Genomic DNA, 72,089 nt, shown 5'->3' on the forward strand with positions numbered 1-72,089 from the left:
TGAAAGTTGTGTGAAATGTTCCACTATATAATAGCTCGAAAGCACAAGTCAGCATTGGCTTAATTTTGATGTAGAGTTGCCTCACATTGGCTGGAAACGGGAAGATAGGATAAAAATTCCTGAAAATCTACTGTTATGTCCTTTTGATAACTTCCCATAGAAAATGAATTTACTTTTTCAATGTCCTTCATACCAAAGTTCAGAAAATACATTGTTTGAAAATTCACTGAGCTTGATGCATCATTTAGTAATATCTATGATCAAGATAAGTCTTTTGTACGAGTAGTGTATGTAAATATATGAACACAAACCAACACATGACAACTTGATTTGTTCATATGCTGTTGGTATTTTTGAAACAAAGTTAAAGGCGCTGTACGCCGTATGATGAAATAGCGAAAAAAAGAGAAAGAAAATTGTCGAAAACTGACATAAACTTGGTATCGACATGTACAATGCATTGAAACTTACTAACTGAAGTACCACATAGTTTACAATTAATTTATTTTTCGAAGTTGTTTCGTATTTTTCCATCAAAAGAGATTACTAGGTATGTCTACCTAGTAGAATTAATTCCTTATGCGTGATTGGCTAGTCGATGTTATCACGTGATATTACCAAGTTATGTACTAAGCTTAAATATTCCAACAGTTTTGGGTAAGCCTTTGTAGCACAGTGGTTACAACACTGGACTGCAACCTTAGCACAGAAAAAAACTTTTTGGTGCCAATCTGGTGTACAGTCCCTTTAAATATAAAGTATAATTTAGCTAATAACAAATCTAAATACTAAATAAGTTCAAACCTATCGCTATGTAAACCAGAAACTTCCATCTGAATGTGTCTTTTGAACCAAACATAGTATAAGTATTTATTTGTTTGGTAAGCCTTTGATAATATATATTTTCCACAAAATTGTCTTCACGTTCAACGTTAATTAGTATGAACATGTATCAACAGATTATTTCCGCCCTTACAACTGATATGCTTTGACGAAGAATAAATCATTTGTACAAAATCAGCAAAAATATATGCTGCTTTAGGCCGTACAACATTCATTTTGCGGGTGAAAGATTCCCTCGAAGCGAAAACAAAAAAGCAACACAATTCAATTTCAATAAACATTTCTAGGTCAAATTTTAAAAGTTGGACAAACATCTTTTTCAGTGTTCAAACTGTTAATAAGTTATTGTAAGCCATTTTAGAATATAATATTTTTTCTTACACAAATACATTCAATTGAGGTTTTTAATTTCGTTCAAAAATCGAGTAATGTTAACCGCACACAGTTAAATATTATTCAAAAAAGACACCCGGAACTTCTCGGCCATTTGCTATCGAAAACAACCACGAGTGTGTGTCGGTACATCGGCATCTGATAACAAGTATATCAATGAATTGTAGTTTAAAACGTGCAAGTAACTAAGTTTAAATTGGTTGCCTTAATCGAGCAATATTGCATAAAAAAACCAATAGTCCTATTAAGGGTCATGTCCTTAGGTTTAACTGCTAAATTGAAATTAATACGCGGTCTGCTTTCAGCGTAGTAAAATGAAAAGAACTTATGAATCAAAGCCGTTCCCATATGTATACTCAGTTATCGACTTATTTTGATTTCGGAACGATTTTACAATCGGTCCGCCATTATTTTAATATCTTTAAACTTACACTAGTCTAACTTTTACCCTAATCTCATACATAACACCAACTCATCCTAACAATAACTCATCCTAACCTAAACCTAACCTAACCAAACATAACCTTACCATCATCCTTACAATAATCCTAACAATAAGTCACTTAACGGACGGAACTATAACGGATCTCGTACAATGGAAGAGCTGAAATATTTTAACTGATAGTGGAAATACGTGGGACTTCTTCGAATGGAAGAGCTTTGACTGACGAAGGGACCTCGTGCAAAGGAAGAGCTGGACTATTAACTGATCGCCGAAATACAAGTGCCCTCATTCAATGGGAGCGCTTAACTATTGACTCAAATTGGAAAAACGAGGGACTTCGTCCAATGGAAGAGCTGTGCTATTGACGGAGGCGGAAATACGAGGGACCTCATATAATTAAAGAATTTAAAGATTGAGTGATGTGGAAATACGAGGGACCTCTTGCAATGCAAGAGCTGGATTATTAACGGAAGGCGGAAATGCGATGGGCCTCATAAAATGGAAGAGCTGGACTATTAAATGAGGCGAAATTACAAGAGACATCATACAAAAGAAAAGCTGAACTATTAACTGAGGCAGAAATGCGACGGCTCTTGGACAATGGAAAAGCTGAACTATTCACTGAGGCGGAAATGCGAGGGCTCTCGGACAATGGAAAAGCTGAACTATTCACTGAGGCGGAACTGGAGGGCTCTCGGACAATGGAAAAGCTGAACTATTCACTAAGGCGGAAATGCGAGGGACCTGATACAATGGAGAGCTGGTCTATTAACTGAAGGCGGAAATGCGAGGGACATCGTACAATTGAAGAGCTGAACTATTCACTGAGGCGGAAATGCGAAGGACATCGTACAATTGAAGAGCTGAACTATTAAATGAGGCGAAATTACAAGAGACATCATACAAAAGAAAAGCTGAACTATAAACTGAGGCAGAAATGCGAGAAATCTCGTACAATTGAAGAGTTGAACAATTAACTATCAATTCCATGAATTAGTGTGTCCCTTATTCTCCCCCTGGAATCTGGAATATAACGCTTCATTTTGGACTGGAATCTGGAAAACCATTTAGTATAAAAACGTCCCAATATGGCTTTATGTCCGTATGCTTATATTTTAGCTTCTTATGTCATATCTTACAGTCATTAGTTTTAACGCACGCGTAGCGAAACGATTATAAATGTGTATAATTGTAAGGGTAGTGGGTCAGGAATCTTTTTGTCTAGGGATGCGTTAACGGCGACGGTTACCGTATGCCAACCTTGAACTGTAATTCACTTAGTATTAATACATATAGTGGTTTGCATTTGGCCGGTTTGGATGGACTTCAGGCTCTAAGTTTCCAAGGTTTATTCATCAAAACTCATGCCACAAAAATATTACAGATAGAGTATGAGAACATATTGAGGAATAGACAGGCCCTTAAAATCGTCACTAGAGGTTATGTGATAAGACAATGAACTCTTAATGAACGGTCTCGTGTGTTCACCTGTAACTGATAGCAATTGAATTTCAGATGAATGTCATATAGTCAGCTTTTCGATTGTATTTGGTCCCTCGTATGCCCCCCCCCCCCCCTCAATTAAAAGTGACACATATCCCGCACAAAAGACCAAGAAGCAAAGAACTAGGAAAACAATTGTTCTTATAGATAGGTTTACGTAATGCACATTCGAATACAAATATTTCAATACTTATACGTATATACAAAAGGGTTAGGTCACAAATTTTTACGCTAGAAATCGTTTCCTTCCGTTTTGTCAGAAAAATATCACCAAAAGAAATGGCATACTAATCAGTAAATAATCACTCATTATGATATAAACTGCTACGATTAGAAAATTCTGGAGTACTCCACTCGTAATGGTTAGTTCAATTAAGATACAGCGTATTTGAAATATATTACCCCCCCCCCCCCAAAAAAAAAGAGGGCAAAAGAAAGACTTTTGGCCTTAAACTAAGGTGAGGATATCGTACATAAACCTTATCTGTAACATTTATCGTAGTTTATATACTCCTTATGTCATCGTCTTGTTACGCTGTTATTGTCAAAAACTTTAAAATGAGTTTTTCCTTACATTTTGTTTGCTTGCTGTTTTTCTTGGACACTGCTGTGGTCCAAGCCGACGACACAGCAGACCTGAAACGCAGGTTGGAACTCCTGGAGTTAAAACTGGCTGATGTAAATGCACGTGGTAGGTACATGTTTTATAGTATACATATAATTTTGGATGCCTGTTGAACTCATAATATCAGCATACGTCAGGGCCACGTTCTATTGTTGTTATAACTTGTTGATCAACCCAATTGTATAATAATATTGTTTGTCGAAATGATTTATATGACGTGTGTATATTATTTACAATAAAATACGATTAAATTATTAAAACTGCATGCAAAACATGTGAAATTTATTGAACATGTTATACATCATGTGTTGTAAGGTGTGTATTAAGTGGGAGTTGTCTTTTTTGACATATGGTCTAGTAATATAATCAGGTGAATTAAGTGTTTAGTATAATCATACAATATTCAGTATTTGATCAACATTATCGTATTGGCATAGGCCAACATGTTATATAGATTACAATATTTTGAAGATAAGCACACCTAGATAGCCTTAAAACAACATAACTTAATATTGCTATGATTTTTTAAACATATTTTATTCATATGCATAAATTTCAAACATTGCAAGTTTGCATGCATTACAATTATAACCTTGATATACTAAAGCGGATTGAAACAAAAGCAGTGCTTATAATGTTTCTTTGTCTGCTGCTTTGATTACAGAAATGCACCAGAGTGAGCTCAATAAACATCAAGAAAAGCTACTGCAGCATCAAAATAAAAGAATCCAAAAGCTTGAATCAGCCGTTAAACATTGCAAGATGACAACTGATGACTCCTTGGAGGAAGACAGATTGCGTGAAAATGAGATGAGTTACTCCAAAACAGCAGGATCCGACATTACCAACTCAGCAACTGGCATCACATCCGAAGCCGATTTAAGACAAACAATAGACAGGAACGAGCAGACAAAATTAGAAAACAAACGGATTGTATTTGAAGGACCAGTAGCATTCACGGCGATCAAAATTGCAAACCAAATCAACATAGGAGTTAACCAGAACATCGAATTTGAACAAGTGGTCCTGAACGAAGGTGGTGGGTACCATTCCAGCAATGGACTATTCATCGCACCAGCAGCGGGTATCTACATGTTCGCGGTCACACTGTTGCGAGAGCCCTCTGACAGCTACCTTCACGGCCAAATTGTACACGCAGGGAACGTAGTGGCTAAAATCCACGGCACCCCGGACTCCAGCACGTGGGATCAGGGAAGTCAGACGGTCTTCATCAAGTTGAATGTCGGTGAAGAAGTTTGGATCCGCAATGGTGATTATGCTCGAGAGCACATCCATGGGGACCTCTTTTCATCGTTCTCAGGATACTTGCTTTATCCACTTTGAGTAACCGTTTCGGTGTAAAAGTATGAATAAAGATTCTGAATTGAAACATGATAAATGTATCAATCAGTAACGATTATGAAGATAATTTACAACCAGTTGAGGTCCCATGCACCCTTCCGCTATTTCTATTCCACCTTTATATGCTAAAAGTTGTACCCTTTTTATAGTTAGAACAGTTTAAATTAAAAATCAAACAAATGGAACATGGATAAAGCGTTACCAGGTTTTCAAAGAACCAAATAAAAAGTATTAAACAATTAAGTGTATTATGGTAATTAATGTGTAAATGTGTTTTATGTATCTATACTTAAACAGAAATACAGTCGAAACTCGCTATGTCGAGTTCGTTGGGACCTAGGAAAAAAGTCGAGATAACGAACACTCGACACATCCGAATTACAAAAAATATCACCAATCCCAACACATTTGAGTCAGATTTATGCCCGATGTTTACATCCGCAATTGAACGGTTTTGTTATATATTACAGTCGTGAAAACAGCAAACTTAAATAAAAAAAAAATGAATAATTTCTGTCATTTTGTTTTATTTCACGGTTATGGATTACACAAACACAGATATAAAACAATCACATTTGTACATGGTTAAAAACGATATAGCTCATATGACAATAACTTTGATAAAATAGCACATTCGCGATTCGTGATATAATACACATCAATATAAACACATCATCGGCTCAAAACAAAAACATTCAAGCGCTATTATAAATAGAATAAGATACAGTATTCATTTTAAAGAGGTTGAAGCCCGAACGAGGTCATTTTATTTTCTGCAAAACCTTACAATAATAAACTGTCATATTACTAGCGTATGCACTTGTTTGTAGACAAATGGGAATATTGTTTTATACAAAGTTATGGGACGCATCACGCTGCTATGCCAATTTCGTTCATACAAACATTAGCGTTTCCATCTTAAATTACATAGACATAACGCCCAAACAACTGCATGGCCTAGTGGTTAAGGCGTCCGCCTCCGGGGCGGGAGTTCGCGGGTCTGATCTCTGGTCGCGTCATACCGAAAAACGTTAAAAGTTGGTACAAGTAGCTTCCTTGCCTGGCGCTCTTCATTTGAAAGGTAGTGCTTTGAAAAGTGATGTACTAAGTACTGGTTCAACCCAGGAAAGTTGTATCACGTGTATCGGTGTTCTACACCGAGCACATTAAATAACCAGGAGGTCTCTTTGCAAAGAGCTTGGGTATCTCTTGTATCTCCCTCTGTTTCTTAAAGTCTTCCAATGTCTGGATTTGACTGCGAATTGCTGTCACTTCTGGCATTGAAACACAATTTAAGTCGTGATGGCGTCACGGCGTGGTCAAGCCATAATGCAGCCAATGGGGCGGACCTTGATAAACTAAAATAAACAAACAATCCAAGCGTCTGCAGCTTATTGCATAACACTATCAGTTACCAATCAGTAAATCATTCGGCTAGTTTGAACATCAAAGCAATTTTATTGGTCACCAATAATTATAGGCAACTGAAAATATTGAACAATCAATTAATACTTTGGCAAACCAAACCAAAAAATAATCCGGTTTTATACACCTGACTGCAGACTAACGAGTGTAACTTTCCAACGGCGCCAATGATTTGATTTTAGTGTAGTAAGTATTATTAATCGAACTATAAAAATCGATTTAAATGGTCCCTTTGTTAAGTCCGCACATTTATAATTAATGAACTATATTTTAGTCGCAAGAAATATTATAAAGTTAAAGTTTATTGTTTTACTTATTTCTTCTATATTTTGTAGACTTTAAATGAGTTAAATGAAAAAATAACAATCAAATACCGTGTTTGTCTATATTTTGTAAAACTAACTTGTAATAAAATAACTTACAAAAGATATGTTAAGTGAGAAATGTACTCTTCATATAAATATTGTACAAGCATGCAACGTAGAGGTTTGTGTAAAACTTTCCTCTATAAAATTAACAGGAGTTTACTTAAAACCGAGGTCAGGACGACTTAAGGGACGCTATCAAAATTCCATTTTGTGAACGTTTGACGTTGAAATACTAGAATTTGACGCTGGTGGACAATTTTAAGACACGGTTAATATATTTCTTATATGTGCGTTTTACGATAATTTAACTGTGCAAAATTCTCTGCAAAAATAGATAATCCACTGCTGTGCATCCTCTGCTTATTGCACTGGTGTCACAGTAGGGGCCAATTTCCTGTATATTGGTTTATTGGCTTAGGGCCATTTAGGGTCCAATAATATAATGAAACCTCCAAAACTGCCCAGCAGGGTACTCAGATTGGAGATCTGAAGAGGGATCAAGGCAAGTAGATTAAGATCAATACACAGAGGTGGTGTACTATATCCCGAGGGTGGGGGTGGGGGTGTGGGGGTCACTTATAGAAGGCTTAAACCACAGTGGCTTGATGACAAAGGCTCATTAAAGTCACAATAAAAAAATTCAACTAGCCGAAATTATATTTTATACGTACTTGAACATGTATATCATCAATATAATACATTGCCATAAACATAAAATGAGATTTGAAAAAAAAAATACCCTATACTGTTTCATATTACAGTATAGGGCTTTTTTTCAAATCTCATTTTATGTTTATGGCAATGTATTATATTGATGATATACATGTTCAAGTATGTATAAATATAATTTTGGCTAGTTGATTTTTTTTATTGTGACTTTAATGAGCCTTTGTCATCAAGCCACTGTGGCTTAAACTAGGTCCTTAAGCATCGTTAGGTTTACGACTAAGATGCTGGGCCCGGAATACTTGTCGCAAACTTTTGTTAATTACATATTTAATTAATATTTAATTAACAAAAAATATTATAATAATAATTAATAAACACGGTACCTTGTCTGTTCGTCAGCCAATTCGTTTCTACAAGCGCTATATGGATTATAAACGTGCGAAAACTGGAATAATACTCTATTCGCACTGGTCCAAAAATAAGTGCATGACCTAATATTCAATCATGGTGTCTTGAAACGTTAACTCGACAATGACGCTGTCTAAATCAAACATCAGCACGTCTACAGATGAACAAAATAAAGTAGCCATTTCCGGAACTGAGCGCGCTTTTGAAATCACCAATTGCTATCATTTTAAATGAGTTGAATTAAATGAACAAAATTATAATGTTTATTTGTGGGATCCAGATTATTTCATCTTGTGAGCACAATAAGTTAATATTTTTACTCGTTATGCCTGAAAAACACTACTGGTTCGGGTTACCCGACCCGAACATCTGTATTGTATGTCTGTAAAAATGTTTCCGTAAGTGGGTGTTCTAATATGCGATGGGCATGCAGATATGCGTTAATTTTATACATGTTCTTCCAAACGGGCAGTTTTTGAAAATTGATTTCAACAAATGGGCAGATTTGGATCCGAAACGATGTCAAAGTACTGTTAAGTGATTTTTTATCACAGAAGTCGGAGCTGGTCATTGATTCCAAATTTCCATCGAGGTACGCGTTACTTAATGACAGTTCTTGAATCGGAAAATTTTCGGAAGTTTCGGAAAAAAGTGCATATGGACAATTGAATGAAACATGCATGGACCGAAATGACAGCTGATTTGTCACTGACATTGGATGCTGTTGAGGCAGTTTTAAGATTATGACCATTCAAAGTGTGAGGATAGAGTGTGTTATGATCATGACCTTTGACTTTATGACCTAAAAATCCATAGGAGTCATCAGCTGGTCACCAAAAATCTAAATGTCAAGTTTGGGGGCCATGGGACTGCAGACATTGACAAGTTATCACACAGAAAAGCTTTTTTACGTATACGGTCACTGTGACCTTGACCTTTGACCCCTAAAATCAAACGGTCATCTACAGGTCAGACACAACTCCGAGTCAGTTTTGAGGGTCATGGGTGCAGGCATTGTCGAGTTATCACTCGAAACATTTTCACATTCAAGGTCACTGTAAACTTGACCTTTGACCCAATGACTCCTAAAATCAATAAGGGTCATCTCCTGGTCAGGCCCAACTAACATGTCAAGTTTGATGACCATAGGTTCAGGCATTGTTGAGATATCACTGGGGGAACGTTTTTGCGTTATTGTGACCTTGACCTTAGCCCGATGACCTCCAATGTCAAGAGGGGTCATCTACTGGTCAGGCTTGACCTTCATGTCAAGTTTGATGACCGTAGGTCCAGGAATTGTCGAGTTTGCTTTCAAGATCACTGTGACCTTGAACTTTGACCCCTAAAATCAATAGGGTTCATCTACTGGTCAGGCCCAATCTCAAAGTAAAGTTTGAGGGCCATGGGTGCAGGCATTGTCGAGTTATCACTCGGACAACCTTTAACAATTCAAGGTCACTGTGACCTTGACCTTTGGCCCAATGACCCCCATAAACAATAGGGGTCATCCAATGGTCTGGTCCAACCTCAAAGTCAAGTTTGAGGGCCATGGGTGCAGGCATTGTCGAGTAATCACACTGACAACCTTTTACCATTCAAGGGTACTGTGACCTTGACCTTTGGCCTGTTGCCCCCTTAAAACAAAAGGGGTCATCTACTGGTCAGGCCCAACCTCAAAGTCAAGTCTGAGGGCCAAGGGTGCAGGCATTGTTTTGTTATCACTCGGACAGTCTTTTACCATTCAAGGTCACTGTGACCTTGACCTTTGGCCCGATGACCCCCAAAAACAAAAGGGGTCATTTTCTGGTCAGGCCCAACCTTCAAGTCAAGTTTGAGGGCCATGGATGCAGGCATTGTTGAGTTATCAAACGGACAGCCTTTAACCATTCAAGGTCACTGTGACCTTGACCTTTGGCCCGATGACCATCATCATCAATAGGGGTCATCTATTGGTCAGGCCCAACCTCCAAGTCAAGTATGAGGGCCAGTGGTGTAGGCATTGTCGAGTTATCACTCGGACAACCTTTTACCATTCTAGGTCACTGTGACCTTGACCTTTGACCCGATGATCCCCAAAAACAATAGGGGTCTTCTACTGGTCAGGCCGAACTTCCATATCAAGTTTGATGACCATAGGTCTAGGCATTGTTGAGTTATCACTCGGACAAGCTTTAAAATTATTTTACCATTAAAGGTCACTGTGACCTTGACCTTTCACCCGATGAGCAAGGAGGTGGTGTCTGCGATGGCAGCTGCAGGATGCAAATGAAACATTGACACTGCTGGCGACTCGGAGGCAACATAATTATCCGTGCATATACATTATACTGCAGATGCTACTGACCATGCCTGCCACATCCACCTAATAAAAGCGCTCATTCAGATCCACGAGGCGTTTTAAAACATACCTTTGCACTACAATGCCCGGCGAGGGGCTGTCCTCACTTGGCGTCCTCCATATTAATCGAGAAGTTGAGATAGACATAACTAAAATCATTAACACATTAACTTCAGTCAAATGCCGGACTTTGGCTTTCATTTGAAGATCCTCGATATATCATCGTAAACAAAACCAACTAGACAAGCTTATTTGACCATAACATACGTACTTTCTATTTTGATTTTTTTACTAGTTCGTATCAAGCTTTTTATTTCAGTTCTGTTACAGCACATACTAAGGCAACAAAGTAGTTTAGCGAAGTGCATTATAAAGATTATTCTGATGACTAGAAACTCTTCAGATATTCGCCAAAATGCACCATTTTGGTTCTAGAGTAAATACACAATCCCGGGGAAGGACCCCCTACCAAGTGGGCATATACTTCTTAATAGGCACAGCTACGCCCCTGATTTCAGACACTTAACAGTCAATACGCGTTTTAGCAAATTGCAGTCATTTTTAACAAAGTTAATCTCTTCCAAAAGTTGCAATTGATCAATTTCATCACCGATGTTTATCTGCCGATTCTGTGTCTACGTTGTTTCACAGCAGTATTTAGCTTCCTTGCAATGTCCGCTCGCTGGGATGCCACAAAGTTTGAATATTTAGCATGTGAAAGTCACGTGATGATAACAAAGACGCTTTTTTAAACGCCAGGGTTATGGACTTTGTTATACATTATAACATACAACCTAAAAGCATACAAAGAGAATTAGAGTTTGACAAAAGCTTATTTATTTGTTTGTACATTTGTTTTTTTCTCACTGCAACACTTATAATAGACACGTTATAAAACCAATGGTTATGTATGGTTTGTGTAGTGCATATTTAGAATTTCAATATTTAATACAAAACATACAATTGTATTTCAGGTGTGTTCTTTGCAGCAGTCACTCACTGGCTGAAAACAGGTTGCACATCCGTCCGTGCCACTGTATTTCCGTCCACCTCACATCCGTCTGTTTTAAATCCCCTAACAGCGCATCCATAATAAGATTGTTAGTCAATTTGTTCAGTGTTCTATTTTTGCTTTTCTTGATCCCACTCTTTAAGTAAAGCTTCCAAAATTCTTGGTGATAAAACCTTTTTCATCAACAGTTGCTGAGCAATTTTGCCATGTTTTTCCATGACTGAGCTAGTTTGCTTAGAGGTGTTATTCATTGCATTCATCTGTTCAAGTTTGGCTCTAGTAAATGCTTTCACGAAGTCAGTGTCATTTTCATCAATAGATACTTCATTTAACTCAGAAGGCTCCAGTTGTATTGGAAATTCTGTATCCCTTATGAGTTTGTTTTTTAAATGGTTATCAATTTCATCTTCTATTGAGCCATACTCATCAGCAATAGCATCACGGGTTACTGAATCCCTTGATATAACATCAGCAGTGTTTTTAAATACTGTGTTGTCAGAAACATTAGCATCAGGCTTAATTTCGGAATCTGACCAAAAATTGATGACTTTAGGTGTTGATGATGATGTATTTGATTTTGCAATCTGCTGAGTGAAATCCTCCAAATCATCAATGGGCTCAGTGTCAGACTCCATCTGTTCAACAGATGAATTCAAAATCTCTGAATTTGAACAGGTCTGAACTGCTTCTAAATTCTTTGAATGACTAACAGCTGGGGTCTTAGACGTAGAGGATATAAAAATGTCTTCATCTTCAGTAGATGATGACCTCCATGTATTCTTTAAATGACTAACAGCAGGGGTCTTAGACGTAGAGGATATAAATATAATGTCTTCATCTTCAGTAGATGGTGGCTTCCATGTAAAATCTGTGAAATCACTTGGCATATGAGGTGTGCTCTTTGCATTAGTCTCTGATTTGTTGAGAACAGGTTGTTCAGCAGCCTCTGACACAGTCTTTCTGTCAACCTGTTGCCTAGACCTCACATCTGTCTGTAGTTTCTCCCCAAATAGTATATCCATGATCTCATTAGTTGGCTGCTTCTTCGGGACAGCCTGGTACTGTCTGAGAGGGTTGTCGGTTAGGCTATTGTCCGATACGATACTGTCCAATCGACTCTCATCAGTTTCCTTGTTGCTGTTCAAAAAGCGGAGATAGGATTGTATCATGGTGTCAACCTCCACACGCAGATCCTGCACCAGCTCAATGTCATCAAACATGGTAAACCGGTAACTGAAAATTGTGAAACAAATAAAGCTATTTAAGTATAAGATCTTTCTTGCATTTCAGTCGCATCCACAACACAGTAAACAATACAATACTTGTGTGAAAAACTACAGAAACAAGCTGAGTAGCAAAAAGTTTAAACATAAACCCAGTTTAATGGCACTGGGTAAACACAAAAACAACAAGAGCTGTCACAGTATGTGACGAATGCTCCCGAATGTGACATTGACCTATGAACAAGGTCAGTACATGAAAAGTAGATCTTGCCTTTACGCGTCAAATACATATGTCAAGTTATTTTAAATTGCCTCTGAACATAAAAAATACCACCCATACTTGACAACCTACACTCTTTTGTCCTCATATTCAGCATTATAAGTGTATCTTTCACCTTAGAGGTAGGGACATGGGTCTTGCACGTGACACGTCGTCTTGGTATGTCAAACACATGTGGCAAGTTATTATAAAATATGTCCATACAAGAGAAAGTTACAGCCCGGACACGACAACCTATACTCTATGTCCTTATATGCAGCATTCCATTGTGAATAAACACCTTAGTGTGACCATGACCTTAGAGGGAGGGACACGGGTCTTACACGCGACACGTCGTCTTGGTATGTCAAACACATGTGGCAATTTATTTTAAAACATATCTATACAAGGAAAAGCTACAGCCCGGACACGACAACCTATACTCTATGTCCTTATATGCAGCATTCCATTGTAAATAGACATCTTCCATTGTGAATAGACACCTAAGTGTGACCTTGACCTTAGAGATAGGTACAAGGTTCTTGTACGCGTCACGTCGTCTTGGTATGTCAAACACATGTGGCAAGTTATTTTAAAATCTGTCCTAACAAGAGAAATTTACAGCCCGGACGCGACAACCTATACTCTATGTCCTTATATGCAGCATTCAATTGTGAATAAACACCTCAATGTGACCTTGACCTTAGAGGGAGGGACATGGGTCTTGCACACGACACGTCATATTGGTATGTCAAACACATGTGGCAAGTTATTATAAATCTGTCCATACAAGAGAAATTTACAGCCCTGACACGACAACCTATACTCTATGTCCTTATATATGCAGCATTCCATTGTGAATAAACACCAAGTGTGACCTTGGCCTAAGAGGTAGTGACATGGGTCTTGCACGCGACACATCGTCTAGGTATGTCAAACACATGTGGCAAGTTATTTTAAAATATGACCATACAAGAGAAAGTTACAGCCCGGACACAACAACCTATACTCTATGTCCTTATATGCAGCATTCCATTGTGAATAAAAACCGAAGTGTGAACTTGACCTTAGAGGTAGTGACATGGGTCTTGCACGCGAAACGTCGTCTTGGTATGTCAAACACATGTGGCAAGTTATCATAAAATATGTCCACACAAGAGAAAGTTACAGCCAGGACACGACAACCTATACTCTATGTCCTTATATACAGCATTCCATTGTGAATAGACACCTTCCATTGTGAATAGACACCTAAGTGTGACCTTGACCTTAGAGGTAGGTACACGGGTCTTGCATGCGACACGTCGTCTTGGTATGTCAAATACATGTGGCAAGTTATTCTAAAAATACAAGATAAATTTACAGCCCGGACACGGCAACCTATACTCTATGTCCTTATATATGCAGCATTCCATTGTGAATAAACACCAAGTGTGACATTGACCTTAGAGGTAGTGACAAGGGTCTTGCACGCGACACGTCGTCTTGGTATGTCAAACACTTTAAAATATGTCCCTACAAGAGAAAGTTACAGCCCGGACACAACAACCTATACTCTATGTCCTTATATGCAGCATTCCATTGTGAATAAACAGCTAAGTGTGACCTTGACCTTAGAGGGAGGGACACGGGTCTTGCACGCGACACGTCGTCTTGGTATGTCAAACACATGTGCCGAGTTATTTTAAAATATGTCCATACAAGGGAAAGTTACAGCCCGGATACGACAACCTATACTCTATGTCCTTATATGCAGCATTCCATTGTGAATAAACAATAAGTTTGACCTTGATCTAAGAGGTAGGAACATGGGTCTTGTACGCGACACGTCGTCTTGGTATGTCAAACACATGTGGCAAGTTATTTTAAAATCTGTCCATACAAGAAAAAGTAACAGCCCGGACACGACAACCTATACTCTATGTCCTTATATGCAGCATTCCATTGTGAATAGACACCTAAGTGTGACCTTGACCTTAGAGGTAGGGACATGGGTCTTGCACGCGACACGTCATCTTGGTATGTCAAACACATGTGGCAAGTTATTTTAAAATCTGTCCATACAAGAGAAAGTTACAGCCCGAACACGAGTTATTGAGCCGGACACACAGACGGACGGTGCGATTTTAATATGCCCACCTTTGGGGTCATAAAAAATCACAAACAAGAAACATGGAAGAACAGCACAAAACTCCACAAACAACACAGTGCATACATACTATATGTAAAAAAAACTAGGTATGTTTATCAAGGATTGTTAGGTACCGCCTTCGAACGGTCAGTAAAATGTAAATTTACTGGGGGTTTAAACCAGTTTACGTGCACAAATCTCACTTATTGAAGCAAGATTTTAATCTCAAAATTCTATCTAAACTTATTTCAGTACATAACATCAAACCTGCTGGACGTGACCTGCCTACAAAGTTTAAGGTTCCTAGGCCCAAGGGTTTTCAGTTTTTATTAATGAGCCACAGTTGGGATTGACAGACGGATAGTCTGATTACTAAAGCCGACCATCTGGTGCCTACAAATTAACTTCTTAATATATATGCAAAAAGTTATATTGTCAGTCAAACTTTTTGTTTCAAAATACATCTCTTTACAACCAAGAATAAAGGAATAAAAATGATTTTACGATAAGATTGTTCATATGATTGCCACAACCTGTACCTGTTATTACTTGATATACATAGTATACTACATTAATATCTGCTGGTCCATACCTGAGCCATAGGTAGATGTCTATGACGTTAAAGACGGCCTGTAGATGCTGAAGCTCGGCAATGGTGCGGGGTGGCTTGAAGGGAATCCCCAGGTTCTTGGACAGCCAGGGAAAGTTCAGACTATGGCCTTCACTCAACAGTTTTGCCATCTGGGGTCAAACACAATACATTTATTTTTGAAATACGAGAGAATTCTAAAAAAACTTCATTCAAAAGCGCAACGGAGCGAAGCCAACCCTCATCTACTTTTCAAACAATGGGCAAAATTTTTTTGGTGCCACATACATGGCCGATGTAAATGAACAAAAGTGGGGCGCACCTTCATGTTCTTAAAGGCATATTTTATGATCTACTTGCCAGAGTTTGCTGGACATCGCTCATTTTGAATGAATTTGTTAAATTTGTAATATATGAACATATAACCTACATATATAACATTAAAATTAAAACTTGATGCTCATCTTTTTTCTTTTTCATGACTCATTTATTTGCTCACCTTTTTAAACATGATCCTGGGAAATCCGTCCTTGATCTTGAGAGGGGCAACACAAAAGGTGAACTTTGACCTCATGTTCATGGGGATATCCTGCAACACCTGGGCAAGAGCCTTCATATCCTCCAGATTACACATAAAGTAGCTCTCATTCATCTTGGCCACATACACAAATATATCCTGAAAAATCCAGTAACGATTAAATAGCAGAAATGGGGCTTACCGTAAATTTTCAAATTGGGCCGTTTTGAGGCATCCTTTGAAAAATATTAAACTTAAAAGAAACTCCATCCATCTGGAAAGTACCTATGACAAAATGAGTAACATCATGGGTCCCGTCTTTTCATTTTCTCGTCCTATTAACTATAACACAAATATCTGGTTGTTGCAGTTAAATAATTCTATGCTAAGTGTTTCCAGTTAATGTCAGTATCACCTGTTTCCAACAAATGTGTTTTGTGATAAGACTCTTAAAAATTGACAACTATAGTGACCAGTGACAGTTTGGTGATGATTGGATTACAATGAAACTACATTATTTTGCTTTCCTGGACTTGATCCATTTTAAAAATATTTTCAAAGTATAACAGGCACAAAAGACATGCTTAGTGTTTGCTTATTATAATGTCACACCTCTTAATTAAGGGCCAGTCGGCATGACTTATGAGACACCTCAATTAATGAACATCTTTACTCCAGATTCCATAATCCTATTCTAAAAAGTACTTCTATATGCCTGGCACCTCGCAGAAAGGCTAGCAGTACCTGTTTTTAAACAAGCAGCACCTGCTGACAATAACGAAACAAGAACCTTTGACACCCTGCACTCTAGGCAGATGTCCTGACCTATGAGGCTAATAAACTACGTCTACCAGGGCTTCTAAAAGGTTGGAATGAGAAAGGATGGCGAATCTGATATCACTTTGATTTAATGACAACAGAGAAGTCAATTAACACAGACGGTTACACCCTCAAGGATGTCCCCTAGCTACAATAGGATGTCCCCTGGTTGTTAAGGATGTGGTATGACAAACACTCTTTGAGTGTTACAATTTTTGTTTTTGCTGCTGACTGTCCATTTTGGACTAGAATTTAAAAAAAAAATAATTTCGGACCGGCAAATTTTCGGTTTTTAGAAGCCCTGAAATCGTCCACTAAGTATAGGAGACAGAAAAACACTTACCAATAGGTTGGAGAGGCTTGCATGTGGCAGAAGGTAAGAGAATGATTCTATCATGTCCACTGTTGGAGTGAGACCCGCTTTCTGAAAGAGAAATAGTGCACATACATTGTACATGAGGTACATGTAGGAGAATGATTCCATCATGTCCATAATCCGGGTGAGACCCACTTTGTTGGAGAAATAGTGCACACATATTGTACATGAGGTCGGAGAATGATTCTATCATGTCCACTGTTGGGGTGAGACCTGGTTTCTATGAGAGAAACAGTTCACATACATTGTACATGCGACAGGAGAATGATTCTATCATGACAACTGTTAGGGTGAGACCTGCGTTCTGTAAGAGAAATGGTCCAAACATATATTGTACATGAGGCAGGAGAATGATTCTATCATGTCCACTGTCGGGGAGAGACGTACTTTCTGTGGGAGAAAGAGTGCACATACATTGTACATGAGCTAGGAGAATGATTATATCATGTCCACAGTCAGGGTGAGACTCACTTTCTGTAGGAGAAAAAGTAAACATACATTGAACAGGAGGTCGGAGAATGATTCTATCATGTCCACTGTCGGGGTGAGACCCACTTTCTGTGGGAGAAATAGTGCGCATACATTGTACAAGAGGTAGGATAATGATTATATCATATCCACAGTCAGGGTGAGACGCACTTTCTGTACAAGAAAAAGTAAACATACATGGAACATGAGGTCGGAGAAAGATTCTAACATGTCCACTGTCGGGGTGAGACCCATTTTCTGTGGGAGAAATAGTGCACGTACATTGTACATGAGTAATGAAAATGATTATATCATGTCCACAGTCAGGGTGAGACGCACTTTCTGTAGAAGAAATAGTGAACATACATTGAACATTAGGTCAGAGAATGATTCTATCATGTCCACTGTCGCAATTAAACCCGCTTTCTGTGGGAGAAATAGTGAACATACAATGTAAATGAGTAATGAAAATGATAAAATCATGTCCACTGTCGGGGTGAGACCCGCTTTCTGTGGGAGAATTAGTGCACATGAATTGTACATGAGGTAGGAGAATGATTCTATCATGTCCACTGTCGGATTGAGACCCACTTTCTAAGAGAGAAAAAGTGCACAAACATTGTATATGAGGTAGGAGAATGATTCTATCATGTCCACTGTCAGGATTAAACCCGCTTTCTGTAGAAGAAATCGTACACATACAATTGTACATGAGGTAGGAGAATGATTTGATCATGTTCACTTTCGAGGGGCCCACTTTCTGTGGGAGAAATAGTGCACATACATTGTACATGAGGTAGGAGAATGATTCTATCATGTCCACTGTCAGGTGAGACCCACTTTCTGTAGGAGAAAGAGTGCACACACATTGTACATGAGGTCAGAGAATGATTCTATCATGTCCACCGTTGGGGAGAGACCCACTCTCTATAGGAGAGATAGTGCACATACATTGTACATGAGGTAGGAGAATTATTTGATCATGTACACTGCCTGGGTGCGACCTGCTGTCTGTGGGGGAAATCACACACATATATTCAACCATAAAATTTTGTCAAATTTGTCAATATTTTAATAGCACTGACCAGTTTCAATTTCAGCAAATATATATACTCCATGGCAATTTCAAATCATCATAGTTGGTAATTAACATTCATTTTAACATTCAAATAAAAAAGTATTATACTCAAGCAACAAAAATTTAATGTATCCACTCTTCTTTTCAACGGGAAATTTGAGTACCCTCATCATTTACCATTCATCAAAATAATTACACACATCTATTTACGTCTCACTGTTAAAATTGTTAAGTCATTACTTTTCTCATCCTGCAGGAAATGATTTAACTCTTATTTGGGGGCTGACAATATTGTTTTGATGGGGAACCACATCAAAAAAGGTGATCATGCAGATATAATCGAGTAGTTAAGATGTTGATATTAATAATTCAGGTAACTTATTATAGTAATACAGATTAAGTTACAAACCAAACCTCAAGACGCTTACCGTTACGTTTGGCCTCTCCTGACCCACAATCTTCTTAAGTACACTGAGATCTTTCTGGAAGTATGTTGTAACCTCTCCGTCCTGAAACCTTGTCTTGAATCTTCCTGCCCTGCCCGCAATCTGCAGGGCCTGTGATGTTGTCAGTGGCATGTTCGTCTTCAGACCATCATGTCGCAGGCCAATCTTCGTCACAGAGTAGAATATGATCCGCTTTATAGAACTGTGGAGAAATCATGGGTACTAGGGTGTTGACAAGTATTTTAAATATTTCACCTAATAACCTAGTTGTTTAAGCAACATAAACAAGTATCAAACTTATACACAAAAAATATATGAAAACAATCATTCTGAACAAGTTTGAGTGAATAAGGACCCAACTCCTAATCTTTAGATTACAATGTATTAATTAACAAGGTTTTTTCTTTAGGTTGACGATATGATCTAACCTTTGACTTTGGATTTTATGGAGAAAATCATTCTGACCAAGTTTCATTGATCATGGGCCAAAATTGTGGCCTCTAGAATTTTCAACAAAGTTCTTCTTTCATTTGAACTTGTGCCCTATTTTTTTACCAAACATATTTTAGTTCCTAATTTGGCCTAGGTTTTATGTTAAACATAACTGTCTGTTAAACATACACATATCCATGATTGATTGATTTTGGACCAAATTTGTGGCAAGGTTTATTCATTTAATTGACCTACTATCCTTGTCATTGACCCAACATAAAAAAGTACTGAAAATGACCTAGACTTAGAAACAGACATATATACACAGGACATACATAGGTGTTTTCAAGTAAAATATAAACGTAACTCACAGATTGAGGCCCATGCCAATAGCATCCGTGGCAAGAAGAATGTTACAGTCATTTTCCTGGTCATTAAACAGGGCAGCCTGCTTGATCTTGGTACCTGTGGGGAGGTGAGGGGTCAACATTAGTGTTATGAATCAGATCAATCTTTATTATCAATAATTGGAGGTCAACCTGCTGCAGAGGGAACAACAGCCATCATCTGTTGTTGTGTTGTGATTTTTTCCAGTCAAGCCAAAGTTGCAGGTCTTGTTATACATGTGAATATTGTCTGGAGCAAGTTTCATTTAAATAAATTGAATGGTTAAGATATGACTACCTTAAATGGTTAAGATATGACTACCTTAAATGGTTAAGATATGACTACCTTAAATGGTTAAGATATGACTATCTTGAGTGGTTCAGATATGCCTATCTTGAATGGTTCAGATATGAAGTTCTTAAATGGTTCAGATATGAAGATCTTGAATGGTTAATAAATGAATATCTTGAATGGTTAAGATATGAAGATCTTGAATGGTTCAGATATGAAGATCTTGAATGGTTCAGGTATGACTATCTTGAATGGTTAAGATATGCCTATCTTGAATGGTTCAGATATGAAGTTCTTACCGGTAAATGGTTCATATATGAAGATCTTGAATGGTTAAGATATGAAGAACTTGAATGGATAAGATATGAAGATCTTGAATGGTTAAGATATGAATAACTGAAAGATTAAGATATGAATGGTTCAGATATGACTATCTTGATCAGTTAAGATATGAATATCTTGAATGGTTAAGATATGAATATCTTGAACAGCAGTGATTTTTCTGGTGCAATTTACTGCCTTCTTAAGGCTGTTTCCCCTTGTGAAACTATGTCAATTTTTCCAATTTGTTCCCAATTTGATAAAATTTAAAATGCAGATTACGTGAAGGAATAAAAGAGCAATGATTTTCTTGAAAAATAGACAAAATCTTGATAAGACTAACTCTTTCACACCTTAATGTATGCACAAAACAGTTAAAACACATATTTTTGCCATCATATTAGCTATTTTGGCTTGATTTTGTATTTTTCCCAATTTGCAAGGTACAGGCAGTAAAAATAATAATAATAAAAAATCATTGAACAGTTGAGATACAGGTATTTACATGAAGGCTGACTACAGACAAGCTAAAAAGAGATCAATGATTGATAAATAATCAAATATGTATTCATGTGTGTACAAAATACAAATTTTTATGCATTTTTGCATCATTATTTTAAATATCATACTTTAATATTCTGACTTGTCTGTTATTTCATCTTCATTTCAGAAATCACTAAAGTACATGAATAACAAATCAAGGTATCTACGAGGAAATATTAAATTGGGGAAGTATTTATTTTGATGTTTAAATTTTAATTATAATAGATTAACTTACCTGGAGGAAGATTGCCGTAGATGACTGCAGCCTTGATTTTACGCTCTCGTAGTTTGTTGAGCAGGTTGAAAATGTCCAATGTGCGGAAACACACAATACAGTCACCATCTCGGAGATTGTCCAGGCTCACTGCATACAAGGAAGCAAATTAAGGCTCACTGCATATAAGGAAGCAAATTAAGGCTCACTGCATACAAGGAAGCAAATTAAGGCTCACTGCATACAAGGAAGCAAATTAAGGCTCACTATATCACCTTTGTAAATGTACATTTAAATACTCTCCTACGCACAGGGTACAGAAGGTAGAAAAACAAGAGCTGTCACAGTATGTGAAGAATGCCCCCGAATGTGACATTGACCTATGAACAAGGTCAGTACATGAAAAGTTGATCTTGCCTTTATGTGTCAAATACATATGGCAAGTTGTTTTAAATTGCTTCTGAACATAAGAAATACCACCCATACTTGACAACCTACACTGTTATGTCCTTATATTCAGAATTCCATTGTGAATAAACACTTAGAGTATCTTTCACCTTAGAGGTAGGGACATGGGTCTTGTATGCGACACGTCGTCTTGGTATGTCAAACACATGTGGCAAGTTATTTTAAAATCTGTCCATACAAGAGAAAGTTACAGCCTGGACACTACAATCTATACTCTATGGCCTTATATGCAGCACTCCATTGTGAATAAACACTAAGTGTGACCTTGACCTTAAGGTAGGGACACAGCTCTTGCACGCGACATGTCGTCTTGGTATGTGGAACACATGTGGCAAGTTATTTTAAAATCTGTCCATACAAGGGAAAGTTACAGCCCGGACACGACAACCTATACTCTATGTCTTTATATGCAGCACTCCAGTGTGAATAAACACTAAGTGTGACCTTGACCTTAAGGTAGGGACACGGTTTTGCACGCGACACGTTGTCTTGGTATGTGGAACACATGTGGCAAGTTATTTTAAAATCCGTCCATACAAGGGAAAGTTATAGCCCAGACACAACAACCTATACTCTATGTCTTTATATGCAGCACTCCATTGTGAATAAACACTGAGTGTGACCTTGACCTTAGAGGTAGGGACACGGGTCTTGCACGCGACACGTCGTCTTGGTATGTGGAACACATGTGGCAAGTTATTTTAAATCTGTCCATACAAGGGAAAGTTACAGCACGGACACGACAACCTATACTCTATGTCCTTATATGCAGCACTCCATTGTGAATAAACACTAAGTGTGACCTTGACCTTAGAGGTACATGTAGGGACACAGCTCTTGCATGTGACACGTCGTCTTGGTATGTGGAACACATGTGGCAAGTTATTTTAAAATCTGTCCATAGAAGGGAAAGATACAGCCCGGACACGACAATCTATACTCTATGTCCTTATATGCAGCACTCCATTGTGAATAAACACTAAGTGTGACCTTGACCTTAGAGGTAGGGACACGGGTCTTGCATGCGACACGTCGTCTTGGTATGTGGAACACATGTGGCAAGTTATTTTAAAATCTGTCCATACAAGGGAAAGTTACAGCCTGGACACGAGTTATCGGACACACGGATGGACGAAAAGACGGTGCGATTTTAATATGCCCACCTTCGGGGGCATAATAAGCACTGTATGCGTTTTTAACAAATATTGCTCTTCCTGAGCCAATTTATGACCACTGTGTGCAAGAATGAAAACACATACATGTATGTGTAAAAGAAACAGTCAACAGCAGTTAGGGTAATTGTGGTTAATTTCATTTATTATTAACTGTAAAAGACTATTTTCAGGGAGTTAAACAATTGTTAAAATATGAGTAGTAATTCAAGCAATATTATAAAAAAAATAATACTTATATATGTATTTGCTGCAGACTTCAGCAATACATACTAATGTTCATGAAAATCCTGTATAAACAGGTCAAAACTCTCCTTGAAATGGAAAAACGAAGGCTAAAACTCATAATTAAAAATCAAACTTATCGTACAAATATAATGGACATTACCTAAGGCTTCGTCCAGATACTCCAACTTTGTCAGTCGTTCATATCTTCTGACCTGTAACACAAATATATACAGGACTTTTTCTACGCATTCATGTATTCTGACCATTACTTTAAAGCATTTTCAAAAAGTTTCACCATCTCCGACTGATACAGCCAAATATGAGCTTGATATCCAGTTATGTAATAAACCAGAATAATTGGTGTCTGCAATAAGTTGGAAACTTTGGCAACAAGATATTGATTTACAAGTACACAAGTACAGATGTAAATGAAGCCCTACCTCAAAAGAGTCTCTGCCAGTCATGTATGTGAGCTTCTCTACCAGGTCAATGGCGGTCTCCTCCCCACACACGTGGATCTCCCGTGCAGCAATCCCAAGCAGCGCACGAGACCACGAGCTCCCTCGTTGTTGGTCACCTATCAGCTGTATCTCATCTATCACAGCAACATCGTCTGAAGGAAAATTAAGATAGGGGATGTTGCAGATATTTAGTACAATAATCTCAAGGTCATTTTGATACTTTATCCAATATTATCTTGATCTCAAAATCAAAATTAAAGCTCTGAAGAGTGTACACCAATGTCGACTGTTATTTTTTTCAGTCCAACAAGGGGCTTAACTTGACAATTATTGAAACCAGAGTTATGTGCCTTGCTTTAGTTGTGCTTATTGCTCTGGCAACATGTATACCAAGTTTAATTGAATGGGTTTTGAGTGATGACCCAGGCACGACAACAGGGCCGATAAAGCGGACTAGGCTATCTCGATTGCATGGACTTTTTTTTATTAAACCCTCTTTTGAACTGTTCACAGACAACGTAAGCGTCAGTGTTATGTAAAAGTGCTATTCTCTGACACAGCTGTCTGCTTTTTAATGGTTTTATTTTTTGAGGAGGTATGTTATGCAGTATATGAAGGAAATATACTGAAATATACTGAAATTTTCTTTATAAATGAAAATGTAAAAAGAAAAAATTAAGTATAGTTCATTCATAGGCTGTATTCCAGTTTGCCTTGTTTTGAAGAAGAAAATTAATCTGAAACATATTTATTATAATTAATTTATCATTAAATAATATTATTCGGCTAAATGCCTTACACTCTGTGTCAGTTTTCAGCATCTCCACCGTACAGGAGATATGGTTGGCAGGCGTCTCATCCTCTTGGGCAAACTTCCTAGTCTCCCCAGTAACCAGGTCACATGGTACACCCTGGCAACAAACAAAACATACTGGGCTTATAATATTGAAGCATATTTTTCTTACTAAGTGAATTAAAAATTAGAAAAAAATGCGCTTTTTGTGACTGAAGCGCATTTTATTCTGAACAAAAAGTGTTTTTATTTTGGACTAAAAGTGCAATAATGCACATAAGCACATGTTTTCCATTTTAAAGTGCATTTTTCTGCGTTAAAAGCACATTACCCCGGTAATACACTACAGTGCATTTCTTTGTTCTCAGCATATTTTTTTTTGCATTTTAATCCCATTTTTATCTGCATTTTAAGTGCATTTTGGTAAAAAGTGTACCATACTTTTTGAGAAGGTTTGTTCAGTATCCATTGTGTCAATATTGGTTTAGTTTTTTGTATTTTATTTTATCGCTTGACAATAACCTGTTTTATAAATGTCTGATGTCTCAATCTATTGGAAATTCCAAGTGTCTGTTTTAAGACCCACACGGGAGTAACACAATCATTTCACCGGTGAAAAGCATTATGTCAAAGGGCAGATGTGAGTACAGTACGTATTGGCCAATGTTGTGTAAAAGGGAATTTAACATGGACAGGTCAGGTGAGGTATAATAATACAGACTACCTACATGTAATGCTAGCTGTAGGTGATTTTACAAGAGCTAAATCGTTTGAGGTAATATACAAAAAGTATCATTCATGTGTCTCCTTTGCGGATGGAAATATCTGACCTGAGAGCATGTGCGAAAGCTGGTAACAAAAGCTTGTTAAGTTACTAGTTTTATGCACAATGCCCTAGGATAAGATGTTCCCATTTGTGCCAGAAACACAAAATTCATATTTTTTCTTGCATTCCTTCAACATGGTTTGTGTACATTTTACCAGAAGGTGCATGTGTCATTGTTAACTAAAGTCATGTCTTGCAATTATTTGAAATCACAGTTGACGTAAGAATATCATGTTTTTTCAGAGTTTGTATAATGTGTAGCTCTATTTCTTTCATTTAATTGTTTATTTGGCTTTGTCATAAGTGCATAACATTAAACTATTTTAAATTGGCCTCTAACATGAAGGTTGTAAGATCGCATTTTCCAGCACTGGTCAAACTCTTGTCTGGTATGTAAAAATACTGATAACTGACCTGATTGTTTGCCTTGTCGTACACCTCCATAGCAAGAAGCCTGAGAGGCCCACAGTACACGCCTGTCCCTGCTTCCATGAATGCCTTGAGGGCGTGGTACGTCTTCCCACTGTTGGTAGGACCTGCGTGGAATATGATCTTCCTATCCATACTCCGTGCCATTGGAAACCTGGCAATGTTAGAGTTAGATTTAAGTGAGATCCTAGTTCGATTTTAACCTGAGTAAATTGGGTAATTATATAATTACAATATCACCTTTCTTATTAAGAAGAGATACAATAAGAGCTGTCACAGATACAGCACACTCGACTATTTGACGAATTTCAAGTTTAAGAAATGCAAAGTTTTTGAAAAACATGCATGGATCACTGCAAAATTAAATAACATGCAAAACCTCAACCAGAATTTCTAATTCATATAAAAAAGGAGCAAAATTTGCACTATATGCAAGATAGAGTTATCATACATAATTATTTAAAGTTTCAATACAACTAGAAGTTGCTGAGTGATTGACTGATATGTGCTTACATGCAAAACATCAACTAGAATTTCTAAGTCAAGAGGCAATAATTTGCATTTTACTCAAGATAGAGTTATCTAACCTGATTAATTAACTTATTGGATACCCTGGTAGTTGGGAACACATGTCTAAAAGTTTCAATGCAATACATTGAATACACTGAAACATTGACTTAAATGTGGTTACATGCAAAGCCTAACAGAATTTTTAAGTTGAATAATAAAGGGCCATAATTTACATTTTATGCAAAAAAAAGTTATCTTAACTGGTTATTTAAGTAGATTGAATGGATGAATACCATTATAGAAAGTGTCAATGCAATACATCAAGTAGTTGCTGAGCTATGATCCTATGTGAACTCTGTTGGCTCGAACTCCAAGGGACCGGCAAAAATACATCGAGCCTCGGAAAATTTGAGCCAAGCAGGAATGCTTACATTTAGCATAAAGGAATCTGTCCTTAACATTCACTTCGAGCCATCGAGGAATTTGAGCCAAGCGAGTTCGAGCCAACGGAGTTTGACTGTACTTACAAGCAAAACCATAATCAGCATTTCTAAGTTGAATTATAAAGGCATGCTATTTGCATTATATTCAAAGTAGTGTTATCTAACTTGATTAATTAAGAAGGTTGGATAGTTGGGAATATATATTTTAAGTTTTAATAAATGCAAAATCTTCACCAAGGTGTGACACTGATGCTAGTGTGAGTAGTATAGCTCTCCTTATTCTTTGAATAGTCAATCTAAAGATGTGTCAATATCACCATTCTAATTTGAGAAGAGATATTATGAATTGTTTACCAGTTGGTAGGGACAGTTAGGTCGCTGATCAGGGCCAGTTCGTCTATACACTCGATGTGCGGGAACATTTGGCGTGCATGATCCAGGAAGAAAGGCAGCAAGTCCGTCACATGACCTGCCACGATATTCATGCTTGTACAATATTGAAAAGTATCCTTCTTTTTTTTTTTTTTTGCATTGCATGTCATATCAGAACGGTATCAAGTAAGTGGAGGTTAATATGCAAGCTAAACATTCAATAAGCAGGGTGCGGATAATTATTTCAATATACATATGCTACTTATTGCAGGAAAACCTAGACGATATGGTATAAAACACAAATTACAACCAACTCTTGTGATTTAAGTCATACCTAATCTGCGCTTCACACTCATGGTGTATTATTTCAATAATAATAGAAAACTGGGGCACTCATACCCTGGTAAATACTTTTCAGTTGATAAATAATTTTGGTAGTAAATTAAAGAACAACCCATAACATAAGATGCATGTTAATAATTTGTGATGACAATTAAAATCAGATTATGATAAACCTAGATACAATGTAATTACCTAGTTTGTTTAATGCATTGAGTCCAAATCCATGTGCATTTGTTTGTCCTAGGTTATCATGTCACTTGTTTATCTCTCCATTGGTTTAACAGTTATGAATATTTATATCAGGATGGTTCTGTACCATGTCGTTTAACATACCAGTACTTATCTATTACATGTAGTTCAGACCTGCGTTGTTGTCAATGTCTTTGAGCGCAATATGGAGGGCGGGAGGCAGGGGGTTGGACTTGAGGCAGTAGCGCATAAATCCCTGCATACTCTGCTCTATAACATGGCCTGCAACATATACAATATTCAAAGTTTATCTTGAAAGAGTCTGGCCCCAATTTCTTAAACAATCATAAATCCCTTATAACAAGATCAAGCTTAGCTTACTATTTTGTTTTTGTATAAATTTTCTCCTTTTAATGAAATTTGAGAGTCTTAAAGGAAATCATTTTAAAGATAGTTACAATAAACTGTAATGGTTAGGTTAACTGTATCAAGTTTAAGCAAGTAATTTAGCGGGATGAAATATGATACTTGAACCTGTTTTGATTAAATTATTTTGAGAAATTGGGGACAACATAGTTTTAATCAGCTTTCAGAATTAAACTTTAAAATGAACTAGTTCAACTACTTGGCATAAAATCAAAAGCCCTTCTATATTAAATAACAAATTTGAGCAAGCCAGAAAATCATTCTACTAGTGCAGGGCCTGCAGACTTGTGCTAATTTCAAACAACAGCATTATGACATTGATAAGCCTTTTACAATCCAGTTCATTCATCTTCATAAACACTGGCACTTCTGTTAGATTTCACTTTATCTATAACATGTTCATGTAATTTATACCAGATTCTCAGTGGTCGAAGCACAAAACCACAAGCCCTGCACTGTTAATATGCTTTTCGGGCTTGCTAAAATTCTGGGTTTTATACAGCAGAACTTGTACAAAGATGTAATACCAAGCAATAATATATGAATTTGGGCCTGTTTATCAAAAAGAGTAATTTCAATGACAGGATTTTTCAAAATTTGAATTGAAAGTGTTCTGTCATATTCATAACCTATGTCAAGACAGGAAACAAATACTGTGTATAGAACAGGAGTGCTAAGGAGCGGACGCCAATGCTGGTCTGTTTTTTTCAGTATCAAAAAGGGGCATAACTCAAAAATTATTACAGCCAGAGTTATACTCCTTGCTGTACATATATCTTATGTCTCTGACAGCTTTGGTACCAGGTTTTATTTTGAAAATCTTGAATAATTTATATAGTTACGGCCAAATTAAGGTTAAAACAACAACTTACCAGTGATATTTTGACTCTCTGCTTGACTTTGAACAGCCTTGTCCAATCTGAACTGTGTAAGGACTTTGGCAATAGTTTCTGAAAGTAAGGTGAGATTACTACACTATATCACTATACACATATTGATTAGATAAAATGCCAATCATAAGAAGGCCCGTTAATCATTAATGTTCTTTGAAGTGTCATTTTTTTATCTATTTTCAAGCAGTTGTATGTTTGAGTAAAATCATTCAGACTACTCTTAATAATTATTTTAATTAAAAAAAATAATATTTTACTGTAATAACATCAAATATTTACATATCATGGACATCAGAGCCATTGTTAAAGCATGTGTTATGTTGAAAATGATCCAACATATTTTCAGTTGTGGTGCCAAGCACTAGAAAATGGACGTGAATGTTGAGTATGGTCTATGTTTTTCCTTTTTAGAGAATTGGATGCCTATTTCTTTAAATAGAAAGAAACAGACTATACTCATGGTGAACATAAATTTTCTAGGGTTTTACACCACAATGTAAAACAGTTGGAGCATTTTATGTTCAGCTCAAAGTCCACCCTGAATGAATACATGTATTAAATTTTGGAAGCAACATATTTAATTACATGTACAAATTGTACAGTTTTTGGTGTTAATTGCATATATATAAAAACATAACAATTTTACATTGTAGTGAGTGACATTTAGGAATTATTATAACTTAAACATACAAAGGTTGAACTGATGAACAGTGATAGAACAAAATAAAACAAAAAACCATCTACTTTCTTTTATTTATAAAGATATTACCTTTTATCTTTACACAGTCACATCTAAGACTGTCACATCAGTTATTCAAACCTGACTCCAAGATCTCATTACATCAATTACCTTTTGACAGCTTGCCGGCGAGTTCTTCACCAAGATCATTTTCCTTGGTGTCTATGTTTGGTTCAACTACGGCTGGCTTGAAAAGCTCCATGACTGTCGGTGGAGTGACAATAGCTGGAGCACTCTTCTGACCCTTAACCTGGCGGCCATGCTTGCTGATGTGTTTGCTTTTGGATCTGTTTGCAATATGTCGGTTGTGACAGAAAAGACACAATCTGGAGTCCACAGCTCCTGTCAAAGCTGGCCCATAGTTGTGTGGTATATGTAAAGTTCGAAGTTGTCTCAAAAACATCTTTATCAGCAATCTGGTAAAATTAAAAGGTAAGAATTTTTTTTGTCCTGCAACTTATAAGCTTATTCTATTAAGGTAAGGTTTATTTATTCTCTGACAGCTCCATTAATTTAAATTAATTTAAAACCTCTATGTCAACAGTTTGATGCCTAGAGACCATATGACATCTATGTATCAATCGAAAGGCTCATGAAAGCATTGCATTTGGCTTGCTGATTAAAAAATGATCTAAAGAATCTTACACATTTAATTATTAAGGATTTTATGTTTCGATTTTGCTCTTTATTTCTACTGAAATTGTCATAATATTAACTAATATTTATTTTAAATTTAATTTAGGGCTCATGTGATATTGATGTTTTATAACTTTACATGTCTTGTTTTAGTCAACAATGTATCATGTAATTCTTACCAAAATAAATCTATCTATTTGGCATTTTTCAAAGGCCAAAAAAACTTTCTTGTAATTATTTTGTTATTATAATTAACTGGGATCAGGCAACCAAAATTCAGTGTAAATCCATATGTCATCAATTCCATTCCCAGCAGCACCACTAAAAATACTATTCGCCTTCCTGGAGCAACATTAAATGGGTGTCCTGTGCACATTAAAGAACCTGGGTAGATCTAACCAGGGTTATGTTCTGTCTGTCCAGAGCGACATTAAATGGGGGTCCTGTGCACATTAAAGAACCAGGGTAGATCTAACCAGGGTTATGTTCTGTCTGTGCACTATGTTCCAAAAACTTTTTATGACAAACAATCTTATCAGGCTTCCCCTGAATGGGCCTTGCCCGAGTGCGAGTATAAATTAATTAAAAACCACCACCACACGGCAGTCACCTAAAGTTTAGGTCACATGCACATGTTCATCAGTGTGAAGTACATGTAGTTGGGAATATCTGAATAAATCCATTTATGTGTTACTTGCATATTCAATTAAAGTACATTTTTTACATATACCTTATACACTTAAACAAAAAGGTTTTAAGTTTTAACAAAAATAAGTTCTAAAAGTAAAAAAAATCACAAAAAATATTACCAATCGTCCCTTAATGAATTTAAACTTTCACTTCAATCCAAAAAACCGGATTAAATCAAACATTGCACTAAGTAATTCAAAATATTTTTAACACTAAATAATACTTATTTTGACGAAAAGTCCTATTTTGGTTAATTAACATTGGTGATATTGTTTATGGTCGCGAATTTATGTGACAGTGTTGATAAAATACGATGCCCTACTGAGTTGGTGCTAAAACCCGGTATCCGGTATCGACATTGGGAAAAGCCGGTATCACATTGTGTGGTACCGAATTATTGCTAGGTCCCGTATCATAGATACTTTAAAAAATGACGTCCACAATATTCTATATTGAGTTTAAATTTGTTAAAAACCAGTATACGGGTTAAAAGCATATTCTAGTATACCTATATGTTAAAAAGAAAACAAAATGGACGTAAAAGGTGATACTTCCAGCTTAATGGGCTTACACGAAACTCAGAAAAATTCTCTCTTCAAATTACACCACAAAAAAGTTTTCACGCACCATTCAAAAAATAATGCTGCACTTTCATCCAAACTATTTAAAGACCGATTTGACTATTAACATAATCTGAATCACTGCGCGCATATCCATGACAACCACGAATTATCACATATCCATACGCATTTATTTTCACTACGCAAAAAAGAGTTCCAGCAAAAAAATACTTTTTTACTCTATTTTGTTTATCTGAGGTGGGAGAAAAAGCATCTACCATAGCCGCTCGTGTTAGATAGGCTCATACATCCCAAACCTCGTTTCAGCAAAACACCCTACGCTCGGGTCAGGATGAACCTATCTTACACTCTTGGCAATAGAAGATATTTATATTCTAGCATGGTTAAAGTTTTGGATCTACTTATCTGAGATGGGAGGAATAGGTATCATTCAACATTTAACAGTGTTTTAAAGTTTTTTGTAATGAAAAAAAAACAGCGACGAAATTGTTAACAGATTCAAACAAGTTTTGGTCATAACAATAAATAATTCTCTGTTTAATGATAATTAGAATTTTTTTTTTCGAGTTATCCAAATTTATCCAAATCCATATATGAACAACATGTTTTTAATATATAATATGTTACCCAGCAAGTTCCCAATGCACATTAAGTTATTAACATTCTGCATTGACTACCTCAAGGTCAAGGCCATTTCAAGGTCAAAGTACGAAAACGCCTACAAAAATTTGTGATTTCCGGTATAATTTTGTAGTATTATGCTAATACAAATTTGTATCAAATTTGGAATTAATAAATGTAAATTAAATATATTTCTTTACATTAACTTACTTTTTTATGGAATCTTAAACGTAATTAAGTGAACTACCCAGATATGGTTAGAGTAAGGACCCTCATATAATATGTCCATTATGACCTCCACATGGCATTGAGTACTAGTGTTAATGCAAGAGCTGCACATGGGTTTGGTTGGCTTTGAATGGGCTTTATGGTTACCCAAATGTGTAGTATTTGGCACTGAAAAGGCCTTATGTGAGAAACACATGGGTTTATTTAGCTGTGAATGGGCTTAATCACGGGTTGCCAACATGTGGTGTATTAGGCATTGAGAATGCTTTATGACAGCTGCACATGAGCTTGTTTGGTTTAAAATGAGCAGTATGGTTACCAAATGTGGCCAGATTAGCTCTTAATTAGAGATACACATGCGGTTGTTTGTCTCTGAATGTGCTTTATTGTAGTCATAATGAAAATGATAGAGAACTGGACTGGCTTAAGTTTAGAGTCTGAATTTGTGTTTATCTATGACTATGCTTGACTGTAGCTACAACAGGAATAGTCAGGTCCTGGAAGGGTTTGTTCAGAAGTCGGCTTGACTGTAACCACAATAAGGATACAGGGGGCCGCTGGAGACATATTGTGTTTTCAAAAGACAATTTAAAATCGCACCCTTAATTGGTTTGAGGAATTCAGTGGACTTATAGAAACACGTTTTGGCTTTCTAATAACTGTTTCGACCTGAAAAGAGCCACGCTTGAGTCCGTTTATCAGGTACAGACCAGTTACTACTGTGAGAGACCACGAACAACTGCCGCTAGTGGGTATCACACCCATAATCCCTTTGGGGAGAGGTGGACACATATGCTACTAGACCGTATGCAAGTAGTGTCTCTAGTGGGAATCAAACCCATTATCTGTATAAAATGGTCAATTAAAAGCTCAAATATATAAATTTGAATAAGGAAGGTAATAAGAGAAGGATACGGCCATGCTTATTGCATAGTTCGGTTACTAACAGTTCCTACATTGTATCATTCATACCGTTATATGTAACGAATTGTCCTTGAATTTTAAAGTTTACCCATTTATTAAAATTTGAGTAGATTTTCCAATACTTATGTGAAAAACTACAGAAACAAGCTCAGTAGCCAAAAGTTTAAACATAAACCCCGTTTAATAGCACAGGGTACAAGCCAAAGACATAGGACACACAAAAAATACAAACAAGAAACATGAAACAACAGCACAAAACTCCACAAACAGCACAGTGCATATATACTATATAAAAAAACAAGGTATGTTTATCAATGATTGTTAGGTACCGCCTTGGAACGCCAAGTTCTCCATATCGACAAGTATAGCAAAAAGGAGCCTCGCCCCCTTACGACCATGTTTTTTTACGAATCAACGAATTACGAACTTGTTAACAGGGTCACCATAGGAGCATTTCTGCGAAACTATGTTGAGTCGGGCAAGCGGTTTCTGATAAGAAGATTTTCAAAATGGTTCCTTTTGTTTGCTATGGCAATCGGTGGCATGGAAGCACTTGTATTGAAAAAGAATCAGGAAGGGGATCACCCAAGGCACATTTATGCGAAGTTTACTGGAAATTGTGCCAGTGGTTAAGGAGGTGTTGTTTGAATGAAAATGTTGATAATGCACGACGGACGGACGATGGACAATTACCTTATCACAATAGCTTACGCTTGGCAATTTGTGCTCATGTAAGCTTATCTCCGTAGCCTACGAAATTGGGGATAAGTATTAAATACCATTAAATATGCCCAACTGTTTGTAATAACTGTATAAGACATTTTTATTGCTTTAATGTGTTTAAGCAATTGTTAGTTTATAACGGTTCTTATCAAACATATTGTAATTTATTTTACAATAGTAATGTTGGGTAGTCCATTTTGATCACTGACCACGCGACACCAATAATTGATGTTAAAGTATATGCTAATACCATCTTGAGAATCTGTTTTAAAAAGTAATTGATAGCTACGGATTTTCGATATATATGCTAAATTAGTTGAAAAATACAAACATTCATACACTATCTTTAATATTGAAGGTCTATAATAATAATAATAATAATAATAATAATAATAATAATAATAATAGCTTTATTTACCGAAGGTTACACATTTAGACATAAGAAAACATGTATTCTAATTTTCAATATGACCTTCAAAGTAAAGAAACAGGAAAAGCATTATTCTTGAACATAGGTCACCTGTCAATGTTAAAACTAGAAAGATACATTTACATAATTATAAAATTATTAAACATTCTGTTAATTAATGCATTCAAACTAAAACATTCACTGACAGACACTCAGACATGACTATAAATTAAACATATACATATGTTAAAGAACCTGTAAAAAACTTATCATTCACACACTAAATGAAGCTTATAACTTCCTTTGAACGTTTTAAGGATTTTCAAGGTACGTATATGTGTAGGAATGTCATTCCATATATTTTTGCTATAATTTGTGAATGATGTTTCCATGTATTTAGTACGAGGTGTTTATCTGTAAGACAAGATCTTTGTTTGATACTGATCTTAACTGGTATCTTTTATTGCCAGAGAACCTTACAATATCTGCCAAATATGATGGGGCCTTGTTATTCATAATTTTATATACCAGGACAGCATAGTGGTATTTGCATCGGTCTGAAAAACTCAAAAAGCCATTTTAATTCTTGGAATAGGCCTGACGATGGTGTTCGCATCGGTTTATTAAGTATTATTTTTGCAACTCGTTTCTGTAGTATATTTATCTTATTCACATAGTTTCTTGTTCCTTTGCCCCAGACCGTACATCAGTAGTCAAATATGGGCAATATATATGCGTTAAAAACATGACTTTCTTTCAGAAATTTAAAATACAATCTCTTAAAACATCTGCGGTATGTAACTCACTCGGAAATTGATATGTCTCGGTGTGTATAGATTATACACATTGAGCATGTGACCACTCTTTACCAATCGGATAACATACTTCATATGAAAGATGAGATATAAAAAAATGTGATTAACAGCGCCGAGAAAGGTTGTTAATACTTGTTTGCCATGTATTGTTTGTCATTTGATGCAAGCTTATCACATGTAAACTAGCCGTTTTAATACGGGTCGCCACTTTCAATTAATTAGAACTCAAAATGAACATGCAGCTGGGGCCCAACATTGTTCAGTTGAAATACTTTGCAAATGTCGTAATTGTTGAATTCTATTCTTGGATAAATATTGACTAATCATACAATGTTTTGGCCAACTTTAACGAAACCGAAGACTTAATCAGTTCGATCCAATATGCTGCAGGCTGTTTGGTTTGTCCCTATTCATGGAATCTCCATTGCATCATGCTAATATTCGAGATTGATCGTGGCAAACAGAAATGTTGATGTGCCCTTTAATACGTTAAAACTAAAATGAAAATGAAGTTCCTCTAAGAGCTTGAGGATTGCAGCCAGAAGTTTCAATTTAATTCTTCAACCATGTATTAAAATTGTCTTAATAATACCGATTCATTAATTACTGCATTCTAACAAATATCTTTTTGTAGGGAATTGTATTGTATTGTTTTTGGACACCGTTTTTTCGGATTCATCCTTCGACTCCATCTGCGTCATTATTCAAAGTGTATACGTCTTTCATTAAAAAATATACGTTGGATATATCAGCATGCGTTTGATACGAAAACAAAGCAAAAATACTATACCTTGGGATTATATTACTTCAAAAAAGATGCTTGATCGTTTCGGGAATGTTTAACGACTTTAATTGATCTAACAATGAATATTGCCACTGAAGCTTGAGTTTCTTGGCATTGGCTTCAAGTCGAAATTCTGCAGAACGGATTCTACAGGCATGCATTTAGAAATGAAACCGCACGTTCTCTGAACGGCTTGTAACAATTTTGAGGACCAATAATAGCATACCAGTTTAACCATCATACCAGTATAAAAGGTCAGACATATTTATTATCATTATTGCCAGTAAATTATCATTGTTTTCGAAATGTGGAATGTTGCAGTTATTTTCTGAATCATAGATTAGCAGTGATATACATCAGAAATTTAAAATAAAATCTCTTAAAACATCTCCGGTATGCATCTTATCGTACGAAATCGTCTGTTTTGTCCACTATCACTTTTAACCTTGTATGGTCATGAACTGGTCTTAAAGTAAATTTATTTTGGAACATTCACATCTTTTGATTTGGTTTTAACTCACATAATAATTTGCCTCTGAATATATTTACAAACCAATATATTCATCTTGGAACAACACTTGTATCGCATTATGTTTCGATACCTAGCTAACATTTCAAATGCATAGTTTTGTTGTCGTGGATTTATTCAATGAACGAAAAGTCTGTTGAGTCTGATAACTCGCAGATCATTAACAATTTACTGCAGTTTTACCTTAAGCTGCAATGTATCGCATTGTAGCTCTTATATTGAGTTATGGATTGCGAATATTTGTGTGGGTATTTCTCACGCTCTCACGAAAGCAAATAATTAAAATACATAATGCACATCGTGTGTCTTAACAAAGGGGAAATATCAGCTTACAGAAATGGTGTAGATATTTTTTCTACTATCAAAAAAGATGATTCTTTTTTCCAAAAACTCATAAACACGTCACATTATATGGATGTATGGTAATGGCCATTCACCAATTACAAGTTCGAATGTGCGGTTCATTAGACGATAAACTCTTGTCAAAAGCGATGCTCGCCAAATGGGTCCGACACAGAGGCGACGTGAATGAGCTTAATACGCAACCCCTACTTTTTAACACCGTTTGGAAGTGTCATAAGCGACCGCTCAGTGCCGACAAAACAATTGAGTGTCTATTTGCGGTGATTTTGTGATACTTTAATCCTTGATAAGTACCCAGATTACAAGCATTATTCATAGTCAACTAGCTGTGATCGGAAAAAGGAGAAACATACTAAAGAATTATGATAGGTGGACTTTAAAAGATTCTAGTATCTGCTCATTGCCTATTGGAAAACTAAGCCAGTTGTACAGCATTGAATGTGTTTCACAAGAAACTGTTATTGGAGACGAGCCACACTTGAATATAACAGTGAATGCAACTACCATCAGTGTGTGAGAGTGTGGTGTAAGAGCGTTAATGAAAAACGACGTGTATTTGAATATGAGCAGAAATAATATGTCACAAAATGTTTTGGATGAATTAAATGATCGGTATGCAACAACGCTTTTACCACTTACCATCGTCCTTGGTGTTTTTGGAATTGTTGGAATATTTGGAAATATATTTGTTTTCATTGTATATGGCTGCGGCAAGAAATTTAAAGACAGAAAATTCAGGTACTTTGTGGTATCATTGGGTTTAATAGACTTTCTGACTTGCTTAACACTGATACCAGCCGAAATTCTAAAACACCGAAGCTATTTCAATTTTACGGAACGTCACTTGTGCAAAATGAAATGTTTCATGAATGTTTTCGCAGCTGCCGGAGCGTCTTACTGTTTGATGTTGGTGGCCGTCGACAGATATATCCTGACCTGTCGACCCATGCTGTGTAAGAAAGTTCCAAATATTTCACATAGCTGGGCTTGGCGTCTCTGTTTAATTATGTTATTGATGGCTGTCCTCACATCAATACCCGCGGGAGTGCTATGTGGAATTACGTATGACGTCATTACCGATGTGTACGGGAACGTTACCGCCGAAATCTACGCTTGCGAAAGTGAACCGTATTTTCAGGCCGGGATATCTCGTTACGTATATAGGATATTTCTCAGTGTCATACAGATTTTAATTAGCCTGCTGATGATAGTCTTGTATGCGAGGATAGGACACACAGTACTTCAAGCGATGAAGATCCGCGAATCCCGAGACCCGCAGGACGTGCAGATGTACGACTACCGCACCCACTGGGAGCCACGTCCCAAGAATGGCGGACAACAGCTCGGAACGCCAATGTGCGGGCCGCATCACCAAGTTCACCAGCATCATCACCATCATCATCACATTCCGACCAATATTAAGCTGCTTTTTATTGTCACTGTTGTGTTTATTGTGACGTATGTATTGTATTTAGCGCTCTCTTGGATAGATCAGAAACAATTGACACAGACTCAATTCTTGGTATTTTCCATGTTTTATAGAAGTTACTTTATTCACAGTATCATAAACCCAATTCTGTATCTTAAAATGGATAAACATTTTAGGGGAAAATGTAAGAGGTTTATGAAGAGCATTTTTTGTGTTGAGAAATTACGTCGATTACGTCGTAGATATTAAATAAACGTACATGTATACTTTTTTTGTTCAAACTTAGTTGTCGGTGATTTAGTATTGTAATTTTTAATTTTTTCTTATGTATACAAACAGAACACAAGTCAAATAAACGTCAATAAAAACAATTACCGCCTCGTGTCCTTGGATCATATTTACGAACTTGAGGTTGAGTTTAAAACTCAAGCGAGTTTTATATGTAAAGAAAATTTCGATTAAATATTTGCACTTTATGGCAAATCCTGCGTTACGGAAAACGTTTCTTATCATCGATGCTCTAGAAGTAGTAATTATACAATAAGATTTGTACTTTTGAGTCTTGAGTCTGAAACTCGTCAATAAAATTGCGTGATTGCGTCTGTGCTTTGAACTTTTTAGGTACACACTTAATCATAGTACGATTTGTACTCTTATTTTTTATGCGAAAAACTACAGAAACAAGCTCTGTAGCTAAAAGGTTAAACATAGACCCGGTTTAATGGCACTGGGTAAACGCCAAAGATATAGAACATAAAAATAAAAAATCACAAACAAGAAACATGGAAGAACAGCACAAAACTCCACAAACAGAACATTGCATACAAACTATATATATATATATAAACTAGGTATGTTTATCAAGGATTGTTAGGTACCGCCTTGGAACGGTCAGTAAAATGTAAATTTACTAGGAGTTTAAACCAGTTTAAGTGCAAAAACCTCACTCTTATCCCAACAATCCTAAATAAAGAAAAAAACGTAGAAAAAAGGTAAATCTTATCAAAGTATGCATTAACTTGTGGAAACTTAACAGTTAATAATAAACGTATAGGTAAACCTCAAGAACTTCTTTGATTAGACATCCCAACTCTATCTGCAGACTGAGGAATACAATTCAAAGCACCTAATGCAAAAACTTTTCAAAGATACGATGCAGTCATTGTTTGGAACTATGAGCATTACACACAGTCTGCCTTATAAATTAAAAGGTTTAAAACTGTGTGATCATAGAGTTTCATAATAAAAAGCATCATTGTACTAAAACTGGGAACAAATCAAGAAAACATTATTAAAAATAAAAGCGACATGTATTAGCAGATCTTTCCTTCCAAATGATTTGAAAATGTCAAATATTTGAAGAAAATGAAGTCATATGCCAAAACACTCTTAAGTCTGAGACTCAGATTCAGGACATAAGTGAATATGGTTCTTGGGTGGGAATATATAATCTTAGAAAAACACTGGTCAAATAAGCGTCAATAAAAATACTGACTACATAAAATGCCCAAATTGTGTATATATAATCTAAGTGTCCCGTACGCACCAGTAAGTGGCCAGACAGGATATATATAATCTAAAAATCCCGTACGTACCAGTAAATGCCAGAACATGGTTTATTTACTCAAAGAATCACGTGCGTACCAGTAAATGCCCAACAGGGTATATATACAATATTAGTGTTCCCTTCGTACGAGCATATCTGTCATGGTACTTCTGCAGGTACACACTAAAACACAAGTCAAAACGCGTTAATGAAAGAATTCTGACAAGTGCCCAAACTGCGTAAATATAATCTTTGAATCCCGTACGTACGAGCATAACTCTTGTGAGAAAATACTGTGAAGCATAAAAATGATCATAACTACGTTGACACTAATACAGTGCTACCAAAGTTACTTCTAGACTGATATTTATTGCTGTGTTGTACATGGTAACATATAGCTCAAAAACATATCTGTTGCAAGGTGCATGCTATAGGTATGCTATTGTAAACAAGTTTATGCCTCGAATTTTGCTAAATATTTATCGCTGAAAGATATAAATCTTCTAAGCGCTTACCACCTGATATAATTCACTTGTTGTTACTATTGTTATTTTTGTTTTGGCAAATAAATGCGAGGTTGAACGGTCCAAGGATGGTACCGCAACGTATCTGAACAATGATATTTTGATAACTGTGTGTTGTGTTTGTTGTCTTGTGGCGCTGTACTTCTTTCTTTTAATGTCTGTTTGACTTGTCCCCTTGTTAATTTAATCCGGATCGTGGTTAAAAGTTTAGCTACTGGTACCCGTTTCATTAAAGGATCTTCATCTCTAAAATTGAAATAGCGTGCGGCCCCCTTGTCCAAAAAGTCACTGAAAAGAATTGCTTGAATATCTGCATTTGTCTTTCCACGTTTTTTTCACCAATAAAGAAGAATCCTGATCCATCTGTGCCAGCGATCGTCAAGGGTCCAGTTCCAAATATATAATATTTTATCATTGTCCACCAGCTTTCTTTAAGCGTCTTCGTTATGCTATATGGTTGGTTTATTTTACTAAACATATATATCATTTGATGATCCTCAAAGTTGTTCCCCACTTGAAGATCAGCGACTACAGATATCTTCAAACTTTCCAAGGGCTCCTTTGGACCTACTCCCGACAGCATTAAGATCTGTGGCGAATTGATCGCACCACCTGATAATATAATTTCTTTTCTCGCTCGAACATATTGCTTTCAACCATTTCGAATGAAATAAACACCAACTCGTTTGTTTTGAATGTCGATTTTTGTTACAAACGAATGTTATGAAATATATATATTAGTCTTTTGCCTGGTCGTCCAAGGAATGCTAACCCAGTGTTGTCCCGAATACCCTTTTTAACTGTTAGTTGTATTCTATTAAAGCCCTCCTGGTCAGCCCCGTTACAATCGGTTATGTTATAGCCAAGTTCTTGATCAGCCTTCATGTATAAATGGGACAATTGTGTAACACGGCCTGAGGAAATAGTTAATGGCCCTCCGCTGTGATGGTATGGTGATGTGAGTAGCTCATCAATCTGGATGTTTTCAGATTTCAAGAAGTATGGAAGTACATCTTTGTAGCTCCAGCCTTCAATTCCATTCTTAGCTTACTGGTCATACTCGTAGCAGCTTCATCTCGTATATTGCATGGCGTTGAACACACTCGAACCTCCTAGTACACGACCTCGGGGCCAAAACGCCCTGTTCTCTTTTAGCCGAGACTGGAGTCCTTCTGGGGCTCTGTGTTAAAAGCCCAGTCATGTTCCGTTTGTTCGATATCTATCCAGCTTATAGGAATGTGGAACAACGGATTTTAATCGTACAAACCTCCTGCTTCCAGCACAGCATCCTGTTTGCATTGTCCTCCGACAGTCGCGCAACCAACACGCTGCCCGCGGACCCACCACCAAACAATGTAATCATACTCCTCTGTAACTGTATCAGTCAGTATCTCTCGGTGACTCTTAAACGGGTTGTAAGACAAGAAATAAAAGTATCCAAACGCAGCAACGATTCCACAAATTGCGATCTTAAATTCCATCTTATTACTACTACAGCTTTAACACAAATGAGACAAAATGACGAAAACACTCCAATTCATCCATAGAAGCGCAAGCCTATATATTATAACAAAGAATGCAGTATTTGAGTTAAGAAAACAAGTCAATTTATGCAAACAGTTTATAGTGAAGATATTTGCATCAACTATCGTACGATACCATCCATAAAATTCCTAGCCTTGACATATTTATAAACTTAATTTAAACTATACTGTAATAACATAGTATTAAAAAGCAAAGAAATATTGCGAAAAATATTATTATGTGCAATAAAGTTTAAATACGATGTCTTTTTTAAACTTCATTTAAATTTATATTAAGAACATAATTTGAAACATTCGTTTCAATAAGAAAAGAAATATTTAATATTTTTTTTTTCAACTTCAAAGTATTTAATCCAGGGCTCAAGGGTTCTGACTGCGCGGGTAACCATAAACACCTTCCCAATGTTATGTTTTGTTTCTATTACGTTATGATGGTAAACAAAGACTTCAGTAAAAGAACAACGTAACACCCCCTTCCCCACCCCCACCCACGGCAGTATCTTCCTGACAATATACAAATAAACAAGTCAGGCAGTATCAGCAATATTGACCGATATGCAAAGAAAAACACAATTTTTAAATTATTTATTCACTTAAATGTTAAAGAAAAAGAACAGCCCAATGTCCTAGATATCCCGGATGAAAAACTTCAATGCATGCTAAATGCATGATGACACACATAATTTTTGTTTGTATGCATTAAATTTCAAACTACGATAGATTCTAGATGTATCTATCATATCTTGCCGTTGATAATCGTAACATGGTTTTGCAAAAGCATTTAAACAGCTAACTATATAGTCATACTGGTACATGTAGCAATCATAAATTGAGGCTACGATAGCACCAAGGACATTCGCGGTTGTTGACAACTTTGAAATAACCTACTAACAAACAAGTCAAACAAATTCCCTAACATTTTTTCGATAAGCAAAGGACAAGACCATTTAATGTTGTTGTTTTTTAAAAATGCAATATCGTGATAATCATTTTTACAACATACTTTATTACTTAAACTTTAAGAGTTGAAAATGAACATTTGGAAATATATCTCTACAATAACAGTTTAAAAATAAACAAAACAAAACATTTTTGCTTTTACCTCTTTAAGGAAAACAACAGCTTTGTGTTTACTAATTATTTGATCGGTTAATTGTGCAAGTCCTAAAATAAGGACGCAGTCGAAGGAACCAATTTTATGCCTATTTCTTAACGGACTAAGCTAAGCCCCACATACATTATAAGGCTGTAACCTACGGATGAAGCCTAAGCCCAAAAGCCCAATCTAAGGGCCGCCAGAATAGGCAACGCCTAAGCCACAAAGCCAATTTAAGGAGCCAAAGCCCAACGATAATTTTGGGCTGATGAGGAAAAACGTCTTAAGACGCTCTTTAAAGATGCTGAGAATATACGACTTAAAAACCAAGTTGATGGAATGTTTGTTATGTTACTCTGCATCCCTTGACAATCTCATTGTCTCACTTATACATAACTAATTCTGATATAAAACAGAACGCTTAGCCAATATATTTATAAATTTCACCGATGGGAAAGCAAGAACAAATAAAAAAGACTAAAAAGTTTTTTATTTCATATATGTTGTAGAATAAATCATATTAATGAGCTATATTAAATAACATATAACATTACTCTTATTCTTATTCTACATAATTGAAATAATAAAAGTAAAACCATACATTTTAGATGCTCCTTTCTTTAACACTACCAGCAGTACTGCACAGCAGGACATTCAGATCTTGGATCTGATAGATAGTAGATAGCGATAAAGATAAGATCAATACAAAGAAGTTCTACAATACTCCGATAGGGTCACTTATAGTACAAGGCTTATATTTTGGCAATATCGTCTGGCTTAAATTGGATAACTAAAACATGTTGTCAGAAAACTCAAACATATCTGTTTTTCATGTTTTCGTCGCCATTGTACATGTTGATGAGTAGTACAGACATATCTGTTGGATGGACTATAACATTCTTAGTTGTAGGTCGCTCGGAAACTGTCTCGGTGTGTATGGATTTTACACGTTGAGCAAGTGACCACTTTTAACCAATCGGATAACATACTTTATATGAAAGATGAGATATTATAGGTACGGAATTAGCAGGTGACCCGATATGGGATATACGGGGCAAAGGAAATCATATGGGGTGAGAGAGAACCTCGAACCCCAATATTGTTTCCTGCGTCCCGTATATCCCATATCGGGTCACCTACTAACCCCGTAAGGTATATATCACGTCGACAACCTGTTTACATGTTTAAATGTTCATTTATTCATCGGAATCGGACAATAGACGCCATTTTGGTACGATATAAATTTGGTGACCCAATATGGAAAAATATGGGGTCACCGCGTGACCAGTCCTGGCATTGCGTCATTCATGTTGGAGGCGTGATATAAACAAATGTGCTTAACAACACCGAGAATGGTTTTACATACTTGTTTTCCATGTATTGTTTGTCATTTGATGCAAGCTTATAACCAGTGGACTAATTTCAAAACGGTCACCCATTTCATTTAGTAAGAACTATAATTGAATGCACATGTTCTCTCCCTTATTTTTTCCTGACGTTGTGTGCCTATCTTGTGTGTTCCTAAGCCTTGATCATCATGAAGTGTTTATAAAACGTCAAAGTTTTTTGTTGTGCCGCTGGACTTATCCCTGTTAGTTTCATTGTTTTACAGGAGATCGTTTCCTTCTCCTTTGTGTCTATACATGGCCAATGTAAAGCAGTTAAAATCTGTTATGTTAACACAGGTTTACTCAATTCCAACGTCATGGTTTTATATGTGATGTGCAGGAAATTGGCTCCAAACATTGTCTTTAAATGTGTAGTAAATCTTTGCTCCAGGGGTTTGATATAGCTGCGTTTCCGTCTGCCAGAAATAAATGCCAATGAGTCGTCATGGAGCTTAAGAACTGAAAAGTTTACGACAACGCTGGATACGAAATATGGAATGAATCCGTATGATTAGAAAAGCTTCAAGTATCGTAGGTTGTCACGCGAATTTAGGTTTGTTTTATCGCCGATGACTTAATTCAGAAGAATTATATATTGTACTCTGTAATATTACTTTGGATCGAGTATGGTATCATACAGTTCTGTTATAGGAATGTCGATTCATTTGAAGCAAAAAAACAAAACAAAAAACAACAACAACAACATTTAAGTGATCGAGTTAGTGTGAACTTCTTTACTAAACAGAAACACTATATTTATAAGAACTTGTACATATTCATGAACGAACTCAAAACGAACATTGAAATGCAGCTGGGTCACAACATTGTTCAGTTGAAAAACTCTGCAAATGTCGTAATTGTTAAATACCATTCCAGGATAAATAGTGACTATTCATTCAATGTTTTGGCCAACTTTAACGAGACGAAAGACTTAATCAGTTCGATCCAATATGCTGCAGGTTGTTTGGTTTGTCCCTATTCATGGAATCTCCATTGCATCATGCTAATATTCAAGATTGATTGTGGCAAACAGAAACGTTGATGTGCCCTGAAATACGTTAAAACTAAAATTAAAATGAAGTGGCTATAAGAGCTTGAGGACAAAAGTATTGCAGCCAGAAGCTACAATCTAATGCCTTAACCATGTATTAAAATTGTCTTAATAATACCGATTCATTAATTCCTGCATTCTAACAATTATAGTTTTGTAAAAATATTAATGCAACTCCGAAAATAACATACGGGGAACTGTATATTATTGTTTTTGGAAACCGTTTTTTTTACAAATAACTAATGTATATCGTATATGTTGGTGATCGTAAGCCTATGTTGAAATAAAATTACTCACACATTACTGGACCATTGGTCAGTTTTGCTAGTGGGTATCAAACCCATTATCACTTCGGATAGAGGAATAAGAACTATAAAGCTATTTGTTAGTGACGCTAGTTGGGACCAAACCCATCATGTCTTTATTTATAGGCGGACACATGCTACTTTACTATGAGGAAATGCCGCTAGTTTGGACCAAACCCATCATTTCATTAGTTATAGGCGGACACATATCCTACTATACCATGAGGAAATGCCGCTAGTTGGGACCAAACCCATTATCTCTTTAGTTATAGGCGGACACATATGCTACTATACCATGAGGAAATGCCGCTAGTAGGGATTAAAACACATCATTTCTTTGGTGAAATGCGAAAACGTATGTTACTAGAACGTAGGCAAGTGCCGTCAGTGGGGATCAAACCATTATATCGTTGGTAAGAGGCGGATATGTATGCTACTACACTACCTACTACATGCTACTACAAGCGTCGCTATGTGGGATTAAACCCATCATCTTTTTTGATAGTTGCGTCAAATATGCTACTAGATCATGAGCAAGTGACGCTGTTTAGAGGAATAAACTCCATCATCTCTTTGGATAAAGGTCGACTAATATACTAATTTACTCCTAGACCATTGGGTAGTGTCGCTAGAGGGGATAGAACCCATTATCTCTTTGATGATGGACGGACACGTATTCTACTAGGTTATGAGCAAGCCTCGCAATTTGGAGGAATCAAACCAATCATCTCTTTGGATAGAGGCAGACACCTGTACTGTTAGACCATTGACTAGTTTCGCTACAGGGGGTCGAACCCATTATCTCTTTGGTGATGGACGGACACGTATCTTACTAGGTTATGAGCAAACCTCGCAATTTGGAGGAATCAAACCCATCATATCTTTGGTGAGAAGCGGACACATATGCAACTTGACCATGAACAAGCTGTTGCAGAGAAAGAGAAAATATTTCCGCTGGAGGTTTGTACAAGACAGCACCTTTTTAACTAAGGCGCTGTGAATGGTGTACATGGAACTGCTATACGCATGGTCAAACCAACATTTGCTAAAATTGAAAATTAATATACATTGATTGTATTTCTATCGTCGCAAGGGTTTTAAAAGAGATCTAAGGGTAATGTTTCAAGCTGCTGTTTATTGATCATGTTCGTAGAAAATTGGAATCCTTTCAATAACTTGAGGTACATATGTTGTAAGTGTTTACTTTATATTTCCTTTGTTGCAATACCTTATGTAAGGTGTACCTTTCACAATAATACATGATGTGCATCTTGGATGTCGGGTTAGCACTATTATTGTATCATTGTTAAACAGAGCTTATTGACATTTGTTTTGTTTCTACTAATCTATTTATGCTTAAACTATTATTAAAGGCTCCTAATTTTCAACATCATCCATCGACTCATTCGGCGGTATTATTCAACGTGTATTCGTCTTTAATTAACAAATACGTATTGGGTTATGAACAAACGTTTGATGAGAAAACAAAGGAAACATACTATACCCGTGGATTATATTATTTCCCAATTAGATGACTGAATTTTTCGGGAATGTTTAACGACTTTAATTGATCTAACAATAAACATTGCTACTGAAGCATACGTTTCTTGGCATTGGCTTCACGTAGAAATTCTGCAGAACGTATTCTACAGGCTTGCATTTAGTAATAAAACCACACGTTTTGCGAACGGCTTGTAACAATTTTGTGGATCCAATAATAGCATACCAGTATAACCAGCATACCAGTATAACCAGCATACCAGTATAACCAGCATACCAGTATAACCAGCATACCAGTATAACCAGCATACCAGTATAAAAGGTCAGACATATTTTTAAGATCATTATTGACAGTAAATTACTATTGTTTTCGTAATGTGGAGTGTTGCAGCTATTTTCTGAATCGAAGTAGTAATATGTATATATGTAAATTATATATAACATCAGCAATTTGAATTAAAATCTCTTAAAACATCTCCGGTTCGTACGGAATCGTCTTTTTTTTGTCCACTATCACTGTTGACATTGTATGGTCATGAAATTTATTTTTGAAAATTCATATCTTTTAAATTGGTTTTCAAACTCCTATAAAAATGTGCCTATGATTATATTTTCAAACCGATATATTCTTCTTGGAACAACAATTGTATCGTATTATGTTTCGATACCTAATATTTCACATACATTTTTTTGTTATTATAAATGTTATCAATGAATGAAAATTCTGTTGACTCTGATAACTTGTAATATGATAGACAGAAACGTCTCTTGACTCTGATAACTCGCAGACTATGAACAATTTATTGCAGTTTTACCTAGGCAGCAATGTATCGCAATGTAGATCTTATAATGAGTTATGCACAGCAAATATCTTTGTGGGTATTTGTCACGCTCTCACATCAGCAAATAATGGAACTACATTATGTACATTGTGTGTCTAAGGGGAAATATTTATTTGCAGAAATGGTGTAGATTTGTGTTCGTCTATCACAAAGATTTTTTTTCACAAGCTCATAACCACGTCAAATTACCACGGAGCTATACTCCACGTGGATGTATGGTAATGGCGATTCAACAATTACAAGTTCGAATGTGCGGTATATAATATGATCAGCTCTTTGTCAACAGCGATGCTTGGCAAATGGGTCCAACAAAGAGGCGACGCTAATGAGCTCAACCTGCCATCCCCACTTTTAAACATCGTTTGGAAGTTTCATAAGCGACCATTGAGTGACGACAAAACAATTGAGTATCCTTTTGCGGAGACTCTGTGCTTCTTTAATCTTTAGTCTCTCCTTGATAACTACCCTGATAACAGGCATTATTCATTGTCTAATAGCTGTGATCGGTAAAGGAGGAACATACTAAACAATAGTGAAAGGTAGAATTTAAAAGATTCTGGTAACTGCTCATTGCCTATTGGAAAACTAAGCCAGTTGTACAGCAATGGATTGTATAATAAGAAACTGTTATTGGAGACGAGCAATGCTTGAATATAACAGTGAATGCAACTACCGTCACTGTGTGAGAGTGTGGTGTTAGAGCGTTAATGAAATAAACGACCTGTATTTGAATATGAGCAGAAATAATATGTCACAAAATGTATTGTATGAATTAAATGATCGGTATGCAACAACGCTTTTACCATCTACTATTGTCCTTGGTGTTTTTGGAATTGTCGGAATATTTGGAAATATATTTGTGTTCATTGTATATGGATGCGGCAAGAAATTTAAGGACAGAAAATTCAGGTACTTTGTGGTATCATTGGGTTTAATAGACCTTCTGACTTGCTTAACACTGATACCAGCCGAAATTCTAAAACACCGGACCTATTTCAATTTTACGGAACGTCACTTGTGCAAGATGAAATGTTTCATGAATGTTTTCGCGGCTGCCGGAGCGTCTTACTGTTTGATGTTGGTGGCCGTCGACAGATATATTCTGACCTGTCGACCCATGCTGTGTAAGAATGTCCCCAAGATTTCACATAGCTGGGCTTGGCGTCTCTGTTTAATTATGTTATTGATGGCTGTCCTCACATCAATACCCGCGGGAGTGCTATGTGGAATTACGTATGACGTCATTACCGATGTGTACGGGAACGTTACCGCCGAAATCTACGCTTGTGAAAGTGAACCGTATTTTGAGGACGGAATATCTCGTTACGTATATAGGATATTTCTCAGTGTCATACAGATTTTAATTAGCCTGTTGATGATAGTTTTGTATGCGAGGATAGGACACACAGTGCTTCAAGCCATGAAGATCCGCGAATCCCGAGACCCGCAGGACGTGCAGATGTACGACTACCGCACCCACTGGGAGCCACGTCCCAAGAATGGCGGACAACAGCTCGGAACGCCAATGTGCGGGCCGCATCACCAAGTTCACCAGCATCATCACCATCATCATCACATTCCGACCAATATTAAGCTGCTTTTTATTGTCACTGTTGTGTTTATTGTGACGTATGTATTGTATTTAGTGCTCTCTTGGATAGATCAGAAACAATTGACACAGACTCAATTCTTGGTATTTTCCATGTTTTATAGAAGTTACTTTATTCACAGTATCATAAACCCAATTCTGTATCTTAAAATGGATAAACATTTTAGGGGAAAATGTAGGAGATTGATGAAGAGCCTTTTTTGTGTCGAGAAATTACGTCGATTACGTCGTAGATATTAAACAAACGCACATGTATACGTTTTGTGTCAAACTTAGTTGTCAGTGATTTAGTATTGTAATTTTTAAATTTCCTTCATGTATACAAACAGAACACAAGTCCAATAAACATCAAATGAAACAAATACCGCCTTGTGTCCTTGGACTATATTTACGAACGTCTTGGGGTTGAGTTTAAACATTTAGAGTCAAGAATACGATTTATGTACAAGTAATGAAAAATATAGTATATGATTGTTTTCGATTAAATATTTGCACTTTATGGTAAATCCTATATTACGGAACGCATTCATTTATATTCACCATCGATGCTCTAGTAGTAGTAATTATACAATAAGTTTTGTACTTTTGAGTCTTGACTCTGAAACTCGTTAATGAACATAATGCTTGATTGCGTCTATATATTCTTAGAGTCCGGTGCATACGAGTATATCTGTTATGAACCGTTTTCTGCATGTACACACATAATAATTTTGCACCCAGAAACTCAGATTCTGGACGTGAGTGAATATGGGCCTTGGGTGGGTCTATATAATCTTAGTAAAAATATTTAAAAACACATGAAAAGCCCACACTGTGTATATAATAAAACAATCCCGTACTAACGAGAATATCTTTGAAAATAAAATTGATTATAAGCACGTTGACACAAATTGGAACAGTGATACCAAAGCAATTTTTGGACTGATGTATTGCTGTGTTGTACATGGTAACAGGTAGCTCAAATACAAATCTGTAGCAAGGTGCATATCATAGGTATGCGATTGTATAAATTTGATTCCTCGTGTTAAACAAACTATTTATCGCTGAAAGATATATAATTCTTCAAAGCACTTACCGCCTCATATAATTCACTTTGTTATTTTCGTTTTGGCAAATAAATGCTAGGTTGAGCGGTCAAATGATTATGCGCAATTCAATTTGGTAACTGTGCGGTATGAATGTTGTCTGGTGACGCTGTATTTCTTTCGTTTAATTTCTGTTTGACTTGTCCACTTGTTAAATAAATCCGGATCTTAATTAAAAGTTAAGCTACTGTTACTCGTTTCAACAAAAACAACAACTTTTAAAGCATTCAGGCAATAATGCCTATAGCATAAAAACAGTTTCTTTTAAAGCATTCAGGCAATAATGCCTATAGCATAAAAACAGTTTACGAGCAAACAGGTAAAATTTAACGAGAAGCATAAAAATAAAATGTGAACAAAAAGATAAATGATTGTTAGTCAGTAGTAGTGAACTATTTTGCAATTAAAGGTACATCTAGAATGCTTATATCAAACATTTTATTAACAATTTGATAGAACAAAAATTTAAACAGGTAATTCACCAAAGTCCGAGTGTTTGTTTAACAGAAGTTAGATGGAGTAGTATTTATCCAGTCGTGAATATCATGAGCTAACTCGTGTTTTTGTATGTACTCAATGACTTGACACCCACGTGCTATTTAGTACTACAACCAACTTTCTATAAATGAAAAGTTTTATAAATTTGTGAATGACATTCCAACCGTGGATATATAGTGAATTAGTTGCAGCAATGTATGGTAAGTTGCAATAATTTGTATAATATAATTTATATATAGACTGTCCAACTGGTGAAATGAAATAATGATGTAATATATTTTAAGTTCTTAGTTTATTTCCATGGTATACATATTTTGCCATATTGATGGTTGTGTTAATGGTTTCTTCGCAAAATAATTTTGTTAATGCTATTCGGGTTTTTTACATTTAATTCGGTCTAGATAATGTTCAAGTACAAATTCGTGTTTAAATAGACAGTATGTTTCAAGTTTACTAGAGTTGTTTATTCTTGAGCACCATGACTGTTTATATCTGTTATTCTTTGAATAATTATTGTAGTGTTAATTTGATATCTTGCTTGGTTCACCCATATGTCATTAATTCCGCATTCTTGTAGAATGCTTTTTATATGAAATGCCCAGTTGGTTTTATTTATTGATTCATCGTCCACTGTATTTTTTAAGCATACCATACGATTTTAATAATAAAGAGTTTGGGTTACTGTCTTCTTTCAAGCGTTTGAGTAATTAATGCGTGTAGAATAAAGATACAGTCGATTGTTGACTTGCCTTTTTGAATTCCAAATTGATTGTCGATAAACTTGTGTGTTTCCTATGCCCATTTGGATAATCTATTAGATAATAGAGTTGAGTATATTTTTGCAATTATATTTATAAGCGTGATGCCACGATAATTTTTGGTTTCGTCTGGATTCCCCCCTTCAAAAATTGGAACAATAATGCCTACCCCCCAAGATTTAGGTTATTCTCCTTCGCGCAATAGTTTATTATACAAATCTAACAAAAATGGTGATAGTATTTCAAACGTGTCTTTCACGTTTCATTAAAGGATCTGATGACGGACGAGCTTAGCAACCAGCGTACGGCGATATGTCGCGATTTCTATACAAATTATGAGAGGGTGTAAAAAACATTTTTTTTATAGATTTAACTTGTTAATCTGAATAAACATAGAAAGCTTTATCCAGCCAAACTGTATGTTTTAAGGTTTATCTCGATACAACCAATAATTATTGATTCAAAGACTCGATCTTACGATGCGATCATTAATAGAAGGCCTCAATCGTAACTTGACAATCTTAAATCTTTATAAACGTCATTAATGTTTAGGACGTCGTCACCTTTGTTTATACTAGCTGAAGTAGAATTCCTAAAACTTTGTAATATGATGAAGACCGAATGGCCGAAACGTTGTTTCATAAATAATTAATTTGTGTTGAAGTTGGACTTCTTTAATTATCACCATACAGCTTTGTAACAAAGATACAAACATATGATCAACTTAGATCTTTATTTCAACGAGCCCATGGCCTTGTACCTGTAGTTTCCATTGTTTTTATTGAAATCAGGTGATAGCCATTCGTGTTAACAATGTGAAAGAACAGTATATGCCCTATGGCATGTACTTTGTAGAAAAAATATTGGCTTGTAATTGTAAAATGTATGACAGAAACTTAAATTCTTTTATAAAAATATTAAGGTTTTTGATGTACGATCAAGCCATTGGCAATAAAGCTAAATTTGGATGCCTCGAATCACTATACAATATCGGTTTCATTTAAAAGGCCATTGCTTGCTGAAAACTTATATGTCAAAAACAACTAAAGATACACTATATATTAAGTGTGTGCTTTTGCTCGGTATTTTAACTGAAATGAGTTATTTTGTTATCTTGAGGGCCTGCAAGTGCAAATCATGTTTCAGATATCATTTTGTTTTTTGTTTGTTACACTTTCGTGTTCTGCACAATAAATCCTTTCAAATGATACCAAACTAATATGGGGTCACCAGGCATCTAAAATTGTCATTATTGTACACCTGATACAAAACATATTAAATTGCAACAGAGAAAACCAATAGCGTAGTTCAATACGAACATAAATAGTTCCAAGCATCTATTTTTCAGTTTTATTTCTCTATGTTAAAACAGCTTTCTTAAAAAGTGTTGATGCATTTAAATATATTAACGAAATATGCATAAGATTAAGGTTTTCCCGCGTATTTCCATAGTGATGCAGTTAATAGGATGTGTGAAATCTTGCCAAATGGAAAGGCATCCATGGCTTACGAATAATTGTAAAACATAAACAGTGAATTCAATTTCCGAATGTCCGCTTTGGTTACTTTTATATCTATAACATTATAGGTTTTGAGTTCTGCAGCACATGCTCTTAGCTTGTTCCGATGGTTGTAAAGGTGGTTTTGTTGCAGTGAAAGTTCAAAATGCATATTTCGTATACCTTTTTATAAATGTATATAGAGTATAACGAAACGCCATTTCGGAAATGACGTCGTTGAAATAGTGTGACAGCCCTGTCCGGGCTGACGTTTAATTTTGAAGTGAGGGCGGGTTAACATTTCATAACAATGAAAAATATCAAAATGTTATTTCACTGTTTAAAACAGTGATATTTATCATTTTTAATGCACTGATAAATCTATATAAATCACCGGAAAGCATATAATGAAATTGATAACTAGTATAACACATATTGAGGGCATGGTGGCAAACTATTAATTTCAACATTTTCATCAATAAAATTTTGTTTTGCACAAAGAAGAATGATGACATTTAAAGACTACTACCGTACCAGCTCTTCGTGCATTCCTTTAAGGTATTGGCAATTGCGATATAAGAAGTTACTTAATAATACAGAATCCTTGCTTCGTGTCGGATGCAATTTCATCCCGTCTCGACCTTCTTATTTCTGTCATTTCGAAAATTGAGTCACGCCAATGGGAGGGATCTCACAGTGAAAGCGCGTGACATGTGTTTAATTATATTTTATATCCAATTTCGAACTCAATTTACGTCTCATTTAGTGCAGCTAAAAGTCGTACAATTTGCATTTAAATATCTCCGAAGAGTTAAAACGACTTTCCGTTTGTTGTGTTGCACAAAACATCCTTGCCGTTAAACAGTTTAAATGAAACCGATACACTAGCAGATTAAGGGTTGCGGAGGGGGCGCACCGCTGCGCATCAACCCTTTCCACCTAAAATAGTCATAGTGACCTTTTGTGACTCTATGGTTGAAATAATACTTTTTTTTAAAATACATAATTTGAGACATATATAACCCTTTTTTCTTGGGGCGTACCGAACCACTAACATCACATTTAACGACAATATAGTTTTGGTTTCGGGGAGATGGGGCGCATTCTTAGGTACGCACCAAAGTCACGCAAGCATCGAGACGTACCTGTGATAAACTGTTATTTTCATATCTGGATATAATTCTTGCTGCCGGAAGATCTCTTTTCCAGAAAATTATTTTAGAATTGCACGATTCTTAAGTTTCTGGTTTCTTATATGTTTGTGGTATTTTTGCATTTCGCGACGTTCTAATATAAAGAGTCGCAAATATCTCTACAGTGATTACTTCCCTTTGTTGTTTATTCGTAAATCACTTGACGATGATCAAATACATAATCGTCTATTACACACCAACTTCCCATTCCGTTGCTGATGAAATGAGTTTAACGGATTGGTCGGTCATGTGTATCCGACAATACAAACCCACATACCACCTTTAGACCCGTTATCGTTCGGTTCCAAAAGGATGAGGTTCCTATCCAGACGTGAACCCTATCTAACGTCAAATCCTCAAGCCTATCTGGTATAATTATATGTACACCACAGTAACTGTTTTTGATTGTTTACGCCTCAAGCACACATTTTCAAATCTTTTATTTTTTACTTTGCAAAACGAAGTTCGAAATGTTTTTTTTTTCTCAAACGATAACGATCTCCGGATCAAATCTCTATTTCCTTCTTGTTATTATTAAATTCGTCAACATTTACATGTATTTGCTAAAATGGTAAGATTTATTGCAAAAGACTTACTACAGATACATTTACCACACTGTGTAAAATAACACTTGATTTACATATTTAGTGTAAATTATGTATATTTCAAAATGTGTACATGTATACTCGTTTTTCATTCATTATTTAACCTACATTAAATACATATATTTTGCTCCGCCATGTGCCATGTTTCACATTTTTCGCCGCGAAAATATGAAAAGGCAGAATAGGGCCATCATTAGAATTAGACAAGATATAATATCCAAATGTACGCCTAAGCATTCCTTGCCCTCAGTCGTTGTTATGAGTAGGAAATTTGTCTGTGGTGTTTTGCAATTCTTATTCTATGATGAAGTAGCATTGGGAATATGAAATGGACTTCGGTAAACCTCGTTTCCGCAAAACACCCTACGCTCGGGTCGGAATGAACCTATCTTACACTCTCGGCCATGGAAGATACTTATAATCTGAGGTGGGAGAATTATGCATCTGACACCAATATATATTTGTCCCTGCTTAAAACGTTATTAATTATCTAGGCCGTCGATCTGCCAGATAATTGTCGCGACAGTCCGAACTAGCGTAAGAGACGGAATAATGAAATACGTATAAGTTAGAAAAGCTGATGTATCACACATTAACATGGAAGCATGCTATTTTAATCTTAAGCCGAGAGAGTATGTGTAAAGTTGTTATATGTAAGTAATGTTTAGGTTGACAGTTTTATCCTGTATTGGTTATTTTTGTATATATATCTACTTATTTTAAACGCACTTTTAAACAAGATTTTGTTTTCTTCAACACGTTCCGCTATCAGGTAGAAGCTTAATTATAAACGTTTTAGAAGCATATTGCAAACAGTCATTTTTTGCTTTATAGTAACACTTCTGGTAGCCGAGTTTTTAATACATTTTTTTTAACAAATATTTGTTTTTCAAGAGCTAGGATGTGTTGTTTTTTATAAAAATTTTTTATCTGGTTTGATTCTAGAAAATTATTTTCGCAAAATTGTCTTGCTTAAATTGGATAAATAAAAGATGTTGTCAGAATACTCAAACATATCTGCTTTTGTTTGTTTTCGTCGCTAGTGCACATGGTATATAACATTCTTACTTGCTCGAAAATTGAAATGTCTTTGTGAGTATGGATCATGCACGTTGAGCAAGAGACAATTGTTCTTCTGTTTATTTTGTTGTGACGTTGTGTGCCTATCTTGTATGTTCGCTAAGCCTTGATCATCACGAAGCGTGTATAATACTTCACAGTTTTGTTTTGGGCAGCTGGACTTGTCCCTGTAAGTTTCATTGTTTCACATGAGATCGTTTTCTTTTTCCTTGTGTCTATATGTGGCGACTGTAAATCAGATAAAATCTGACATGTTAACACAGGTTTGCTAAATCTCACTGTCATGATTTTGCATCTGATATGCACGAAATTGGCGCCCAACATCGTCATTAAATATGTATTAAATCTGTGCTCAAGGGTTTTAAAATAGCTGCGTTTCCGTCCGCCTGAAATGAATCCAATTGAGTTGTCATGGAGCCTAAGAACTAAAAAGTTTACGACAACATTGGGTACGAAATATTGAATCCGTATTATTAGCAAAACTTCATGTATCGCAGGTTGTCACGCAAATTTAGGTTTGTTTTATCGCCGATGATATAGTTTAGAAGCATTATCTGTTACGATCGGTGATATCACTTTGGATCGAACATGGCGTCATACAGTTTATAAGAGAAATTTCGGTTCATTTCAAAAAGAGTTGTTTTATTTAAGTGATCGAGTTAGTGAACGTTCGTTTTGAAGCAGATTAAATTATAATTATAAAAAACCCCATATAAAATGTACATGAACGAAATCAAAATGTTTATGGAAAATCAGCTGGGGCACAACATTGTTAAGTTGAAATACTCGGCAAATGTCGTTTTCTTACAGTAGGCACTTGCATGAGATTGATGTATTTATTACATTTATTTAAATTTTAAAACCAAGATGTCAGTACCTTTTTTACAACGACTATCCACATCATAGTGATATTAGATAATCGATCTATAAAAACAAGATTTGATATACATGCCAAAATCAAAAATAAAAATAAAAAGGGTCATGATGAACTTAGTTTAATATTTCATCTATTATTTCATCTAGTCCGAAACATAACTCATAACATTTAAATAAAACTGAGCGAGATAACTACATGTACGAAGATTTGTAATTGGGTGCTTGCAGGGTATCTACAAGACGTTACCGAAGCGATTTGTTTCCGAATATTTTAATCTGACTATGTGTTGTCAAAAGAATGAAACAGAATGTGGACAACGTTAAAATTACAAACAAACACATATATGCATTTGGTGCCGTTATGGAGGTTTCCATTGTTTGACCAGTTTTGAGGCAAAAACAAAACAAAACTATTGAGTCTAGATTGATCCTTGAGAGTTTTAAGAGTTCAAAAGGAAACTCGTTTCCATGGATAACAATGCTTTACTATTGTTTGTCATTTAAATCACGTTTTAGAAAGCATCTGATGCTTGGAAACAATATTCCAAGGCATGTTATGCTTAAGATTTATCGCGATATTGGTGTATGTGTTTCGCTGGCTGTTCCAAAGCGGTAACCACAGCATTTACTGATGACGGTATTGACATAGTCATAGAGACTATGTTTGATTTCTTTTGTGTCTTTTCTTCTTTGCTTTTGGCATTCAATCCTTTTGTAATTAAATAAGGTCAACGTCAATGTCTGCTGTAAATTTTATACAACTTGAATAGGATGTCAACAGGTTATCTTTAATTTGAATCATTCAAATCATAAGAGTAGCCATGAGAAGCAATTGTAAGTGGAACAGAATGAAATGTGCTTTTCGTCACGTTGTTCAGATTATCGTATAACTCAACGTGCAATAACATTACTTCTTAATAATGAGAATCCTTACTTCGTGCATTCTAACCAGTATCATATTGGGAAAATTTTAATAGAACACGTTTTTTTAGTAATTTTGCTTACCAATTTTGCCAATTAAAAATTGTATATGTTGGTGATCGAAAGTCTACGTTGAAATCTAAGAGAAAGTTATATTGACTTGATCTGCATTATTGTCAATAAAATTACGAAATGAAATGTTAAAACCAATACAAAACATAGCCGTCCTTGGGAAATCTCTGTTATAATGCTTAATAATACTATCTTCGTGGTTTGAATCTTCTCTTAACCACATTAAACAGTCTGTCATTATCTGCTACGACATATGCCGCAAAATGAACAGCAATTCATAAATGTATATGCAGTAACTGTTGTGAACTTGAAACACATGTTTACGAAACAGTGTTTTTTATTGTTTGTCCCTGATTTTCAATCATTTAGCATAACTCCTGTGATAATATGAGTCTCGTAACAATTTGGGTAAAATATAAATTACACATATATGTATCACATTGATCGCTACATTAATTTTTTTTATTCCTAGGTACTAACATAAAATATAAATTTAAAAGCAACTCATTTATTCAAGCATGGTTAAAAAGAGAACAATAAACTGACAATGCATCACATATACACTGTACAAACTAGTGTCCAAAGTGAGATCGCAAACTACTATACCAAGGGCAAGGGCTGCTGGTGTGGAGCAAACCCATAATCTCTGTGCTGAAAGGCGGATACGTATTGTACTAGAGACCACCTAACTCTCCGACAACCATTTGAAACTCGTCTGAAAAAATGATAAGGCCTTTTCTTCTCAGCTGAATGTTAAGATCACAGTTACACCGAAAGAGAAAATACTTTAGCGGGAGTTTATACAAGTCGGCTACTGTTATTATTAAGGGAAAGTAAAAAGCGTATATGGAGCTTTTCTAAGCATGGAAAAACTCACAGAAAATTGATTGTATTTCTATCAGTTTTCGATTTTTAGCAAGGATATTGAAATAGTTCTTTGGGTAGCAGTTCAGGGTTCTGGGTCCTGATCATGTAAATAGGATATTGGACTCTATTCAGAAATTTGAAGAAAAACACAGTTAACGTTGTATATTGTTTTTAGTCCGAAGGAGGATGAAGAAAATGAAATTTCCTTGAGCAGAGATGAAAAGTGTTACCTGCAGCGAAAAAAGAGTTTACATTGTATATTGGTTTTAAGTCCGAAGGAGGAAGAAGAAAATGAATTCTCTCTGAGCGGAAATAAAATGTGTAACAAGTTTGCAAAGATAAACTATTCAAATAGTTTTTGGCTTTGAACTATTGCTCAATGTAACATTACATGTTAGATCTTATATAGAAATTTGCTCTGTATCTTCTGATTAACTTGTACATACACTGCACTATTAAAGGCTCTCGCTTTACGAGTATCATCAATCGGCTCCATCAGCGGCGTTATTCAACGTTTATTCGTCTTTATTGAACGAATACACATTGGATTTTACTCAAACGCTTGATAAAGAAAGAAAGAAAGGTCACTGTACCTATGGATTATATTTGTTCACAGCGATTTGATCGAGAGTTTCGAATATGTTTAACGACTTTGATGGATCTAACAATGCAGTCTGCCAATGAAGCATAGTTTCTTGGCACTGGCTGCAGAACGTATTCAATAGGCTTGCATTGAGTAATAAAAACACGGCTTGTAACAGTTTTGTGGATCCATAAATAACATACTGGTATAAAGGTCAGAAACATCCTTTAAGATCAGTATTGTCAGTAAATTATTATTGTTTTACTTATGTTGAACGTGCTACATTCTGAATCGTATTCGCAAGAGGGTAGTTTACATACAATGTTTAAACAAGCATCAGCAATTTGCAATAAAAACAGATCGTAATATATCTGAAACACACCACAGGTGTATATAATTTTATGTGTTACTCAATTATCTCTTCTGTCGACAATGGCTATGTGGAAATTTCATGATTATTAAATTATTCTTGAGAGCATTTATCGCATTTAAACATTGTTTTGTATTGATTTGGTTTTAAATCTCGCAACGTCGTTTTTCTTAAACGTCTGGAACAACAAATATATTGCAGTATGTTTTGATAATTCACTTTTCTATCATTATGGTTGACATATCGTTTTGTTTTTGATCAAATGAATGGAACCTGTGCAGTTTCTTATGACTAGAAGACTATACACTATTTACTGAAGTTTTACCTAGATAGCCAAGTAACTGAATACATGTACTATATTTGTTGTTTAAGAGAAATGGGTTTATACCTGTAGTCTTCATTATAGTATTCATTGGTGATATAAATAATGCTCGGTTATTCCAAAGAGCAACATTCAGACTTCTTTTTTCAGAAACTCATTAACAATCCGCGGATATCCACTCGAAGTGGATGTATGGTAATGGTTATTCACCGATAACAAGTTCGAGTCAGCGGCACATTAGGTGATTAGCTCTTTGTCAATAGCGATATTCCAGAAGGCGAAGGTGAATAAGCTCAACCCCGCCGTCCCCCCACTCTTTAATGACATTGGGAAGTATCATCATCGACTGCACAATCCAAACAAAACAAGAATATCTTTTTGCTGAAACTCTATTCTGGTCACGGCAATCTGCATATGTCTCGGTAATAGCCACCCGGATTGCAGGCATTCATCCATTGTCAAATAGCTGTGATCACAAACAGGAAAAGCATACCAAACAAGTGTGAAAGGTGGAATTAAAAATATTCTAGTATCTGCGCAATGCCTATTGGAAAATTAAATCAGTGGTACCAAATGTGTAAAATAAGAAACTGCTGAAAATGCTTTCGGAGACGATCCCTGCTTGAATACAATTGCATGCATCATCATAGTCAAATAGCTGTGGTCGGGAGCAGGAGAAACACACCGAACGATTGTGAAATGTAAATTGTTGAAAGATCCTTAGTGCCAAGGGATGTTCAGATGCAAAACTTCCGCGCCCACTGGAAGCCATGGTCCAATGATTGCGGAAAACAGCTTACAACGCCAATGTGCGGACCGCATCTCCCTGATCACTAGCTTTATCACCATCATCATAATCCGACAAATATTAAGCTGCTTTGTATGGCACTGCTGTGTTTATTGTGACGTATGTATTGTATTTAATGCTCTGTTGGTACATCAGAAATAATTGTCACAGCCTCATTTCTTGGAAGTATCTATGTTTTAAAGCAGTTACTTTATTCAAAATACCATAACCCCAATCCTGTATCTTAAAATGCATTTACATTTTAGGGAAATATGTAGGAGATTTATGAAGAACCTTTTTGTGTTGATGATCTTCATAGATTGTGTCGTAGATATGAAATACATTTACATATGTACAAGTTTTTATTCAAACTTTGTTGGCGGTGTTATCAAATTCATTCACTTCTACGCATTAAACACAAGTCAAATAAGCGTCAATAAGACCGCCTCGTGTTATTGTCCCACATGGACTTACGTCTTGAGTCTTACGTGTGAGAGTTTTATTTTGTAGTTTTTGGTAATTATTGGCAAACCAGATTAAATTTGTACTTTTGAGTTCTGACTCAGTTTAGATATAAAACGCTTGTCAAATTAGCGGTAATAATACGAAATACCGACTTCATGTGATGCCAAGGTTGTATGTATACTCTTGGAAGTCCGTACGTACGAGTGTCTTTAATGAACCCTCTTCAAGGGCCAAATTTATAAAACTGTTTAATTCTTTGGTTCGGTCAAAGTTAGCAAAAGTGATAATTGAATAGCCAATATTTATCCAATGATAACTATTAACCAAATAAAATCATTCAGATATTCAAAGTAGCCAAATAATAACCTTTTATACAATTGGCTACAGTTATAGAACAAATTCCGACTACAAGACTGCATACATATAATCTTAGAATCCGTACGTACAGTATATCTCTTGTCAGTAAAAACAGTGTAGCATGAAATAGACTGCTAGTACGTAGACAGTTATTGGTACCGAGATAGTGAAACAACTCCCAGACTGATGTTAATTGCTGTTTTTACATGGTAACAGGTAGCTCTAATACCATTATGTCAGTTGTAAGGTGCATACAATTAAACTTCGATTTACAACTATACATGTATAATCATTTTTCTTTTCGTTAAAAAAGACTTTGATAGGCATTGGATAATTCTTAAAACAAAAGATTTAAACACTGCAGTGGAACTCCGAGTGTAAAAATCTTACAGAGGCAAATTTTAGGATTTGTATAAGAAAAGAACGTTGCCAAGAGGGTCCTTATATGACAAATCATCCCTTGGCTCACGAACTATGTAAACCATTATGATAGAATTCCCATTAAAATATCCGATTTGGTTAGCCAATATAAAGAGAGTATTTCATGAGTCTTAAACCAATACAAGTTGATTACAAATCTGTATTGAATGCCCATAAATTTGAAATATTCTGTTTTTGACATATCTAATAATTTGATGATTCACAACGTGAACTACGTAAAATGTTGCTATTTAGCGTTGGTATTTTAAACTTTATTAATAATTATGACTTTAATTCACAATGGCGACGTACTTTATGATATATGTATATTAGATATGTCGCGGGTCGTCATATAATACTTTTTTTTCGACGAGTAAAGGATATCTGAGCATACTTAAGTACTGACACATTTCCTGAACCCGTTGAATATTTCTTTTGTATAATGTGATGATGAGTGTCAGATTCTTTTTATCATTTGTCTTTTTCCGGTAATAAATAACACTAAAACGGCGTGCTTCAGCTGCGCTGATGAAAGCCGTATACCAGATACTGACAAAACATTGCTGTTCCACCCACAACATGCATCGCAGAAATGTAGAACAGGGATGAATTTATACAAAATTTACAGTTTATGATGACTTTATGAATATGATATTGGATAAATGGGAACTTAGTCTAATTTTGTCTCTCAAAGCATAACAAGGTTATCCAGAGAAAAGATTTAAAATTGAATTTTTCGTATCAAGAAAAGTTAGAATATTTTAATATATACAGTCGAACCCTGTTGGCTCGAAGTCCCAGGGACCGGTGTAAATACCTCGAGCCTCGGCAAATTTGAGCCAAGAGGGAATGCTTACCTTCAATATAAGGAAATGGGTCCTTTACATGCAGTTAGAGCCAACTAGGAATTCGAGCCAAGCATGTTCAAGCCAACAGGTTTCGACTGTATATATTTAAATATTTTGAAAATAGTCACGTGATTCTGATCAAAATCACGTGATATGAGTAACTCTACCGCTAAGAGATGTTTGAAAAACAGTATCTAATGAATGAGATTGTCTCTGTAATTGCCATCGTTATTTTGGACGCGACAGGCAGAAATACCTCTTAAAAAGATACTGTATAAGATACTCCGAACATTGAAAATGTGTATATCTAACACTGACAAGGAATCTATTTTCTAACACCAGACCATTCTTGCCCATGCTTCTCTTCATTGATTGTTTGGGACCATTAAAAGAAGAAATGCTGATAACATTGTTTCGCAGTTTGGTAAAGATGACGTTCAATGCAATCTACATTGGTGGTAGAAAACTGGTGTCTGTTTTCAAAAGCTATATATGGAGTTCTGGTATCCAATATTTAAAACAATTTTTTAACACCAGATCATCCTTGCCCATGCTCCTATACGTGATTGTTTGAGAACGTAAAAAGAACAAATTATGTTTAAAATGTGTGTAGATTATATCTCAAAAGAGTTAAAATGATTTTGCAAATAACAATCTTGCCGTTGAGCAGTTTAAATAAACCGATACACGAGCAGATTATTTTTAGACAAGATCTGCTATCCAAATGGACGCCTAAGCATTCTCTTCACTCAGTCATTGTTATGAGTAGACAATTGGTCTGTAAAGTTTTGCAATTCTAATTTCTTGATAAAGTGGCATTGGGACTTAGAAATGGACTTTGTAGAAAACGGTATGTTTCCGAGAAGTTCACTAATACACTTCATTTGGTCCCCATTCCGGCTTGTGAAATACATTAACCGTTGATGGCTTTAAATTGCAATCTTTTGAACTGTGTAAATGGTATTGTTGAAGTAAGGCGATCTACACAAAAAGGAACATAGAAGCGAGACAGCAGGACACCACACTCAATGAAAAATAACCGATAGCCTTAAAATATCTGCTCTATAAAATTAGTTATTGGCTCTTTCTTCAAAATAGATGTAATGAGAATGGATACGCAGAAAATCCCCGACTGTAATTGGCCCACAAATAAGTCTGAACACCAAAGTTTGTTTTTGATTTGGAGGTTGAATATCTGCAGCAAATTGTATAAAACTGGTTATTTCTTTGGTTTAGGTCAAAGTTAGCCAACATAACACTTGGTGATGGGGCCATCGACGGAATAAAGGTGTCGAAGTTGTTCTGTTATTTAACCTCTTTCTGTTGCAAGCTACATCATAGGCTGTCCGATAAGGACGTTAATAAAAAGCACTAAATAGATTGGCACTAAAAAACATCATTCATTAAATCGACATGAGTTAAAAAATACCACGTAATGTAAAAGACGTAGACATATGCATCTGACATAAATATATATTTGTCCCAGCTCAAAACGTTATTAATTATCTAGGTAGTCGATAGGCCAGATAATTGTCGCGACAGAGCAAACTAGCATCAGATAAGGAATAATTAATTTCGTATTAGAAGTGGAAGATGGATAAAACCCTATACCTATTAATCAGATCATTTGTAACGCATCCCAAGTCTTAGAAGACGAATACAATTTTGTTTTGGAATGTTATCTTTATTCTGATATACGAGGCAAATATATTGCATTATATATGTACAAGTTTGTACAATAAGTTGCATCTCACAATAAAGACATGTAAAGAAAACTTAGTATCTTTGTATATTTTGCCTTTTTAATGAGATCAGTTAACATGTAAGCTGCTAAATATGTTCTTGTGTAAATAGTCAATAATTTCCACGTGTAAGTTTTGTAAGCGATGTTAAGTTAATTATATATCATGTGTGTAATAATAACAATAATACAATTTATTCGTAAAATATAAAAAAAAAATATTTAGTTATTTTAAATATTTGTTCTCTTAGACTATCTATACTTTCGTTTTCGTATAGATGGCCTTAAGGTTATTTTTATCGTCAACATGTTGCGCTTTTATGCAGAAACGTAAGAAAAAACGTTATAGAGGCATAATGCATCAAATCATTTGTTATTTTATAGAAAAAGGGCTAGGAGCTGAAGGTGACTATGATATAAACTCTTATTAATTGCATACAATTGGAGAGCGAAGCCGCGACCGACTGTTCCCCCTTTCTGAGCCAACCCCATTATTAGACAAGTTTTCAGCATTGGTCATAATAGGTGATTTTTGAATATAATCCAAGTTTACCCAAAGGGAACAAACTTTTTTCAAAACGGTTACCCTTCTTTTAGTAAGGGCAATTAAATGCATAATTATATGTAATCTCTGTTTATTTTTTATCTTGCATGCTTGCTAAGGCTTGATCAGTATAAAGTGTTTATGATACGTCATAGTATTGTGTTTGGCCGCTGGACTTGCTCTTATAAGTTCACATGAGATGGTTTTCTTCTTATTGTGTCTTTACATGAGGACTGTAAAGCAGTTAAAATCTGATATGTAAACAAACGGTTTGCTAAATCTCAATGTCACGTTTTTAAATGTGATGTGCACGCTATTGACGCACAACATTGTCATTAAATGTGTATTGGACTCTATTTAATAACCTGATGTGAAAACAAAGTTTACGTTGTACTTTGTTTTAAGAAAATGAATTCCCTCTGAGCGGTAAAAAATGTTACAAGTTTGCAAAGATAAAATATTCAAATAGTTTTCGGCTTTTTAATATGGTTTAATGTAACATTTCATGTAATATCTTAAAAGGAAATTTGCTTGGTATCTTCTAAATAACTTGTACATACACAGCATTATTAAAGGCTCTCGCTTTTCGTGTATCATCAATTGGCTCCATCAGCGGTGTTTTTCAACATTTATTTGTCTTTATTGAACGAATACACGTTAGAATTTTCTCAAACGCTTTATAAAGAAACAAAGAAGAATTACTATACCTTTATGGATTATATTTGATCACGGTGAGTTGATCGAGAGTTTCGAATATGTTTAACGACTTTGATGGATCTAACAATGCAGTCTGCCAATGAAGCATAGTTTCTTGGCACTGGCTGCAGAACGTACTCAATAGGCTTGCATTGAGTAATAAAAACACGGCTTGTAACAATTTTGTTGATCCATTAATAACATACAGGTATAAAGGTCACAAACATCCTTTAAGATCAGCATTGTCAGTAAATTATTATTGTTTTACTTATGTTGAACGTGCTACATTCTAAATCGTATTCGCAGCAGCGTAGTTTACATACAATGTTTAAACAAGCATCAGCAATTTGCAATAAAAACAGATCGTAATATTTCTGAAACACACTACAGGTGTACTGGTTGAGAAGCAGTTTCCGACAAATCGCTTTTTCGCCTACTTTCTTTAGATCTTCATAAAAATGTACTGCAATTCAACTATATCCTAACTAGGCAATCAAAAGTTGAAATTATTTCCGAGACACGTAAGTAACTTTTATTATTATTTAATGTTTAATTTTTATTTTTCATTTTGTACACAAACTTGCACTTGGGGGATCGGCACGCGCAGCGTATTGCGCATGCGTGTGAACCTAATTTGCATATCTATGAATAGCTACAAGGTTTTCCTAAATTGACTTATACAAATGATGATCATTGTGTACATATTTGTGAACACTGGTGTCATGCTTATTTCGCACCCACATTCGTTTAAATGTATACAAACACAAGTTTCTATCAGAAATGAATCAAACTATCATTGATATTCAGTGTCTGCCTGATTTCGAGTATGAATTGACTGTCGTAAATTTTAGGGTTTAAATTTTTCGTAAATGCTGAAAAAATAAAAAAAAATATTTATCTTCTTACAGTCTTATATTTAGTATATTAAATAAACAGATAATAAAAACTAACAAAAGGCACCTTAAATCTGCCCCGCATTCGATTTGTCGGAAACTGCTTCTCATCACAAGCTAATCAGAACAGAGTAAGTACCCTCTTTGCGCCCCTATTGGATACACTACATGTGACGTCACACATGTGAAAAATATATCGACAATAGCAGCTTTAGCTGTAGTTGTCTTAAATGTGAACAATTTTAGTAGGTACTTAAACACGTATATAATTAATTCAATAAAAACGTATAAAAACTGTCGGAAACTGCTTCTCAACCAGTATGTAATTTTACGTGTTACTCAATTATCTCTTCTGTCGACAATGGCTATCGTTCGGTGTGTTTCTTCTGCTCCCGAGCACAGCCTTTCGACTATGAATGATGCATGCAATTGAATCCAAGCATGGTACGTCTCCGAAGCATTTTCAGCAGTTTCTTTCTAAACACATTTCGTTCCACTGATTTAGTTTTCCAACTGGCACTGCGCAGATACTAGAATATTTCAAATTTCAACTCCTACACTTGTTTGGTATATATTTCCTAATTCTCCTTGCTTTAGACATATAAATAACACGATGATATACCATTGATTTCGTTTATGAAAATGTGACGAATGCCCACACAGATATTCGCAATGAATAATACAATGAAAACTTCACTTAAAAGCACCGTTGTCGAAATTAACTCATTATAGTATCTAGATTATTCTAGGTAAAATTGTTTATAGTATTCTATTTATAAGAAACTACACAATTTTCATTCATTTGATTCAACCAACAACAAGATATGTCAACCTCAATGAAAACAATGAGGTATGAAAACATAATGTTGCTCCTGGCGTTTTAAAAAAGAAATAAGAGATTTGAAACAAAATCAATACATGGAAACATGTAAATGCTCGAAATGCACTCTAAAACATTTACATGATTATAAACTTTCCACACAGCCATTGTTGACAGAAGGGATACTTGAGTAGCTCGTACAATTACATACACCTGTGGTGTGTTTTATGTATATAACGATAAGTTTTTAATGCAAGTTGCTGAAGCTGGTTTAAATATAGTATGTTAATTACACAGCTGAAATACAATTCAGAATGTAGCTGCACGTTCAACAAAAGTAAAACAATAATAATTTACTGCCAAAACTGATCTTAAAGAATATTTCTGACCTTTAATACCAGTATTTTATTAATGAATCCACACAACTGTTACAAGCCGTTCACCAAATGTGAGTTTGCTGTTCGCCAAATGTGAGTTTTTATTACTTAATGCAAGATTTAGCTGACATATCGGTTTTAGAATTTAAAATACTGTAATGAATACATCAATCTTTACTCTCGTTCAGGCGAACATGTAAGTGCCTTCTGTAAGAAAGCGCAATTTGCAGTGTGTTTCAACTGGTAAATGTCGTGCTCCAGCTGATTTTAAATGTTCGTTTTGATTTCGTTCTTGTATTTGTACATTAAATATATTTTTATAATTATAATGTAATCTGTTCATAAAAGAAAGTTCACACTTACTTGATCACTTATTTATTTTTCTCTTTTTGAAATGAATCGAAATTGCTCTACTAAAACTGTATGATGCCATACCCAATCCAATGTGATATTACCGAGCGCAACAGTAAATGCTTCTTAACTTAGTCATCGACGATAAAACAAACCTTAATTTACGTGACAACCTGCGATACATAAAGACTTAGTGATAATACGTATTCAATATTTCGTATCCATTCTGTCGTAAACTTTTTAATACGCAGGCTTCATGACAGCTCAATAGGATTTATTTCGAGCGGACGGAAACGCAGCTATATAAAAATCCTGGAGCATAGATTTAATACACATTTAATGACACTGTTGCAAACCTGTTTTAACATATCAGATTTTAACTGCTTTACAGTCGCCATATATAGACACAAAGGAGAAGAAAACGAACTCAAGGGAAGCAATGACACTGACATGGACAGTGGCCCAACACAACACTATATCGTATTATTATTACTTCATGATGATCACGGCTTAGCAAACAAACAAGGCAGGCACACAACGTGATAACAAAATAAAGAGAGAGAACATATGCGTTCAATTTCTTATAAATTGAAGGGGTTACCGTTTTTAAATGATAGGTTCACAGGCAATAAGCTTGCAATTTACGATATATCAAATGAACAAATATATATGGACAATAAGTATTTAAAACCTTTCGTGGCGTTGGTCAGCATATTTGTTTATATCTCACCTATTATACAAAGTTTGTTATCCGATTGGTTAAGAGTGGTCACACGTTCAACGTGTATAATTATCGTATGTCAGAATAAAGATTCTATAAACTAAAACGCAATGGTATTCGTCCAATAAGACTTTGCATATGTTACAAATTCTTTTATTAATATGTATAGGGCTTGGTTTAGCCCATCTTCCACTTCTAATACGGAATTAATTATTCCTTATCTGATGCTAGTTCGCTCTGTCGCGACAATTATCTGGCACATCGACGGCCTCGATAATTAATAGCGTCTTGAGCAGTTATAAATATACATGTATGTCAGATGCATATGTCTACGCCTTTTAAATTAAATGGTGTATTTAACTCATGTTTATTTAATGGATGATGTTTATTACTGCCAATCTATTTAGTGCTTTTAATCAGCGTCCTAACGAAATAACCAGTTGTATGCAATTTGCTGCAGACGTTCAACCTCCAGATCATAAACAAACTTTGGTATTTAGACTTATCTGTGGGCCAGTCAAGAATTTCTGTGTATCCAATCTCAGTACATCAATTTTGACGAAAGGGCCAAAAATTAGTTTTGTACAGCAGATATTTTTAGGTTATCGGTAATTTTTCATAGAGTTCGGTGTCCGGCTGTCTCGCTTCTTTGTTTGATTTTCTATAGATCACCTAACTTGAACAATACCATTTACACAGTTCAAAATATTGCAATTTAAAGTCATCAACGGTTCTGGTATTTCACAAGCCGGATTGAGGAATAAATAAAAGTATTAGTGTATTGCTCGGAACATAACGTTTTCAACGAAGTCCATTTCTTATTTCCAATGCTACTTCATCAAATAATAAGAATTGCAAAACTCTACAGACAAATTGCCAACACATAACAATGTCTGAGAGCAGAGAATGCTTAGGTGTCCATTTGAATAGTAGATATTGTCTTATTCTTAGAGTTGCTTTATTCTTATTTTTATATTTACGCGGCAAAAGGGAGAGAAATGTGAAACATGGCGAAGGGAAATAGCACCAAGTGAGTGGGAAGAGCTCGAAAATGCGCCATGTGCCGGGGCAAAAATGCGGCGCAATTCAGCCCTCCCACTTGGCGCATTAATGCCATATGGCGTTTCGATTGCCAAAAAAGGCATCAAGAAAACTCGTATAATGTTTTCGTTTGCTCGTCCCGACACTTGCAGTACTTTGTTTGTTTTTTTCCGCTGCCATTTGACGCACATTTTCAATGGGATCGCGAGCACCCTTCTTTCGCAGCTAAAATGCATAACACGAAATGACAGAAATCAGCCACTACAAATTCTTGTGACAACAATATTATACTAAACGAAATAATAATATTTCTTAGCTGTTTTGTAGTTATTGTAGTTTGTAGATACAAGAACATTGCCGAAAAAACTAGATGAGTGTGGGTTGATAATGTTAGACATTTCTGTTCTTAACTCGGAATATCAAAAGGAAGAAAAACATCAATAGAAGTTTTCGATCGTATTTTATTATTTTAAACGCCTAACGCAACAAAATAACTTCACAATAAAGTTAAACTCATTTTAACAATGAAAACATGTCATAATTTAGAGTCCGGTCATGACGCAGTTGATAACTAATTGTAGTGTTTTGATTATTTGTTTATCAACTTAAGTCACTGTATAAAGTGTATAGCTTTTAACTTATTTTAAGGTTAACATAAACAATAAAAACAGTTACTGTTTTGTTTATAAAATTATACAGGAACAGCTTAAGAATCTGACGTTAGAGGTGATTCACAACTGGATATGTATTTCAGCCCTGGGTAACCTGTTTAAATGTGGCAGGCAGGTCTGATACACGAGACTTGACCAATCAGTTAAACTCAATTCATCAGCGGTGAAATTGGTAGATCGTGTTTTACAGACGATGATGGGTATTTGATCATCGTAACGTGATATGCGTCTATACAGCAAAAGGGAATTAAACACTGCAGCGACAGATACAAATACACCAATAAGGTGAAAGATACCAGAAACATAAATGAAACGTGCATGTCCAATATTAACTTTAAAAGGATCTTTCAGCAGCAAGAATTATATCCAGATATGAAAAGACCGTACGCCTCAGAGGTATGTCTCGATGTCTCGATAATTGCACGTCCCAGAAACCAAAACTTTATAGTCGTTAAATGTGATGTGAGTGGTTCGGTTTTCCACCCAAAGAAAGAAATAGGTTATACTGGTCTCAATTTTAATCATATCAATATTATTTCTACCAAAGAATCACACAAGGATGCTAGTGTATCTGTTTGATTTAAACTGTTCATCGGCAGGAATATTATTTGCAACAATACCAACGCAAACTCATACAAACTCATTTCGAGATAATTACAGGCAAATTTTGCGTCTTTTAGCGGCACTAAACGATTCGTAAATTGAGTTCGAAATT

At 35.7% G+C, this 72,089-nt stretch overlaps 4 protein-coding genes across 5 annotated transcripts; 3 read left to right on the top strand and 1 right to left on the bottom strand.

The window, feature by feature from the left end:
• The first annotated feature begins 3,738 nt into the window (after positions 1 to 3,738).
• LOC128210304 (multimerin-2-like) lies at positions 3,739 to 5,199 on the top strand. The gene is made up of 2 exons (XM_052914570.1): positions 3,739 to 3,875; positions 4,474 to 5,199. Exons 1-2 carry the CDS (start codon positions 3,743 to 3,745, stop codon positions 5,151 to 5,153), a joined length of 813 nt encoding a protein of 270 aa, XP_052770530.1. The 5' UTR covers positions 3,739 to 3,742; the 3' UTR covers positions 5,154 to 5,199.
• A 5,994-nt stretch (positions 5,200 to 11,193) lies between these two features.
• On the bottom strand, positions 11,194 to 31,387 carry LOC128212533 (ATP-dependent RNA helicase SUV3 homolog, mitochondrial-like). Of its 2 annotated transcripts, XM_052918017.1 has the most exons (16): positions 31,222 to 31,387; positions 29,888 to 30,192; positions 29,017 to 29,094; positions 27,893 to 28,000; positions 27,170 to 27,284; positions 25,848 to 26,016; positions 24,614 to 24,725; positions 23,794 to 23,966; positions 23,514 to 23,565; positions 21,507 to 21,635; positions 20,101 to 20,194; positions 19,280 to 19,499; positions 17,273 to 17,353; positions 16,093 to 16,269; positions 15,597 to 15,745; positions 11,194 to 12,624 (listed from the first exon to the last, which is right to left on the bottom strand). In XM_052918017.1, the coding sequence occupies exons 2-16, from the start codon at positions 30,177 to 30,179 to the stop codon at positions 11,502 to 11,504; spliced, it is 3,072 nt and encodes a 1,023-aa protein (XP_052773977.1). In that variant the 5' UTR covers positions 30,180 to 30,192; positions 31,222 to 31,387; the 3' UTR covers positions 11,194 to 11,501. The 2 variants fall into 2 exon arrangements, with proteins under 2 accessions (XP_052773977.1, XP_052773978.1); XM_052918018.1 differs by lacking the exons at positions 29,017 to 29,094; positions 29,888 to 30,192; positions 31,222 to 31,387 and having other exon boundaries at positions 27,863 to 27,938.
• A 5,839-nt stretch (positions 31,388 to 37,226) lies between these two features.
• LOC128212412 (pyrokinin-1 receptor-like) lies at positions 37,227 to 38,870 on the top strand. Its single transcript, XM_052917868.1, has one exon. The coding sequence runs from the start codon at positions 37,618 to 37,620 to the stop codon at positions 38,755 to 38,757; it is 1,140 nt and encodes a 379-aa protein (XP_052773828.1). The 5' UTR covers positions 37,227 to 37,617; the 3' UTR covers positions 38,758 to 38,870.
• Positions 38,871 to 48,956: 10,086 nt separating this feature from the next.
• LOC128212539 (putative neuropeptide Y receptor type 6) lies at positions 48,957 to 50,459 on the top strand. Its single transcript, XM_052918027.1, has one exon. The coding sequence runs from the start codon at positions 49,038 to 49,040 to the stop codon at positions 50,151 to 50,153; it is 1,116 nt and encodes a 371-aa protein (XP_052773987.1). The 5' UTR covers positions 48,957 to 49,037; the 3' UTR covers positions 50,154 to 50,459.
• The last annotated feature ends 21,630 nt before the right edge of the window (positions 50,460 to 72,089 follow it).

This window comes from Mya arenaria, chromosome 12 (genome assembly GCF_026914265.1).
Source record: "Mya arenaria isolate MELC-2E11 chromosome 12, ASM2691426v1".
NCBI lineage: Eukaryota > Metazoa > Mollusca > Bivalvia > Myida > Myidae > Mya > Mya arenaria.

Excerpts from the sequence above, each read along its gene's own strand:
- LOC128210304 (XM_052914570.1), top strand. The coding sequence starts at position 3,743 with ATGAGTTTTTCCTTACATTTTGTTTGCTTGCTGTTTTTCTTGGACACT. Across the intron at positions 3,876-4,473 it reads GGCTGATGTAAATGCACGTG|AAATGCACCAGAGTGAGCTC; the intron begins GTAGGTACATGT and ends CTTTGATTACAG.
- LOC128212533 (XM_052918017.1), bottom strand. The coding sequence starts at position 30,179 with ATGTTTTTGAGACAACTTCGAACTTTACATATACCACACAACTATGGG. Across the intron at positions 28,001-29,016 it reads AGAGAGTCAAAATATCACTG|GCCATGTTATAGAGCAGAGT; the intron begins GTAAGTTGTTGT and ends TATATGTTGCAG. Across the intron at positions 24,726-25,847 it reads ACGACAAGGCAAACAATCAG|GGTGTACCATGTGACCTGGT; the intron begins GTCAGTTATCAG and ends GTTTGTTGCCAG.
- LOC128212412 (XM_052917868.1), top strand. The coding sequence starts at position 37,618 with ATGAAAAACGACGTGTATTTGAATATGAGCAGAAATAATATGTCACAA.
- LOC128212539 (XM_052918027.1), top strand. The coding sequence starts at position 49,038 with ATGAGCAGAAATAATATGTCACAAAATGTATTGTATGAATTAAATGAT.